This window comes from Macrobrachium rosenbergii, chromosome 25, assembly GCF_040412425.1.
Source record: "Macrobrachium rosenbergii isolate ZJJX-2024 chromosome 25, ASM4041242v1, whole genome shotgun sequence".
Lineage (NCBI taxonomy): Eukaryota > Metazoa > Arthropoda > Malacostraca > Decapoda > Palaemonidae > Macrobrachium > Macrobrachium rosenbergii.
In genome coordinates, this window is record NC_089765.1 from 41,452,913 (window position 1) to 41,525,001 (window position 72,089).

The 72,089-nt window shown below is 40.7% G+C and overlaps 2 protein-coding genes across 5 annotated transcripts; both read right to left on the reverse strand.

The window, feature by feature from the left end:
• Positions 1-305: 305 nt before the first annotated feature.
• LOC136852228 (uncharacterized) lies at positions 306-14,192 on the reverse strand. Its single transcript, XM_067126676.1, has 2 exons — positions 13,699-14,192; positions 306-567 (listed from the first exon to the last, which is right to left on the reverse strand). Exons 1-2 carry the CDS (start codon positions 14,190-14,192, stop codon positions 306-308), a joined length of 756 nt encoding a protein of 251 aa, XP_066982777.1.
• Positions 14,193-25,002: 10,810 nt separating this feature from the next.
• LOC136852604 (uncharacterized) lies at positions 25,003-58,891 on the reverse strand. Of its 4 annotated transcripts, XM_067127482.1 has the most exons (9): positions 58,795-58,891; positions 48,719-48,815; positions 48,291-48,445; positions 43,295-44,260; positions 41,134-41,623; positions 40,288-40,448; positions 39,968-40,072; positions 33,714-33,830; positions 25,003-25,841 (listed from the first exon to the last, which is right to left on the reverse strand). In XM_067127482.1, exons 3-9 carry the CDS (start codon positions 48,363-48,365, stop codon positions 25,443-25,445), a joined length of 2,313 nt encoding a protein of 770 aa, XP_066983583.1. In that variant the 5' UTR covers positions 48,366-48,445; positions 48,719-48,815; positions 58,795-58,891; the 3' UTR covers positions 25,003-25,442. The 4 variants fall into 4 exon arrangements, 3 of the variants coding, with proteins under 3 accessions (XP_066983583.1, XP_066983584.1, XP_066983585.1); XM_067127483.1 differs by lacking the exon at positions 39,968-40,072 and having other exon boundaries at positions 58,795-58,888; XM_067127484.1 differs by lacking the exon at positions 33,714-33,830 and having other exon boundaries at positions 58,795-58,885.
• Between the last annotated feature and the right edge of the window lie 13,198 nt (positions 58,892-72,089).

Here is a 72,089-nt window from a genome sequence, read left to right on the forward strand (position 1 = left end):
GGCACATAAATGTCCATGTCTTTGGGAACTCTGTCTGTTAAGGCTCCTCGTACTGTAGCTTGACCTATTTGTATGGCACTTATCATACTGCTAGCCTTTACAGCCTCATCATGGCTACTAAAGAAAACCCACGCTTCCCATTTAAATTCAATATCAATAAAGTTCATCCTGATTTTTACAACAGTTCCAAATGATTTCAGAGCTGTTGAGACCATGTTGAGACCATTTCATAATCACAACAGACTGGTAAGTCTTTGATATGGAGCATTCTCAAATTTTTCACACAACCTGGCTATGTTGAGGATTTAATTTTTGGATGAAGATTTCCTAAAGAAGTCCGTGTCCTTGCTTGAAGTCATCATCAATGAAGAATGGCTAGAGGGTCCAGGGGAGGGGAAGTCAGGAGGGGGATCAGGATGTTTGTTATTAATGCTATTTGTCAATTTATTTTTGGAGAAGTTATCAACATTTGGAGAAATTTCAATCTCCAAGGTGGGTGCAGAGGTCGTCATTTGTGCAAGAACAGCACCATCAGAGGGTCCAGGGGTACTCGAATCCTTATAAATGCTAGACATAAAGATTTGAAAGGGGTAAAAAAAAAAATAAACCCGAAAACCTTAGAGAGATATCATCAGCCTTTCATGGGGTTTATTCTTCCACCAATGGCACAAGTGAGAACTGACTCCCAAATGTCTGCATCCCTACCCTACCCTACCCTACCCCACAAGGGATGGCACAGCATGATTATAGTGGCCCAAGTGTAAGCCAAACCCGCTTGCTAGGACCGAAGGTATTACAGGAATACTATCATCCCCACTCTAATCATGTTATGGGCAAACTGGATAGAATGCCAAGAGTCCTATCCCCAGAGCCGGAAGCCCCTGGAATCCGTGGTCTGAACATTATCAGGCAGGTGATGGTCCTACCACAGTTCCCACTATTTAGCTTTGGATATAAACCCAATCCTGGTTATGATATCTTTTCCTGTTTATCAGGTCCAGTAAATTTTAGCAAAAGCGGAAAATTCCACAAAAATTAATTCAAAGAAAGATATAATGGTACTGTATATGGGACTCTTGGACTCAAACCCAGAAACAAATTCCTGGGGTTCAAGAGCCCCCTCACCACATCAAGGTGGTCCCATATCTCTTCTCCCTTGACATAGTCATTGTTATCTATGGTACGGTTCTCTTCCACTTCGGTGTTTTGGATATCTGTGTCCATAGGTTTTACTATTATTTTAGGAGATAATGGTATATTCTTAATCTTAACTTGTTTTTGTTCTTTCTTCATATCTTTTATCTTTGGTTTGACCAATGTTTCTCTAATAATTGTTGGTTTCTTTGTTTTTTGGTGGTGTTCTTTCCAAAGGCCTTTTTTATCTTTAATTTCCAGTCCATCATGACCCTCTGTTACTTCCATAGTAGCATCCTGTGTTTCTATTTGCATTAATATTCCAAATGAATCTGATAAAATGTTACCCATATCATTTGTACCTGTTTCTTTATTCTTTACCATTTAAGTTTTTTCCCTTGAGCATTAATTTCTTCTTGCAATTTACTTTTCTGTGCTCTGCTACTTCTATTTCTATGCATTTTTGTTTCATTACTGGTTCCTGTTATTGAAGAATATGTATGTTTCTTAGATGGATCTTGAATTCCTCTCACTTTTAATTCCAACTTAGCCTCTTTTATAGACATACCTGTTCTTTTTTTGTAACATTCTCAATTCTGTATTGTATAAACAATACATACATTCTTTGGACCTTGCATGATGATGATCTCCAAAGTTTACACATTTTGGCTCACTACATTTCCATTGTGTGGCATGTTCTTCAGATCCACAATAAGCACATACAGTATAGGTTCATTTCGACAGTTTTTCTTCGTGTGTCCATATTTACTACAATTTTGACATTGTAGTGGCTTTGGAACATAAGGTCTCAGTTCTCTATTTTGGCCCAAAATTTTGATTTTTTGAGGTAGATCTTGGCCCTCAAATTTTATTTTTGCAATTCTTAATACTTTATTATTCTGCTTACTTGGTATTATATAAACCTCACAATCTTGGACTTTGGTATATCTCATTTTAAGAGAGTCCAACAGCATATTCTTATCAACCGGTTCATCACTATTTTCAGAAAGTACAATAGAACCCTGAGAGCTGTTCATATTGTCATGCTTCTTTACTTTTACGTTCACACTGTCAATACTTTTGATGGATTATATATATATATATATATATATATATATATATATATATATATATATATATATATATACTGTATATATATATATATATATAATATATATATAGTATAAGAGAGAAAGGGGGGGGGGAGCTGAAGAGGAGGGTGAGCAAGAAAGCCAGAGCCGAATGCTTCAAGATATCTATAACTCCTGACCACAATTCTATTACGGTCACTTTGTCGAGCTCTGGGCAGGTGGCAGGATATTTGCTGACTCAGCCTTCCAGCAAATCATAGTCTGCATGGTAAGTAACTGCAGTATCAGTTTTTCATTTGAAGATTGCATTAAAAGCCGACCATATTAAACTTTTTTTCAGAATTTAGTGAGGACGTCTAGAGAAGGAAACCTGTACGCTCTCTACTTAAGATCCAATTAATTGAATTCATCTACCATATGAGTCGATCACTTTATAAACTGTGGAGTTGACGTAAATTATGAAGGGGAGAAATACTAAAAGAATAAAGGGTATGGCACTGACTAGCTGATTAATGTTGAGGCAGTTTTGATATTCAACAGAAATAGGTATAATTCAACTTTCACAACAGCATTTAATTCCTCTGAATAATTTCACTCTTAAACGAAATCAAACTTTTGTCTGCCACTTTAAACTGCAATGCAAATCAAGCCAACTTGAAAGATTTCTTCCTTATATAAATGGGCAACTGCTGCTTTCACCCCGATATTTTTTCTAACAACTTACCATTGACAAAGGAAATATTCCCAACATTCCCTCTTTATTTTGAAAGATTTTTGAAAGAAACCCTGGTTTGCGCAAAACAAATCTCGGATTTTCTAAAGCTGCACTGAATAAGGGAAACGCGAGATAGAAAGCATAATATATCATGATGCAGGAAAGAAATAAACAAGAAAGATATTTTGTCTTCTTAGTGCTGTAACACAATAACACGTCAAACATTAAGTAAAAATTTTGAAAGCACAAAGCGATTAAGTTTTCACAACAACGGTTAAGCACGGTTTACACGCTATGATAAATTGTAGCGATTTATTGTAATGAAAAGGTTGTTACAATTTGTCGTTACGTGTAAACAGGAGATCGTAGCAATTTATTGTAGCGATCTCCTGTTTACACGTAACGACAAATTGTAACAACCTTTTCATTACAATAAATCGCTACAATTTATCGTAGCGTGTAAACCGTGCTTAACTCAAAAATGCTCTGCAACATACTTCAAAACTTTTTGGACAACAGCTTATAGCCTAACAGAGACATCTGGAGCTATTTGGCAACTCTGTCATAAGAGCATGAAACAAGCACAGACACAACTGGTACGTCAGAGAAATTACCCCGTTTCCTTAAGGGCATTGGGAAAATAATATTTTCAGGTATTCTGTGTAAAAATTATTGTCCAATGTTCTTTATTGATAAATGTCAATTTTCATGTAAAAATGTTCATTCCCATGTTAATTACTCGGGTATCAATGTTCCCTGAACATTGATACCTGAAATAAGTGCACTTAAATCTTTACATCTTTTTTGCTTTATGTTTGAGTTCTAAAATATCAATTTTTTAAAGCAAATTGTATTTTTCCCAACAATACAGACCCGAGGTCCTTTGCATTAGGAATTGTTTATGGCGAAGCTGGAAACAGCCGTTAACTCTTGAACAAGGTGGTTAAGCAGTACAGTAACTACCGTCAGGTAGGCGAGAATACCTGCTTGCCCAGATGTAAACATTCCAGTTTGGCTTTTGGTCCAGGTTTCAGATTGAAGGGTGGCATGAGGTAGTCATAAAAATGTAATGTAAAGGACCTCAGGTTTGTATAGGTAGGAAAAATACAATTTACTTTAAAAAATTGTGATTTGTTCCTACATGATAGACACACCATCGGTCCTTTACATTAGGAAGACTCACTGGTTGGAGGGAGGAATCTGAGCGAGTCTCTTTGAACTGACTGGAGTTCTGCACACCTGGATTACTCCTGGTCGAAAGAGCGAGGCGTACTGTGCCTCTGAAATATTGATCAGAGTGTAGGGACTGCGAGATCAAATGTCGGACATCTGGACCTTTCTGAATGAGTGTGGAAACGTGACTCATACGAAAACAGGCTGGGAAGAATCTAAAGAGTCGGAGGCAGTAAGGTAAGGACCCACCCGAAAAAGGGTTTCCCTTATTGCCAGGTCTCCTTCCTCCCCTTGCTAGAGGAATGAGCGGGATTGCTTCTATGATTCTAGAGAGAAAAATAGAATGGGTGTTCGATGTGTAGACTTACCACATCAGACGCCAGTTCCAGCAAGTGTTGGTTCGAGTCCCATTCTCAGCCCGAAGGACGAGAAGTAGGAGGACAAAGAAGTAGGAGGATGAAGAAGGAGGAGGAGGAGAGGCCAGTCACTCTCGGAATCCTTCTCACTTCTGGAACCATAAACCTTAGGTAAGATGCTACCTGTCCTCTTAAAGGAGCCAGGTAAGAAAGCACAACTTGTTGAGCAGCCACCAATGGACCAAGGAAAAAAGGTTCCAAGGACCTGTGGGCGAAGACCCGAAGGTAGAAGACATAAATGTAGTCTAATGAGGCCACATCTTGCTTCCAGACCAACAGAATCTTCCGGAATGCAAGGGATGGACCAGGCCATTGACGTTGTGAGCTCTCAGGCGGAGTGCACAGGTGTCGTCGTGGCCAGCTGTAGAGTACATCCTTCTGACTGCCTCATGAAGCCAAAAGACGTGTCCTTAGCCACTTCTTCCTTGGGACAGTCAGTACTAGTGAAAAAGTCAACGACATCCAGGTTAGGGATGTCGAGCCTTTTCGGAAAGTGCCGCAGCACACTAGCAGGACAAAGTAGTGATTGATCTGGGTCATCGATTACAAAGTCCAATGAGGAGGAGATCAAGGAGGACTCGAACCAGGCAATAGATGCCGATGGATTTGGAATCCACTATGACATCCGAGACGGAGTCGAGGCATTTATCTCCATCCCCTGTAAGTCCATGAAGATCATCCATCCTCTACGCCAAGGCCGGAGCGAGATGAGAGATGGTCTTGAGAGGCAGATCTCTGACAACGACTCTCAAAGGCATGTGCGAAGCACAAGACAGGAACCCTTAATGAGAGTCACATACCAACCAGGTCCCTGGGAAGGCAAGACCAATAGAAGCTTTTCATCAGTAGTTAAATCTTGACTGAGGAGAAAAAGGCTACTTTCAGATGGAAAACTAGGCCAGATAGGGCCAATATCTTTCACAACTGAATTGAACAGAGGCAACCCTCGGCAGAGGAGATGAGGAAGTCCACAACCTGCTGAAGAGCAGCTCTGACCAGAGAAAAAGTCCTGTCAACGACACCAACCAGTGAAGATGGCTCCAATCCCTGGGTACTGCTGCAGAGGATGATAGAGATATCCAGCTATCTCCATTGCTGTTTGGTGAGAAGCCTATGCATGCAAGGGAAGCTGGATAGTCTCTGCCATGAAGGCACAGAGATTGAACTGCCTGAGGAACCACTTCACATGTCGCTGACACAGAAAGTCGGGTCAGGGAGGAACTCTTCTCAGTGCCTTGGAAGCAGAGCTGGCAGGTTGGGAAAAAGGCGAAGTCTTCCAGCATTCATCTAAATTTGGGGTGAACAAAACTTGCTGAACAACTTGTGAATTAGACAAATATGAAGGGAAGATGAAGACGTCGAGGTTATCCCACCGTGTCAGCATGCATCACCGTAGCGGTCCGTGGGTCTGGTACGATTAAGCAGAAGACCTGCAGACTTCTGTTGAGCCTGGAGGTGAACAAAGGATGATAGGGAGCCCTCAAGTCAAGCAACTTCTCTATGAAGAACTGAGTGAAGGGAGCCCTCCGTCCCTGTCACTCAGTGCCAGAGGCTTGTCTGTCAATACATCCAATTGCCTGGAGTGTACCTGGCTGACGGCTCTACAGAGGGCACCAAAGTTCACTTGAGCACCTGCAAAGTCAACCGAAGCAACAAGAGGGAAACAAGACCCTCCTGTTTGTTGACATATGACACTACTGTGGTGCTGTTGCTAACATAGTATCTCAAAAAACCGATCCCGAAACTCAAGAGGGCCAAAAAACTGCCTTGAATTCCAGGATGTTGATGAGAAGGTACTTATTGTCTTGGTCCCACACCTTGAAGACAATGGCCTTACAGGTGTGCACCTATTCCCTGGTCAGTGCATTTGAGAACAGAAGCATGTCTTGAGGAGAATATGCAGACATATTCAGAGGTTCCTGTTGATCAAGTGCCAGCCTAAATTCTCCCTTATCCTTTGAGAGAGGAAAGGATTAAGAGCTGGAAGCAGATCTCCTTCATTCTCCATGAAGAGAATCGAAGGCAAAGCTGCCCCTGAGGGGACACCTTCTGCAGTGACAACAGAACACTGAAGACGACTAGCTCTAGCCAGGCTGGCTGCTCCCAAAGTTGGGAACACGGGAAAGGAGATGAACAGAAGCTCAATGAAAGGTGGCCAAGACCAGGAGGAAATAGATACTCCTCCTGAAGGATACCCACTTCCAGGTCTTGGCTATGGTGCTTTCATATAGTCCAATGACTCGACAGTCATTTCTTCATCAAGGCACCGCAGAGGAGAAGGCCATTCCGAGCATTCTCCCTTCCTCTCCTCCCTCTGCCCTCTTCCCAATGGAAAGAGGGTTGAAAGAGAGACACGTATGAGCACTAAGAGGAGAATGAGGAAGGCTGGGTGTTTTGCGAGCGCCCTTGGAGCCTGAGACTTCTTAGGGGCTGAAGAAGGGCTAGCCTGCCGATCTACGGAGGACAAGGCAGTTGCCCTGGTACATTCCTTTACCACTGCGGTATCTACCTACTCTCTGCAAGAGAGAGAGGCTGAACCAAGTAAAGATCTGTTCCTGAGGGAATGTGACAACTTGGGACTTACAAGACCGGAGATTGGAATCAGGGCAGTGTCCCTCTTCTAAGTACAGTACCAGAATTGCCCAAAGGTTGCTGTCTGGTTCTGGGTAGACAAAACCACCCCCACTTCTCCAGACTGGAACAGTCTCTAGAAAGCAGAGACCCCTTCAGGAATGATCACATCCGAGGAGCAAAGCCTTGAAAAAGTGAAGGATCACAGATTCATCAGGAGACTACCCGGAGGGACGCCAAAGCAGTGTCCTCCAAGTTCGCCGTTTCTTGTTGCAAGAGGGAACACCCTTCGAGGCAAAGAGAAACAGTGAGAGATCCAAGTCCAGATGAGCCAGAGCCAGGACAATCTGCTAGTTGGCATAAGACCCCTCCGAGGAAAGAAGAATCGCTCCTGTTGAGGAAGAGGAAGGGGAAAGAGTTTGATTGGGTGGTTCGACAAAAATGAACTCCTTGTCCAGGGAAAAGGCATTCATCTGGTCGAGAAAGTCCTTACAGCAAGCAAGGACTCTGACAGCCCCAACAAAACTCTTGCAAAAAGCAGTGAAGAGGGGATGGCAAGGTCTTCTCCGAGATCATTGTGCTGACAAATTGGTGTGAAGATCTTTGCGAAAAGAAAATAGTGGGTGACCACATCCCGAAAAAGAAAACCCTCAAGTCCTCCTGGGGCACTACACTCCCGATCTCTTCTTCTTGGAGGGATAACCTCGCCAGAACCCAGAAAACCATCCTCAACTACTCGGATGTACAGCAAGCTGATCCGAGAACCGAGCCCGAGACGCAGATCCTTGCAGTGGAACCCCATTAAGAAACAAAACTCATCGGAGTCCTCTCTATCTGATTCACATCCCTGGCAGCAACCGAAAGGGTCTGAGGGAAGAGGAGAGGAGATAAAAGCACTCTTACTTGTCCTGTTAGAAGAACCAGGAGGATAGGCCGACCGCTGGCGATTATCAACAGGTGATGATGGGAGCATGGAGGAAGGAGACCACTAATGCCGTAGTGAACCACTAACCTGAAGGGAGCAAAAGTTCACTTGAGCTGAGTCTCCTGAAGGGAGAACCTCAACAGCATTCGGTTCACCGAACCCAGCGAACTGAGTTGATCACACAGACACAATTGGGGGCTGGGCGCACGAGCTGAGCCAATCATGTAAACACGATCATGGGCCAGGCGAGCAAGCTGAGCCACTCTTGAAACACGATCAGAGCTGGGCAAGTGGGCCAAGCCGATCTGAACCGATCACGTAAACATGATCGGTGGCTGGGCGAGCACACAGGGCTGAGTCGAACCAAGCTGGGAAAGCTTGGCCTTGAACTAGCAAGTGTCCTCAAGACAAGCTTTAATCTCCTCCAAGGCTGAAGCCCCTTGAGAAGAAGGTTTAAAGCGGATTCTTGTCTGCTAACCCGAGTAATCCAACCCAAGGGTCCAAGACATGAGTTTCAGAACTGGTCAAGCACTCAAAACAAGGCAGGCAGGCAGTGTGGAAACATCTGAATGTTTTGAACCTTCTCTCATCCTGTGCCTAAACCAGACTGGAGAGCAAACTCCCCAGTACTGGTTTGGGGAGTGCCCAAAATTCTGCAGAATCCCGGACACTTGATGACTTGTTAGCTGAGTGCTTGGGATCTCAAGCAATGTGCTTGAGATTCCAAGGAGTCCGATTGCTTGGCGGGGCTCCCGAATCTTGTAAGAACAATCATCGGGAGCAAGCTTCTCCCGACTTTCAAAGAAAACCGAGGAGGGACAGGCATAGACTCAATCTTAGATGCAGCTTTCTAAGAACTGGAATTGTGACGGCGTCCTCGAAAGGTTGCTCACTCATTTTCCAAAGATGTATTACCTATACTACACATTTTTAAAACACTATGAACACACTCACACACAGTATCTTTTCTCTCTCTCAGAGAGAGAGAGAGAGAGAGAGAGAGAGAGAGAGAGAGAGAGAGAGAGAGAGAGAGAGAGAGAGAGAGAGAGAGAGAGAGCTGAACAAGTATCTATTTATTTATCTATCCATTTCTCACATTTTACCCTTTGAGAGAGAGAGAGAGAGAGAGAGAGAGAGAGAGAGAGAGAGAGAGAGAGAGAGAGAGAGATTTATTTCTTTACTCGATAACAAAAAAAATTTGTTTGTTTTTCATTTTCCAAAGATGTATTACCTATACTACACATTTTTAAAACATTATGAACACACTCACACACAGTATCTTTAGAGAGAGAGAGAGAGAGAGAGAGAGAGAGAGAGAGAGAGAGAGAGAGAGAGAGAGAGAGAGAGCTGAACAAGTATCTATTTATTTATCTATCTATCCATTTCTCACATTTTACCCTTTGGAGAGAGAGAGAGAGAGAGAGAGAGAGAGAGAGAGAGAGAGAGAGATTTATCTCTTTACTCTTGATAACAAAAAAAATTTGTTTGTTTTTCATTTTCCAAAGATGTATTACCTATACTACACATTTTTAAAACACTATGAACACACTCACACACAGTATCTTTTCTCTCTCTCAGAGAGAGAGAGAGAGAGAGAGAGAGAGAGAGAGAGAGAGAGAGAGAGAGAGAGAGAGAGAGAGAGAGAGAGAGAGAGAGAGAGAGCTGAACAAGTATCTATTTATTTATCTATCCATTTCTCACATTTTACCCTTTGGAGAGAGAGAGAGAGAGAGAGAGAGAGAGAGAGAGAGAGAGAGAGAGAGAGAGAGAGAGAGAGAGAGAGAGAGAGAATAACTCCTTACTATATCAAAAGATTGAAATCCACAAGCTTCTGGGGGCAACACTTCTTCGCCTCACCAATATGTCAAACTGTCAAGTAAATCGACATTTACCCTCCTCCCCTCCTTTCTCAAGTCAGCATTAAAAGACTGGGAATCACTATTTGTTTGTTTAAAATGTTAAATGATTTACTGTACAAATGCATGTAAAATATTATATATTGCTATTATTATTTAATCTTATCTTAATATTTGAAAATTAGTACTTACTAAGTAAATCATTTATCATACAAAAGAAACGTACATATTACGTGAGAAAAATTCTCTCACCTAAATAAGAGAGAGAGAGAGAGAGAGAGAGAGAGAGAGAGAGAGAGAGAGAGAGAGAGAGAGAGAGAGAGAGAATTATTATTTTTATTATTCGGTGTTATTATTTAATCTTATTAAACTAAGTATTTGAAAATTTGTAATGTAAATCCTTATTTTATCATAAAATGTACCCTCTAAAAATGCCTATACTATCATTTTGAAACACTTATATATCATTTTAATAGAGTTTCAATCTTTAATATAAGTTTAACATTTCAATAGTTATCAATTCTGAGCATCTATCTTCACTTTAATGAGGTCTGGGTCCATCCTGAATGAAGGGGAGAAAACCAATTTCTCTCTCTCTCTCTTTGCATTACATATTTAATCTTACAGTGTTATTATTATTATTATTATTATTATTATTATTATTATTATTTAATCTCAATCTTAATAATATTTGAAAATTAGTAAATCTTTTTTTTTCATAAAAATTTATTTATTCTTGAAAATAACATCAAAATACACTAATTAGTGAATATTTCTCAACAAAAGTGTCCATGAATTGTTGAATTTTTCATGAATAATTTATAGATATGTTCCACAGAAAATCCCGCAAATCGGTGAGTCCGCGAATCATGAGAACGCAAATACAGGGGGTTTACTGTATCCACTTGTATGAGGGCAGCCTTTCTGCCACAGGGGAACTTCAGCTAAGCCATACGATACTTGCTCGCTGTCAACCTGGAGAAAAAAGCAAAAAAATTAGTAAAGAGGGACTCCCCTCGCTCCGAGGGGGGATTGTCCTACGAAGAGAGAGGAGGCTGCTGAGAAGAGGTTGTCCGATCCTCCCCCCCCCAACACCCCCGCCGATCTTCGCTCGACGAGCAAGCGAAGAGGACACAGGAGAGATAGCCAGAAGGGATGCTACCGGAAGGAAAGAAGGGACAGTCACCAAGGGCACCACCAGAGGCTAATAACCTTCCGACGACCCCCTCCCAATAAAGTTCCTCCCGGCAAAGCCACCCACGGACCAGGCGGTGAAGAGCAACACTTGCACAACACAGAAATATTCAGTCATGCTCCCATACAATGAGCAGAGGGAATGAGGCCCAAGTGATAGGGGAGCGAAAATTTATGCCCTGGCCACCGACCCCAAGAAACACATGCTGGGATAGACGGCCTTACCACAGGCCTATCAAAATCGTGGGTTTGTATGTTAAAAAATATCACACACTATATATACAAAAAACAACACAAAAAGATCCCACCAGGAAAGAAGAGCTTAACGGCAACCAGCAAGAGAGCTCCAAAAACACGTCTGCACAGCATGATGGCCGAAAGCAAAATTGGAACATTAACATCCGGGCAGGCAGGACTCCCGCCTACCGGATGGTAGTTACTGCCTAACCAACTTGTTCAAGAGTTTTAACAGCCGTTTCCAGCTATGCTGTAAGTAATTTCAAATGTAAAGGACCAATGGTTTGCATATTGTGTAAGAACAAATTGTTCTGTTTTAGCACTGTACCATCTTCCACTTGAATGTTTACTTTTTCACTACTAATCACTAGCTCTGTCTTTCCAATGTTCACTTTCAATCCTTTCTTTTCTAGGTCTCCTTTCCATGCTAAAAACCTTTCTTGCAGTTCTTCATCTGTGTCTGCTATAATGACTAAATCATCAGCAAACATCAGTTCCCACAGTTCTTCGTTGTTCTGTAATTCTGATGTCAAAGTGTCTATAGCACCAAGAAACGAGAATGGTTTCAGAGCTGATCCCTGATGGAGGTCAACCTCCACAGGGAATGCCTGTCTCCCCCATATTTTGTCTGTACAATGGTTCTTGCCCCCTCATACATCATCTTCACTAACCTCACCAACTTCTCCGGTACTCCGCTCTTTCTTAAACACCAATATACTACTCTTCATGTTGACAGTAGTTAAACTTCCACATCTGCTGCTTCTTATACCTATGCAGCAGGCTAGCAGCAGCGTGTCAGACAGTAATACAAACATAATGACATCCATTCTTTTAATTATGCTCTTTGTTACCACAGCATCACATCTCCACACTCAATCCACAGTCCTCACCCTATCAGTGTTTATATATATATACTATGCAAACAGTTCATCACAGAAGCTTAAATCTTTCTTGGTTCATTGGCATTAATTATCTACATTTTACGTCTATAAATTCACACCTTGGCTTCCATAGTCGCTGCATTTCTTGCTCCAGCTATTCTGTGGCTCACCTATTCTCTAACTCTTCCATAAGTCATTATATTTGCTGCCAAATACTGATATGAATCAACTGCTTTCATTCTTCCATCATCCGCATTAACATCCAGTGCTCATTTTCCTGTTTGTTATTTACTCTCACAACCTTACTCTTGCTCAAATTTAACTCTAATTTCCCTTCTGGCAAACACTTTTGCTAGTTTCTGTAGTTTCTCTTCATTATCCCCAAATCAACAGTGTTTCATTTGCAAACACCAACCACTCCAAACCCCATTCACAATACACTTTCCTATCGCACAACTTTACAGAGCAAAAATATAGAAAAAGACATAGAACAACTTTGTGGAACATTGACAAAGACACAGAACTTTGTGGGACAAAGACAAAGAACAGCCACAAACACTCACCCACCACTGCCTCTGACCCACTTTTAAACCAAACCAGTCACATCCTCACTCTCTCTCAGAACCCAGTGCTTCACTTCCATCGTGCAAGTTTTGAATAACCCTCAGTAACTTAGTTTCTAAAACCTCTCTTCAACATTGCCTGTCTCTCTCTCTCTCTCTCTGTGAGGGAACAAGTAAAAACTATGTATATATATTGTGAGGTTCAAGAGAAATGTCAAAAGAGAGACTGATTCTTTATTATTCTCAGCAAGTGTCTATAAAGCAAAAGGCAGACGGAAAGGTAGTGGGTGACCTGAGGATCCCCGCTGTGTCCATACAGAATTTGTGTTTTCTGACAAGCATAAAAATACATACAACATTCGTTACAAGGCATATAAAAGGTAGATATACATATCGGCGGAAAGGCCGTACAATGATGCATAAGATGAGGTACATAAAGAATCTGAAAAAATGACAGGTAATATACATGATGCGATTAATGTATATATGAAGAGAAACACAAGAAAGGAGAGGCAATTTGACACCCTTACAAATACTCCCCCCCCAAAACAATAATTAGAGGGGCAATTATTGGACGAAATAACATTAATCATGGAGGCGCTGGGACAGTCGGAGTGGGCCCCTGCTTCTGGAGAACTGTGGGCGTGGGGTGGAGCTGACGCTTGGGGTTAGCTGGATGAGTTTCCTGGGCCGCCCCAGGGCCCGCCTTGGTGGGGAAGCAGGTGCGCCTGCAGGCAGGTATTGAGGGGGGACTATGGGGCGCCTGCCTCCTTCTTCGCATACTTCGCTGTTCAACAGGAATGTGGGTTTCGGCCTGTTGATGGTGATCCAGGCCTCCCGCCTGTCGATGTCGAGGAGGAATGCTTTGCTGGCTTGCTTGATGACTCAGTGGGGCCCCCTGTAGGGCCTGGTTATGGGTGGCCGGTGGACGTCCTCCCTGACGAAAATGTAGGCGCAGAAGTGTAAGGCGGGTGGGCTGTAGGTGATGGTTCTGTCGATGAAGGTCTTGTGGCAGGATGTGAGCTTCTGTGCAAGTTCCCTAAACCTTGGGAGAGGGGTGTCGGCGGCGGGAAGAATTCTCCGGGGATGGCCAGTGTTTCCCCATAGACACTCTCAGCAGGGGAGGCGTCGCCATTTGCCCTCGGTGCAGTGCGGGGACCCAGCAGGACCCAGGGCAGCTGTTCCTTCCACCTCTCATCAGTGCAGCGTGCCATGAGAGCTGCTTTAAGAGAACGGTGCGCCCTCTCGACCATGCTGTTCTCTGTGGGGTTATATGCTGTTGTGCTGTGTAGAGTTGTACCCATCAGTCGTGCCAAGGAGACCCAGAGCTCTGACAGGAAGGCAGGACCCCTGTCCATAGTGATGCTGTCTGGCACTGAAGCAGCTGATCCAACTGGAGAGGAGGGTCTCTGCACATGATGTTGTTGATGCTTCATCCATGGGGGTTGCTTCGGGCCAGTGAGTGGAGCAGTCTATGATCGTCAGGAGGTATCTGGCTCCTCCCGACGGGAAAGGGCCCAACGACGTTGATGTGGATGTGGCCCAACTATCGACGAGGCTGGGGAAAATCGCTGATCCCGGACTCTGTGCCGGGATGTTTTGCTCGTCTGGCACGGGATGCAGCTCCTTCCCCACTGGTGGACATCCTTGTTGATGTCGTGCCAGATGAACTTGTCAGTCATGAGGAGTGTTGTTGTGTGCCCCGATGGATGGGAGAGACCATGGACTATGTCAAACACATGCTTTCTCCTCGAGGCAGGCACCAGGGGGCGTGGGTGGCCTATGCTGGTGTTGCAGAGGAGAGCTGTGTCTGAGTCTGCTAAAGGGACGTCTTTCCATTTGAGAGCCGTCACTGCTGTCCTGTAGTCCGCCATCTCTGGTACTTAGTTCTCTTGCGAGGTCTTCGTAGTCGATGCCGAGGTGAAGGGAATTGATTTCTACTCTTGACAGAGTGTCAGCCATTGGGTTTTTCTTGCCAGGAACGTAGTTGATGGTGCAACCGAATTCGGAGATGGCGGTCAGGTGCCGCTGTTGCCTTGCAGACCACATTTCCCCCTGCTTTGCAAATGTGTGAACCAAGGGTTTGTGATCTGTTAGGATTGTGAATTTGGTTCCCTCCAGCAGGTACTTGAAGTGCCTCACAGCCTGGTAGATAGCCAGCAGCTCTCTGTCGAAGGCGCTGTAGCGGGTCTCAGCTGGAGAAAACTTGTGGCTGAAGAGGGCCAAGGGCTGGGGTGTGCCGTTCACCAGCTGCTCGAGTACTGCACTGCAGGCGATGTTGCTGGCGTCCGTTGTCAACCTGAGGGCAGCAGGTGATATCTGGGATGAAGTGCTGGTAGAAGTTTATCATCCCGAGAAACTCATGAAGGGCCTTGATGGTTTGTTCTTCCGGAAAATTTTCTATAGATTTTACTTTAGAGGCTGTGGGGTGCACTCCTGCTGGGGAAATCTCGTGGCTGAGGAAGTCTACTTTTTCTTTCCCAAAAATGCACTTGTCGAACCTGACAACTAATCCGCTGTCCTGCAGGCGTTTCATGACGGCATGGATGTGGCGAAGGTGTTACTCTGAGGACCTGGAGAAGATGAGAATGTCGTCGATGTAGCAGATGCAGAAAGGCAGATCTCCCAAGATGGTGTCCATCAGGTGCTGGAATGTGGCATCTGCGTTCCTGAGACTGAAAGTGGAATAGGAAAAATGTGTAGCTCCTGAAAGGCGTGATGATGGCAGTTTTTGGGATGTCGTCGGGATGTACAGGGACTTGGAAGTACGACTTCAGTAGGTCCATCTTGGAGAAAATTTTGGCTCTGTGGAGGGCGCTCGTTAGGTCCTGCATGTTAGGGAGGGGGTAGTGGTCTGGTGTTGTTACTAAATTCAGGCGCTGATAGTCACTGCAGGGCCTGCATGAACCATCGGATTTCTTTACCATGTGGAGGAGAGACGCCCACGGGCTTGATGCCTTTTTACAGACGCCCATACATTCCATCTATGCGAAGGCTCATTTGGCGTCTTGTAACTTCTGGGGGGACAGTCGTTGGAACTTTGCATGGGTTGGTGGGCCTGTCGTGGTGATGTGGTGAAAGATGCCGTGCTTTGCTGAAGCCCCAGGTGCTTGGCGCAGATCTGGTTTGAATACGTCTGGGAACTCCTGTAGGAGGGACATGTAGCTGTTGGGGGCCGTGGAGCAGATGGTGGGCATTCCAGGTCTGATGGAGAGCTGATGGGAGTGGCATGTTCCTGTGTCGAGGAGGCGTTGCCTGGAGACGTCAACTAGAAGTCCATGGTGCCCTTGGAAGTCTGCGACCAGCAGGGGGAACTTAACATCCACTGTGACGAAAGGCCAGTAGTATCTGCGCCACAGGATTGAGATAGCCCGGGTTGTCGTGCCATAAGTGCGGATGGGAGTTCCATTTGCTGCTATGAGGGTGGGTATTTAGTCAGGTATTTTTTCTAAACCTTCCCTGGATGGCGGGAAGACCGACTGCATTGCCCCTGCATCTACCAGCAGGCACCATTTGGAAATTTCGTCTCCAATGAAGAAACCTGCTGGGTGGGTGGGTGGGGGGTGGGGGGGAGTTGGATTTCACGGCCACAGCTGTTACTTGTGGCCACCTTTGTCATTTTTTGTGAAAGAACAGGGAGGCCTCCAGATTCTGGCATTGGTCCTGAACTTTCTCTGGTAGAAGCACCACGCCGGGTTTGACCATGTCCCGTGCTCTTTGAGTGTCGTTCTCTTCTTATAAACGGTGTTGATGTCTCTGTCGTCATTGCCATCTTCCACTGACAGGTTGCAGGCTCCCAGGGAAGCGGCTGCAAGGACAGTGGCGTGTGTCGAGACCTTGGTGGCCTCATATAGTTTCTGGGCGTCATCGACTAAGGCATCCATGTCTAGGTTCTCTGCATCTCTTATCTGGCGCTGAACTTGCCGTGGGAGGCGCCGAAGGAAAATTGCTTTTGTTAGGTCTATCGTCCTTTTCCTTCTGTTTTCGTCGCGGCCTGGGAGTGTTATCAACCCCCGCAGTTGGTCCCAGGCTTCCTTGGGTGATGCATCTCCGAGGGGCTGGGATAACAGGTCGAATGCACGCTGCACTCTCTCGGACACGGGCATGGAGTAAGAATTCAGCAGTTTGTTTTTTAAGTCTGGTTATGTGACTTTGTCCAGTTGCGCGTCCAGCCAGGGGGAGATCCTGTTGAATACTTCTTTTGGGAGCGCCATCATGACTATATCTGATTTGGTAGCATCGTCTGAGATGCGCGCCATGCGAAAGTGTGCATCTGCGCGCCGGAACCATGATGCCGTGTTTTGCCACAAGAATGAGGGAAGTTTGACTGTGTCTGGCTTTGTTGGTGAGAGAGGCATACAGACGGTGCTCGTGGGTTTGCACTGAGGTTCTGCTTCAGACATCTTTACTTTTCACGCACCAAAATGCGGGAAAATGCGCTGTATTGAGTCCGTTAATGGTGCTGATTTGTTCGAGTGGTCGAACAAAGTGCCGAAACATGTCCTTTTGGGTATGCCATATTTAGTCCATTAATGGCACGGTTTCCGCCAGGGAGGGTGCTATCAGAGGCCTAAACTTTACACTGTAGTTAGTCCGCTAAAAGCTCTCTCATGGTAGGGTGCAGCCGTCGTTAGTCCGTTAATGGCTGGGTCAAAACCGTGCCACCAAAAACCGTGCTACTTGTCCCTGACCTGGGGTCACCAGTGTGAGGTTTAAGAGTAATGTCAAAAGAGAGACTGACTCTTTATTATTCTCAACAGGTGTCCATAAAGCAAAAAGTGGATGGAAAGGTAGCGGGTGACCCAAGGCCCCCCACTGCGTCCATTCTGAATTTGTGTTTTCTGACAAGCATAAAAATATGTACAATACTCGTTACAGGGCATATAAAAGGCAGATATACATATCGGCGGAAAGGCCGTACAATGATGCATAAGATGAGGTACATAAAGAATCTGCAATAATGACAGGTAATATACATGACGTGATTAACCCTTAAAACGCCAACTGGACGTATCGTAAGTCGACTAAAATTGTCTGTCGGGCGACGAGTGGACGTACCGTACGTCAACTACAAAAAATTTCAACCTTCAGTCAACTCTGACTCGACCGCAATGGTCGAAAAACGCAATTGTAAGCTAAAACTCTTACATTCTAGTAATATTTAATCATTTACCTTCATTTTGCAACAAATTGGAAGTCTAACACAATATTTCGATTTATGGTGAATTTTTGAAAAAAACTTTTTCCTTACGTCTGTGCGGTAACTCGGCCGAACATCTCAGAAATTCTTTTGTCACTTTGTCGTAATGTTTGCACCGTTTTATATTAGTCGTTACATAAAGTTTTATATATGAAAATGTGTGCAATTTCATGTAGAATACAACAACAAATAACTCATGGTTGTAGCTTTTATCAATTTTGAAATATTTTCATATAAATCACGACAAACAGAAAAAATTCGACCTTCGGTCAACTTTAACTCGACCGAAATGGTCGAAAACTGCAATTGTAAGCTAAAACACTTACAGTCTAGTAATATTCAATCAATTACCTTAATTTTGCAACAAACGGAAAGTCTCTAGCACAATATTTCGATTTGTGGTGAATTTTTGAAAAAAACATTTTTTTACGTCCGCGCGTTACGAATTCATGCATCATTTTGTGATAATATTTTCATTGTGCTGCTTTGATCGTTTTACAATTTGTTATATACCAAAATCATCGCAATTTAGTGTAAAATACAAAGAAAAAAAATAACTCATTAGCTTTAACCGTTTTGCTCACAGCGCGATTTGTATACAATTATATATGAAATTTTTTTTTTGCGCTGTCATACATTTCAATATTTATATATGATAATATTTTTTTCATTTCTGATGGTTGCATACTAAACTTCTGGCAATGACAAAAAAAGGGAGCCAAAAATGAACTCTTAATCTTAAAAACTAAGCGTGCTGTGATTTTTTGAAAAAAACTTTTTTTCCGCTTTGGCGCTAACTCCCGAACACCGCCGGCATACTGCAGACACTTTTGTAAACAGAGGCTCGGCGTTTAAGGGTTAATGCGCATATGGAGAAACACAAGAAAGGAGAGGTGATTTGATGCCCTTACAATGTATATAATGTATGTATGTATGTGTGTATATATATATAAATATATGTAAATAATATATTTATATTATATATATATATATATATATATATATATATATATATATATATATATATATATAATATAATATATATAATATATATAATATATATATATATATATATATATATATATATATATATATATATATATATATATATATATATATATAAATATATGTAAATAATATATTTATATATATATAATTATATATATATATATATATATATATATATATATATATATATATATATATATATATATATATATATATATATATATATATATATATATATATATATATATATATATATATATAATATATATATGTGTATATAGTATATACACACATATATACTGTATATTATATACATATATAATATATATGTATATATATATATATATATATATATATATATATATATATATATATATATATATATATATATATATATATATATATATATATATATATATATATATATATATATATATATATATATATATATATATATATATATATATATATATATATATATATATATATATATATATATATATATATATATATATATATATATATATATATATATATATATATATAGATAGATAGATAGATAGATAGATATATATATTATATGTATAACTGAATCACGAAAATATGGAATGTGATGAATATACAAATAAAGATAAAATCCACAAAGGAAACGGAAACACTGGAGTGCTGAGAGGCCTTTCGACACTTACGTCCTTTACTTAGCAGACTGAAGAAATATAAAAGTGAGTTTACAAAGAAAGCTCATATAAATGACAGATGGGGATTATAAAGGGAACATATGTACCTGGAATCCAACACAATTGAAGAATTAGTAGAAATGCCAAAACAGGGTTAAATATTTAAGAGGTTTTACAAAGGATTAGGATCAACCGTTCAGAAGCAGGGACATGACAATTAAAAGATTATACAGGGTCGTGACTGACCACCCAAAAAATATCAGTACAACAAAATAATTATTTTTTGTAAATAATAATTTTTGCAAGATGAACATTTTTACAAATAAAAAATTATATTAAACATACGGTTACATAGAAAATATATATCAAGTAACTAACTTGTAATCAAGTTAGTGATTTTATCTTTTAGGTCATTCTTGAACATTTTTCTAATACAGGGGTCCAAATAATACATGCCAGGGTTAAGGTTAAAATTACAGCTGGAAGTAAGCTGGATAACAGCAGACTCCAATAGAGTTCTTGAAGAGAAATCTTTCGATCTGGGAATCACTGAACTTTCAGTCCAATTTATCCTGTGAGAGTTTTCACTTAAATGAATGAATATAGCATTGGATGCTTGTCCAGTTTTGACTGAATGCTTGTGTTGCTTAATACGTACATCTAAATCTTTGCTAGATTGGCCAATATAAAAAGAGGGGCAGTCCAAACATGGAATTTTATATATTATGTTTTTGTTTTCTTTAGGGCTATTTTTTATTAACATTCTTTTGAGTGTGTTATTATAAGAAAAAAAACGAGGTTGACATTAAAAGGTTTTAACAATGATTTTAAGTTTTCAAAACCACTAAAATAAGGCAAGCTAAGAATGTTCTTAGGGATTTCTTTCTTCATGTTACTTTCACTATAAAACTTTTTGTGGGCTTTGTTATAACAAATATCTAGTATATGTGAAGGATAACATAAATCTGTCCCTATTTTTCTTATGTATTCAATTTCTTGATCTGGGGAGTGACAATGCGCAAAGCTCGTAAAAACATAGACGAAAAAATTGATATTTTGATGTTAAGGTGATGGTCTGAATAAAAATGGACACAAGTTAAGTTGTTGGTTGGTTTCCTATAAATACTGAATTTGCATTGAAATGGTTCTATATGTATTAAAACATCTAAGAAAGGGAGGCAATTGTCTTTTTCTAATTCTAACGTAAACTTTATGGATGGTACCTGGTTACTGAAATTAGAGAGTAAATCATTTACATCAATACCAGCAGACAAAACAGCTAAAATATCGTCAATATACCTATACAATTTTAAAGGAGTATAACTGATATTAGGTATAGATCGTTTTTCAAAGAATTCCATGTACAAGTTTGAGAGGAGTGGGGATAAAGGGTTGCCCAATGCCATACCAAATATTTGTTGGTAAAATGCACCATTGAATATAAATTTACAATCACAAATGCACAACCTAGTAAGAGAAATAATATGGCTTAAAGGTAGAGGTAATTCGTGATGGATTAATTAATTACTAAGATACTCTAAAATAGAATCTACAGGGACTTAAGTAAAAAAAAGAACAAACATCAAAACTAACGAATCTATCAGTGGGGCAAAAAGTGATTTTGTTTAATTTATCAACTAAATCTAGACAATTATATACGCGAGAATCTGAGATAGTTCCAAGTAACGGAGACAAGAGCTTGGTAATACATTTCGAAAGTTTATATGATACTGAACCAACCTCTTAAATATTTAACCCTGTTTTGGCAGTTCTACTAATATCAACTGCGTTGGATTCCAGGTACATATGTTTCCTTTATAATCCCTATCTGTCATTTATATGAGCTTTCTTTGTAAACTTACTTTTATATTTCTTCAGTCTGCTAAGTAAAGGACGTAAGTGTCGAAAGGCCTTGCAGCACTCCAGTGTTTCCGTTTCCTTTGTGGATTTTATCATCTTATATATATATATATAAATATATATATATATATATATATATATAAAACAAAATTCCATATATGAATATGGATAAATAAATATATATATATATATATATATATAACAAAATGCCATATATGAATATGGATAAATAATATATATATATATATATATATATATATATATATATATATATATATATATATATATATATATATATATATATATATATATATATATATATATATATATATATATATATATATATATATATATATATATATATATGAAAATAAGAAGGCCCATAAAACACTATTTAAACGTTGTAGTATTACAGGAAAAGACATTCATTTTTGCCCATTATGGAACATCACAGTTTACGCCAGTTTTTCGGCTTCAACCCAGCTGTCAAGCACATCTTCAGACAGTACAGGACGGCTAGTACATGGGTTACACAAGAGGAAGAATCAGAGAAATTTTCTACAAGAATGCCTACAGGAACAAGTTTCTCCCAAAATGTACGGTTTCACGCGTTGGACATCGGCGTCAGCACATTCCTCCAAGACAGAATACAAGCCACACACCAAGACATCTATGTGATTAGAAGAAAAATAAGTGAGCTAGCCACGTCACTTCGCCTCATGTGCAGGGATGATGGTATGTACAGATATCTTTCATATTTTGTGCTATCAGGTGCTATTGAAAACAGTGAGTCCCACTCCAGAAATTTGTGCTACAAATTAAAAAGACTGATTAGGAACAGCGTATGGAATAATCTTGGCCTTCCCAATAATGTGCTGAATCTCTCTAACCATCCCCTCACTGCAGAAGAACAGACCGTTTTAAATCTTGGAGTTTCATTCGCTCTAAAACCTGGTCCCGAGAGTAACCTTAATTTCCTAGTTGCTTTTGATAAACATTTTGCAAAAACAACTATGACAAGAAAGAGGCATGTCTCAAAGGCATTTTGCTAAATGTCTTGGAGCAAAATAACAACAAAAATTCGCTCCCGAAAAGATTCCAAAATGCATTAGTTAGCTTAAGAAAAAGGGGATATCATCATCACAAAATCTGACAAAGACGGGAAAATAGTTCTGTTAGACAAGGAGACATACATCAATAAAGTTCAAGAACTTCTAAACGATGCGGAGACCTACGACAAATTAACGAAAGATCCCACAACAAATATTGCTGCTCAGTTTAACAAATCAGCTAGAACCATAGGGGGCAATAAAAAAGACATAGAATTACTAGAGACATTCAAGGTAATCAACCCCTCTCTCCCCTATTTTTACGGCCTCCGAAAACACATAAAGATGGGATTCCTTTACGCCCCATAATATCTAGCAGGGGCTCTTTCATGTACAAATTATCAAAATGGCTCGCAGACTTGTTATCACCCTTTCTAGGAACCTTCTCATCCTCCCACGTCAAACATGCAGAAGATTTCATACAAAAATTTAATAGTTTAAACATCCCCTCAAACAACATCAAACTGCTCAGTCTAGACGTCGATTCATTATTTACTAAAGTCCCGATTGCCGACGTGTTGTTTTTTTCTTAGAGAGGAAGTTACAACCATATGAAGACCATTTTCCTCTTGGCATAGATAAAACTTTAAAACTTATCAACCTCTGTGTAACTAACAACGTGTTTTCTTTCAATGGTAATTTTTACAAACAAAAATTTGGCTGTAGCATGGGAAGTCCCCTATCACCCCTTCTAGCAAACTTGTACATGGAATATTTCGAAACAGAACTTTTGTCGTCTATCAAACCCCATAATATGATCTGGCTTAGATACGTAGATGATATCTTTACTTTCTGGGACAATAGCTGGGGGGACTTCAATGAATTTTTTAATAGGCTAAATTCGCTAGTTCCGACCATAAAATTTAAAACAGAATGGGAAAAGGACGGAAAACTGCCGTTCCTAGATGTACTGATCATAAGAAAACAGAACAGGTATGCATTTACAGTATATAGAAAACCCACCTTCGCTGTCTCCTACATTCATTTCTTAAGCTACCACGACGTCTCCGTAAAAATCATGGTAGGGTGCAACCTATTCCTCAGAGGACTTAGGATATGTTCAAATGAGTACCTGGATCAAGAATTTAACACGATCCGCCAACACCTAACGCAACTGCTCTATCCACCACACATTATCGAGAGGGCTATTAATAAAGCAAATAAAATATACTACAGAGGTCCCACTCACAACAGACAAATAGATTTCAACAACAAAATAAAGCTTCCATACGATGAAACATCCAAAAGGCCACCGAGCAACTCAGTTCTAATAATCCTTTCATTTTCCATTATCCCAAATCCATCGGGAGTTCGCTCGTTAACGTATACTTAAATAACAAAAAGGGAAGAAGCCGGAGTTTACAAGATACCGTGTAGTAATTGTCATGACATCTATGTAGGCGAGACAGGTAGATCGCTCTCGCAAAGAATAACAGAGCACAAAAGATCAGTACGTTACGCTTCGGAGAGTTCGGGAATTTTCCTACATATTAGAAATACAGGGCATGTCATTAACTGGAGTGGGGCGGAGTTGGTTTTCAAGAGTAGCTGTCCGTACAAAAGAAAGATGCTGGAATCTGCTATCATCAATCAAACCAACAATATGAACCTGTCAGGAGGACATTGGAAATCGGACGCCATTGACACCTTAATCCTCGGACCCCTTTTGAAGAAGATGACCCAAGAAACGCGACCGCCAGATCCATCGCCAAACGGGAGCTAATGAGGCCAAAAACCACTAGGGAATTTGGTCAATCTCCTCCTTCTTAAGAAACGCCACCTCCTTAACATCGGAGGCCTAAGGCCACACCTTCATGTTTTTGTATATATACCATTGTAACTTTCCACCTGTCCATATTCTACCAGTGAACAGGGGCACAGAAACAAGTGCCCGAAATATATGGTTTCAACGTTTAAATAGTGTTTTATGGGCCTTCTTATTTTCATATTACACTGTAGTATTACAGGAAAAGACATTCATATATATATATATATATATATATATATATATATATTATATAAAACAAAATGCCATATATGAATATGGATAAATATAGAAATATATATATATATATATATATATATATATATATATATATATATATATATATATATATATATATATATATATATATACACACACACACACACACACACACACACACACACATATATATATATATATATATATATACATATACATACATATATATAAAACAAAATGCCATATATAAATATGGCTAAATATAGTAATTTTAATAAATATTTAAGGAAAATAAAATTATATATGTGAGTAACATCAGTAGAACTATAAGGTGGGTATGAATAAGTAATTAACGCAGATTTACTTCAAGTTGATTTTAGTTTGGCAAATTAAAATGTTGTGATTATATTTTTTTTCTCTTTTCACACTTTGTTACGCTGAAGTACTTCAATTTATCATTCAAAATAATGCTACCATTAAAAATGCTCAATTCACCGATGACCCTAGATTCCTTGTGCACTCTTAGTTAACGAGATTTTTAGACTAGGCATAAACCTATACTTGTTATGAAGCGATTATGGTATGAACAATCCTGAGTAAAACTGAAGACTATACTGTGGCCTGGTTCTCATCAGTCGGTGACCGTAATATTTACTACCTTTTGTCTATATTATGCCTTTTGTTTGTGTTTATTCATGTTTTCACATTCATCCCCAAAGGGCTGGTACTGAACACGATTTTGCTTGTAAATGCGTTACCGAACCGGAGGAGCGCGGCAGTAATCTTCAATTTTACTGAATCTTGACATTACAACGGTCAGGTGAAAAAGTGGTGGAACTTCGCCGCATTCATCGAAACTCTTCTGGAATCGCAGCGAACAAACTCTTACCGCCGACAGAGACGAAAATGATCAGGAGCACAATGAGTGTGATCGGATAAAAGTAAAAGAACGCCATGTTCAACTTATTCGGCTCAGAGAACCAGGTGGAAATGAACGACTCGAATTTGGATGACTTAGCCTCTTTCATTAAAGGAACCACTTTTATGACAGTGGTGGAGTCGAGGGCCTTCAAACGGATGACTTCGACAATGACCAAGGACATGATCACTGCGAAGAGGTCTGTTATAAGTGCCAGGAACCAAACATCAATCAGTTTCAAGTAGGCTGTCCTTGGAATCGAGAGGCTGACTTGGGAGAAGAAGGTAGCCAACACAAGGAGCAAAGTCAGGGACACCATGATTCGGTCCTGGAAGTGAAGAGTATTCAGTTATATCGTGAGTGAAGCATTGTGTATGTTTTGTTTGTGAAACTTAGTTTACACATTTTTTCCAGAGTGCAAAGAATGTTGACCAGTCTTATTGAGAAATAAATTTGTGAAATGCCAAACCAGAGCCTGAAATTGTGTAAATATTTTATATATCTTTTTTAATAGAATTAAACAATCACTGAAATTTAATGTCATTATGCATCAGAGACTAAAAGGTTAATTTAAGAAACATCCCACTTAAAGATAACTTCATTCTGAGAAAAAGCTTTCCCTGTAATGCAGTGGTTTTCAACCCTTTTCATACCGTGACCCCTTATGAGCAACTCAGTGTGACAGATGAATAATATGTACTGCTACCATATTTTCATCAACCAAAGACAGTACAAAAGGAATCTATATTCACTATGACGGGTCCCACACTTATCTATGTGTTATTTATTTATTCCTCCTTCCAAATCTGTTTGACATTTTTCCTCTGACAGGTCACAAGTTTATCTGAAAACACTATTTATTTGCTATTTCTGCTTCCAAATCTGTTAGGCCTTTTTGCTCTGACAGGTCTAAAGTCTATCTGCAAACATGATTTTAATTTGCTGTATACACACGTTTCCAATGAACATTGGAACACTGTTGGGTGACTGACTGCTTGTCCTGAACATTCTGGGACATTTTTTCTGACTGACTGGGACGCCCAGGACATGGCCTCAAATCTGGGACAAGTCCCGGCCAAACCAGGACGTATGGTAACCCTAATTATATGTAATGTCCTAGTACAAAAATAGCACTGTACTGTAGTAAATTTGCTACTTGCATTAAAAATATATAATTATTTCTGTTAAATTATACTGTTTTGGCCTGATGATCAGGTGTTGCTTCATGTAACGGAGGTGAAGTTGAAAAAAGCTAAAACATACCTGCAGGAAACACCTAGCCAGTGTCAAAGATTAGTTACAGTTGAGGGTAATATAATACAGAATACTCATTGTACATTTCTAGATAGGATGGCTGCAGAAGCCGGCATGGGAGCTTAAGTAGTTTCAACACCATCAATGTCCTTGTGTCAGTCTTATAAAGTCACAGTGAGTCCTATTGTCTTAGTAGGATACTGTAAGACAGTAGTGCGAGTACTAGTGCCTGTTAGTCTGGGCTATGGTTAATAACGCCCTTATTTGTGGAGCTTCTTAGAAGACGTCATTTCTAGTTGGCGGTCATGCACGTTCTTCTTCTGTTCAGAAGTTTGTGTCAGTCGAGGAATTCAGTCTTCTTAATTATAGGAAAAGGTGACAGAATGTGACAGAAATATTACAATAAAGTACTGCACGCCTCCACCCTTAGTAAAATGAAATCTCCCCTTACGATACTGTACCACCGTACCCTCCGCCCTAAGTAAAAAAAAAAAAAAAATCATCCTCCCCTTCCCCCACCTTTTTATAAACATTACAAATCCATCTTAACAACAGGTCTCCTAAGTCGAGAGGACTGTCTTATACTGCACTAGGATACGGCGAAGTACGACTAGCAGGTTCCAATCTCTCCTAAATAGATGGAGAAAGCATCTGGGTTGCTTCATCTGAAACAAGTGGCCTAGTTGGAGTACAAACTGAAGCATCAACTAGTGGAGTCTGTTGACGTGATGGAGGAACAGTTCTAGTAATCATCTGGTCCTTGTGTGATTCAGGTGGGAGATGCAACTTACGAGGAGTGCCTGTATGCTCTGTCCTTTGTGTGCTGGTTCAAAACCCTAGATGACACACCATCTGCAGGCCATAATAGGTCCTCCAAGAGTGCAGATGTCTACCAAATATTAACTCCGCTGGTAACATACCTGTAGTAGTATGAGGAGTTAACCTACAGTTGAACACAAATCGGTCCAAAGTGTCCTGTATAGATGACCTAGAAGTGTGAAGTGCCTTCTTCAGAGTTTGCACCATTTTCTCTGCTAACCCATTACAGTAGTAGACGGTTTGTATACTGCAGTGGTAATGTGCCTAATACCACCATTCTTACAAAAATCCTTAACTCCTGAGAGATAAAGCATGGACCATTATCAGAGACAATCAAAATAGGGTGACCAAATCATGAAAAAGAATGTTGTAAACACTGAATAGTCTCCTTAGCAGTAGTACCTGAAGTAGGATGCACATCCACCCATTTGGAGTGTGTCCACTAACACAAGAACATAGCGACCGCCTACGGGTCCAGTGTAATCAACATGAAGTCAAAGCCAAGGGTGAGTAGGCCATTCCCAAGGATGCAGTTCTGCCTTAGGCGGCATTGCTCTTAAGAGATAAACATTCAGGACATGAGTTCATCAAACTTTCCAAGTCACTATCTAGCTTAGGCCACCAAAAATAACTATCTAGCTTAGGCCACCAAAAATAACTATGTGCAAGCTCTTTCATACACACAGAACCTAAATGTCCCATGTGTAGCTCTGCTAACAAATTAGCCCCTAGTTTAGGTGGAATGACTACTCGAGATCCCCATAAAACAAAACCATTTTGTAGAAAAAGTTCATCCCTTCTCCTGATGTAGGAAGTAAGTTCTGAATCTTTTAGTCCTAGTATTTGTAGTCCAGCCTAGCTCACAAAGTGCAAAACTCTAGCTAGTGTAGGATCCTTATGAGTTTGCTCCTTGATATCTGCACTAGTTACAGGTAAAGATTCCATTAAGCTTACCAATTTAATCTAATCAGCAGGTACTGGGGTAGAGTCTGTAGCAGACTTTAGGGGAAGCCAACTTAGAACATCTGCAGTACCTAAAGGCGTACCCAACCGCTGATGGAGTGTGAATTTAAAAGCCTGGAGTAGTAAAGCCCAGCATTGAATCTGACCTGAAGACATAGGAGGAATACTCATACCAGGTGAAAAGACTCCCAACAGGGGTTTGTGATCTGTCACGACTGTGAAATTACTCTGATCCCACAGGTAATACTGAAACTTGTGTATAGCAAATACAAAAGCAAGGGCTTCTTTCTCCACTTGCACATAGTTATGCTCCGCTGAAGTTAGCGGACATGAAGCAAAATATATAGGTCTCTCCACTCCATCCACCAAATGACTAAGAACAGCTCCAATACCATATGTGCTACTGTCAGCAACATCAACTATTGGTAACTTTGGATCAAAATGCATGACAGCACTGGAATTCATAGTGTCTTCTTACACTCTGAGAATGCATATTCTCGTTCTTTACCCCATACCCAAGGAGTTTTCACTTTTAGCAGCTGAATCAAGGGTCCCAACATATTAGATGTTTGAGGCAAAAACCTCCTATAGAAATTAAGAAGTCCTAGAAAGGCTCGCAACTGGGTGACATTAGTGGGGGCAGGAGCTTCTGCAATAGCTTGGACTTTTTCCTTAGTAGGATGGATGCCTTCCTGGTCAATCATATAGCCTAAGTATGAAACACTAGTAATGTCAATAGTACACTTCTCTAAAGCTTAACCTTAGACTGGAGGTCTGAAGCGTCGCTAAAACCCGAATTAAACACTCATTATACTCGACCTCAGTAGCATCTGTAATTAGAATATCATCCAGATAGAAAAATACACCAGGGATATCCTACAACAACTCCTCCATAGCCTGCTGGAAAATTCCTGGGGCCACTGAGATCCCAAAACTTATCCGGTTATACTGAAACAACCCTCTGAGTATTTATTACTGCATACTCTTCGAGTCCTCATCAAGGCATAACTGAGCACATGCTTGTTCACATCGAGGTCTGAGAATACCTAACCTCAAGCCAAACCACTAAACAGGTCATCAACTGAAGGAATAGGATATATGTGTTGAGCCTAGCTGCACGATTTACTGCAAGTTTTTAGTCCCCACATAATCTGATTTTGTTATTACATCTCACCACAGGAACAAGTGCTTTAGCCCATGGGCTATTAGTCACAGGAGAAATATCCTCTTTCTGAAGTCGGTCAAGCTCCTGATCAACCTTAGCTCGCAGTGCATATGGAACTGTATGTACCTTACAAAACTTTGGTGGTACTGACAGATCAACTTCAGTAGCAAATTTATGCCCCTTACAGCAACCCAAGCCTTCTGAGAACATGTCCAGAAATTCATTCTTAATAGAATTGGCCATAAGAGAGATGCTGTGAATGTTATCCAATACCCCAAGTTCCTTTACAAGATCCCTACCTAAAATAAAAGGACATTCACCATTGACGACGACGACCCTGATGCAACTCACCTCAGAACCATTTTCAAGTTTAGCTGAGACATCAATCTCACCAGCCACCTCAGGAGCAGCACCACCATAAACCCTTTGACTAACCGTAGATGGTTAAGTACCAGATGTTCCGAAGCTACAGGCTATAACAGCTCATACTGACCTTGAGAGATGAGGGTACAGGTAGCACCAGTGTCTACCTCCATTGGAACACGTACTATATTTAGCAATACATCAAGAATTATATGATTAGCCCTTACTGCAGCAACAGAATGGACAATCATAACACGGATCACCTGCGGATTCATTAGACGGACCACCCTCCGTTGAGAAATTTACATTGCTCTTAGGCTGAGCTTTCTGCAAAGACTGCTTAGATTTTACCTGAAAACACACTTCTTGATGTGACCGTTCTGCTTGCATGCATGACACCACATTCTTAAAAGGACAGTAATGTAACTTAACACAACCTGTCCGGGGAGTCTTAGGAGTATTAGGTCCAACACTAGGATTAGAATTAGGTTTAGCACTACCAGTAGAACGGTTCTTAGCATTAGATGTAAGTCTTCTTTGGATCCACTGGGGACCTTGGGACATGGCATACCAAACCACTCGCCATCGCTTGTATGTCCTTCTACGCAGCTTCCCTAGCTGTGGCCCTGCCAATGGCCTTCTCAAAGGTTAATTCAGATTCAGCCAACAACACCTGCTGAACCTTATCACTGGCAAGACCCACTGTAAACAAGTTGCGTAACATCTCGGACAGCGTTGCCCCAAACTCACAAGTATGGGCCAGTGCCTTTAACGCTGCAACAAAATCATTAACAGACTCCTGATTTCTGAGCACGAGAATAGAGCTTAAAATGCTCACAGATGAGAATAGGTTTAGGTTCATAGTGTTTACGCAGCCTTTCAATTATCTGCTTGCAGGTGCTCTCTTCAGGCGTCTAGTAAGAGTAAATCACTAGCCAAACCAAAAACCTTTGGTCCCACCAAAGAGAAGAACACAGCAACTTTCTTAGCATCTTTCATTTCATTAGCTATGAAATACATATTAACCCTACTACAATAGGTGTCAAAATCCTCCTCTACTTCACTGTGTGGATTAATAGAACCAATCATACCTGCCATCTCCAAAAATATACTACGGACCTAACCAGACCTCAAAGACAACAGCAGTTATACCAGTACCACTAGCCTAACCTAGCTTACAAGACAAAGTCTAACGTTGGGCTAAAAACCCAGCACAGCTACGATTTACCCCACATAATACCAGACTTAACCTACAGCCCAAAGAATTAACATTAGCCAAGCCTACGGCAAAGGTTAACAACAATAGAACAAACCTACCACACTAAATAGTACAAAATAAGCATCTAGCCTAGGAGGAACAGCTTAGCCTAACAATCCTAGCACTTAATCTCTGACAAAGTAAAAAAATTCACATTAACTTAATCCTGTACTCGTCGCCAGTTTAATACGGTATACACCTAGCCAATGTCAAAAATTACTTACAGTAAGTATAATATAATATAATACAGGCTAGAATACTTACGGTACATTTCTAGATAGGTTGACTGCAGAGGCCGGCATGGACCCGAAGTAGTTTCAACACCAACCATCTCCTTGTGTTAGTATTATAGTCACAATTAGTCCTATTGTCTTAGTAGGGGTAATTCTAAGCCGTAGTTCCGCGGTGTGCTAGACTATGGCAATGGACGTTTTCCTATGTTGTTCTAATTGCTTTACAAGAATTTAAAGTAGTATTTTGTCGGCCGCCTGTGGCTGTAACTAAACTGTAATTGACCTTTGAAGACTACCCGACGTCGTAGATCTAAGCTGGCATTCCGTGGCGAACCCCTCATCCTCCTCCATAGCTAATACGGCAAAATTGTAACCAGTAAACACCCCTAGGGTACCTGGTATTTTTAGGGGTAAACCAGTAAACACCCCTAGGGTACCTGGTATTTTTAGGGGTAAACCAGTAAACATCCCTAGGGTACCTGGTATTTTTAGGGGTAAACCAGTAAACACCCCTAGGGTACCTGGTATTTTTAGGTAAAACTAAGGTATACTTAGGGGTAAACCAGTAAAATCCCCTAGGGTACCTGAAAATTTTTTTTTTGCCATATTAGTTAAGCAGGGGGGTGGGGGGGTGGCCGCGGAATACCGGCTTAGATCTACCCCGTCGGGTAGTCTTCAAAGGTCAATTACAGTTTAGTTACAGCCACAGCCGGCCGACAAAATATTATTTCAAATTCCTGTAAGGCAAGTAAAATAACAGGAAAACGTCAATTGCCATAGCCTAGCTCATCGCGGAGCTACGGCTTAGAAAGTTTCTTAGATGTTACTTCTCGCTGGCGGTCATGTGCGTTCTTCTGTTCAACGAGTCTGTCAATTGAGGCATTCAGTCTTCAGTTTTTATTATAGGAGAGGTGATACAGTGAGAGAGAAATATTACAATACTGCAGTCCCCTCGCTCAAGAACGATCTCTCCAACCCCCGAATTCAGGGTGACGACCCTAAAGGTTGTAACCCTTATCTATAACGCCATGCTGAAAATCGGCTAGTCTCCTACTATTGAAAACGTAGGTCTATCATAGAAAACTCACATTACAAAATGGATGCAGCTCATGCAAGCACATACACACAGGCAATTTGATTTCAAAATACCTTTCAGAGCCAAAAGAAGCATGGGTTAATATTTCTTTCAAAATAACGTACATATTTACTACATGTAATCTACTTCTATTGGAAAACCAATGAAGCAAACCCCTTTCAAGGTGGAATGGTTTAATAAAATATTTAACGCCACAAGTGATCAGCGCCCCAAGAACAGCTTTATGGAAAATCGGAAAAGTCACACGCTATTATCTTTAAATAACATTAAAAATAAATAAAACGCACACGAATAAGAGGCCGACGAAAAGAAAAGGTGAATACCGATTAGATGGGATAAATAGTAGGCCTACTTACTTATTTCTGGTAGCAGATTTTGCTCTGATAGAGCGAAACTGTTTTACTGCAAGGCCTCAAAAATAAAAGATCTACAAACTAATTTCAAGAGGCTAGCTGCCTCATTAAGAATAAAAAAAAAGCTTAATAACTTAGGAGTCTGTGACAGCAATGATTCACACCTTGACCGGAGAAGTCAACAAGATTGCACCGAGAACCACACTACGTAAGACTATAACACCGGAGTCCAGCTCTGTCGACCAGTCACTAAGCCATGAAGTCAGTAAGTGAAGTGACAGTAACTACACGTTCAGCAATAGGCTGTACATCAGCGATGTCGTTTTATGGTTTTTCGGCAGATAACGTGGTCAAAATCAAATAGCGATATCTGGCATCTCACTGTGGCCACACTGAATACGACTACATCTTTCTTTGTAAAAAAAAAAAAAAAAAAAATACTTTAAATTTTGGTAATTAAGCTTTGACAATGAAAAAAAAAATTACCAAAAATAAGGTATATACAGAATATAATTTTTTATTTAATCCTTAAATAATAAAAGTTTCAAGATGCATCAAAATTTGTAAAGTCCTACTGATAGTCAACTCTGACAATTACGGAGGCAAATTATGCGGATGCACTTGTAACGGCAACACTGACGCCTAGTCTTTTATCCACACCGAGTGTGGTCAAGGCAGCAACGATGCGTAGCCTACCTCAAAATCAGCGAGGTCGAAGAGGAAGCAAGTGTAGCCGATTGTGACGAGCATTATCGTAGGCAAGAAGGTGTTTCCTATGTAGTATCCGTACAGATTCTGGAATTCCAATATGACCTGAAAATTCACAACAGAGGCAATTAATGTGGTGGCCTTAATTAAGGCTTGTGATTAAGTGTATCTCTTCAACTGCGAGGGGAAAAATGGAAGGGTTATGAAACGAATAATACCAGAGACCAAACAGACGTGTCATTGTTCTTTTGATAAAAAGTAGTGAATTTAATTCTGAACATGATCTCTCTCTCTCTCTCTCTCTCTCTCTCTCTCTCTCTCTCTCTCTCTCTCTATATATATATATATATATATATATATATATATATATATATATATATATATATATATATATATATATATATATATATATATATATATATATATATAAATATATATATATATATATATATATATATATATATATATATATATATATATATATATATATATATATATATATATATATATATATATATATATATATATATATATATATATATATATATATATATATATATATATATAAAGACAAAATCCACGAAGGAAAGAGAAACAATGAAGTGCTGAGACTTGTCGTTCTTTACTTAGCAGACTGAAGAAATATAAAAATGAGTTTACAAAGAAAGCTCGTAGAAATAACAGATGGGGATTACAAAAGAAAAAAATATGTACCTGGAATCCAACACAATTGAAGAATTGATAGAACTGCCAAAACAGGGTCAAAACAGGATCAGCCGTTCAGAAGCAGGGACAGGACAATTAAACGATTCTGCAAGGCGGTGACTGACCACCAAAAAAATGTTACAAAAGTACAACTCAATAATTCTCTTCTTTCTTTGTAAACAATAACAATTTTTGTAAGATGAACATTTTTACAAATAAAAAAATTATATTAAGCATATGAATACATAGAAAATATATATAAGGTAACTAATTAGTAATTAAGTCAGTAATTTTATCTTTTAGGCCATTCTTGAACATTTTTCTAATACAGGGTTCCAAATAATACATGCCAATGCTAAGGTTAAAATTACAGCTGGAAGTAAGTTGTATAATAGCAGATGGCAAAAGATTTCGTGAAGAGAAATCTTTCGATTTGGCAATCACTGAACTTTTCAGTCCAATTTATCCTGTGAGAGTTTTCACTTAAACAGCACTGGATGTTTGTCCAGTTTGACTGAATACTTCTGTTGCTTAATACGTACATCTAAATCTTTGCTAGATTGGCCAATATAAAAAGAGGGGCATTCAAAAAATGGAATTTTATATATAATGTTGTTGTCTTCTTTAGGGTTAATTTTTATTAACATTCGTTTTTGTGTGTTATTATAGGAAAAAAACGAGGTTGACATTAAAAGATTTTAACAAAGATTTCATGTTTTCAAAACCACTAAAATAAGGCAAGCTAAGAATGTTCATAGGGGTTTCTTTCTTCATGTTACTTTCACTATAAAAATTTTTGTGGGTTTTATTATAACATATCTAGTATATGTGAAGGATAACTTAAATCTGTCCCTATATTTCTTATATATTCGATTTCTTGATCCAAATACTGGGGAGTGACAATACGTGATGGATTACTAAGATACTCTAAAATAGAATCTATAGGGACTTTAGTAAAAAGAGAACAAACATAAAAAATAACGAATCTATCAGTGGGGCAAAAAGTGATTTTGTTTATCAACTAAATCTAGACAATTATATATGAGAATCGGAGATAGTTCCAAGGAACGGGGACAAGAGCTTGGTAATATATTTCGAAAGTTTATATGATATTGAGCCAACAGTAATCCGTGTATGTAAGGTAACGAGGGAAATTTTACTGACAACTGACCTATTAGTTCTTTTTTATCTTTAAGGATTTTTCTATATATTCGTATGTTTAATATAATTTTTTAGTTGTAAAAAATGTTCATCTTGTACGGATTAGTAAAAACGCACAAAGAAAATAATCCTATGCAGCCTATTATTAGTGCTGTTGGCTCAGTATCATAAAAACTTTCGAAATATATTACCAAGTTCCTGTCCCCGTCCCTTGGAACTATCTACGATTCTCACATATATAATTGTCTACATTTGGTTGATAAATTAAACAAAGTAACTTTTTTGTCCCACTGATAGATTCGTTAGTTTTGCTGTTTGTTCTCTTTTTACTAAAGTCCCTATAGATTCTATTTTAGAGTATCTTAGTAATGAACTAATCCATCATGAATTACCTCTACCTGTGCATTTGTGACTGTAAGTCTATATTCAATGGTGAATTATACCAGCTAATATTTGGTATGGTAATGGGCAGCCCTTGTCCCCACTCCTCTCAAACTTGTACATGGAATTCGTCGAAAAACGATATTTACTTAATATCATTTATACTCCTTTAAAGTGGTATAGATATGTTGAAGATATTTTAGCTGTTTTGCCTGCTGATATTGAGGTAAATGATTTATTCTCTAATCTGAATAACCAGGTATCATCCATTAAGTTTACTTTAGAATTAGAAAAAGACAATTGCCTCCCTCTCTTAGATGTTTTAATACACAGAGAACCATTTCAATGTAAATTCAGTATTTATAGGAAACCAACCAACGACTTAACTTAAGTCCATCTTTATTCAGGCCATCACCATAATGTCAAAATATAAATTTTTTCTTCTATGTTTTTATGAGCTTTGCAAATTGTCAGCTCCCAGCATTTGAATCAAGAAATCGAATACATAAGAAAAATATGGACAGATTTATGTTATCCTGCACATATACTAGTTATTTGTTATAATAAAGCCCAGAAAAAGTTTTATAGTGAAAGTAACATGGAGAAACACCTATAAACATTCTTAGCTTGCTTTATTTTAGTGGTTTTGAAAACATGAAATTTTTGGAAAAATCTTTTAATGTCAACCTCGTTTTTTCCTATAATAATACACAAAAAGGAATGTTAATAAAAATTAACCCTAAAGAAAACAACAACATAATACATAAAATTCCATTTTTGGAATGCCCCTCTTTTTATATTGGCCACTCTAGCAAAGATTTAGATGCACGTATTAAACAACATAAGCATTCAGTCAAACTGGACAAACATCCAATGCTATAAGTGGAAACTCTCACAGGATAAATTGGACTGAAAGTTCAATGATTGCTAGATCGAAAGATTTCTCTTCAAGAATCTGCTATTATACAGCTTACTTCCAGGTGTAACTTTAACCTTAGCCTTGGCATGTATGTTTTGGATCCCCATATTAGAAAAATGTTCAAGAATGACCTAAAAGCTAAAGTCACTGACTTAATTACAAATTAGTTACCTATATATATTTTCTATGTATTCGTATGTTTAATATAATTCTTTATTTGTAAAACTGTTCGTCTTACAAAAATTGTTACTGTTTACAAAAAAAGAGAATTATTGAGTTGTACTTTTATAACATTTTTTGGCGGTCAGTCACCTCCCTGTATAATCTTTTAATTTTCCTGTTCCTGCTTCTGAATGGTTGATCCTAATCCTTTGTAAAACTTCTTAAATATTTTACCCTGTTTTGGCAGTTCTACTAATATCAATTGCGCTGGATTCCAGTTACATATCTTTTCTATTGTAATCCTCATCTGTTATTTATATGAGCTTTCTTTGAAAACTTATTTTTATATTTCTTCAGTCTGCTAAGTAAAGGATGACAAGTCGAAAGGCCTTGCAGTACTCCATTGTTTCTCTTTCCTTTGTGGATTTTGTCTTTATTTATATATCCATCACGTTCCATATGTACATACATACATACATACATAATATATATATATATATATATATATATATATATATATATATATATATTAAAATTGCTATAAGATCATGGAACATTTGCTGACTATCCATCTTTCTATACATACATACACACACATATACATATATATATATATATATATATATATATATATATATATATACAGTATATATATATACTGTATATATATATACACACAATTATATATATATATATATATATATATATATATATATATATATATATATATATATATATATACAATCATGAAGCTACAAATGTCGCAATATCAAATTCATGCTACCTCGGGAGTATCCCGATAGGGAATTATCACCGTAGGGGAATTATAAGTGATAAATGGACTGGTAGTGCCGGGTCGTGATCCCACGACACAGAACATGTCCAGCAACTCCAGTCGACGTTCTACCACTGAGCTACCCAGCAACTCCAGTCGACGCTTTACCACTGAGCTATATAGCTCAGTGGTAGAACGTCGACTGGAGTTGCTGGATATGTTCTGTGTTGTGGGATCGCAACCCGGCAGTACCAATCCATTTATCACTTATAAATTCCCCTTCGGTGATAATTCCCTATCGGGATACTCCCGAGGTAGCGTGAATTTGATATTAAGCAATATTTGTAGCTTCATGATTGTATATAAATCACGGTGTGATAAAAAAAAATTTCATATATACATACACACATATATATATATATACTTACCTGCAACAATACATTACTGATTACTCCTTATTAAATCTCTTTACCAGCCATAAGCATTTACATCACAACTTCCCAATTTAGAATTTACCTTACAATCCATTTTACAGTGGGACTGGGATAGCAAGATGGTTTAAAATGTTTGTGCCTTTAGGTGGAAGCTAAAGGTATCAGCAGACAACCTGCAAAGTAAATCAAGATGCTATCTGATCCTGCTTCAGGGGGTGATGTACAGATTTCCTTTAACCCACTGAAGCCCACGAATATCATAGCTCTTGTATTTGGCATTTGTGGAGATGGAGCAGACCTAGACTAGTGCCTGGCTGTCGAACTTCTCCGTACCAGACCTTTGGATTGTGGAAGTCTCCCTGAGGATGTTGTGCAACAGGAACCTCAAAAGTTCAAGAAAAGATGCAGTGCATTACTAACCTGAAAAAATTCTCCTTGTATTTTTCAGAACATTTCAAGATTAGCGAACCCACTCGCAGCAGGGTTCGCTATTCTTTACAAGAAGATCATTGGGTTCGTTATTCTTTACATAGGAATAATCGGGTTCGCTGTTCTAGACATGAACACTTCGGTACCAGACATTTGATCACCCAGGGGCTAGTACTAAACAAGGCGAAATACATTTGACGCCCCAGGGGCTAGTACTAAACACGTCGAAACAGTGTAGAGAATCACTGTTTCGCCTTGTTTAGTATTGACCTCATGTGGAATTGGAGTTCGGACCTGAAAGGGTTAGCCATTCTTTACATGGGGACCATTGGGTTCGCTGTTTTTGACATGGAGATGTTGGGTTGGCTAATCTTGATATGATCCTATTTTACTTCATTTTTATCTATTTATTTATTTATCTAAATTATTTTTTCTTTACTAATAACTGATTTCTTGTTTCTGTATTTCCTGTTACTTCTTTCAAATGACCACCATATTCCTTGGAAGCTTGAATTTCAAGTCAATGGCCCCTGTAGGCTTGTTCCATATGAATGGAGTTCATCTTCTGTGTAATAATAATAATAATAATAATAATAATAATAATAATAATAATAATAATAATAATAATAATAATAATAATAGTTGCCTAGCTGAAATGAAAGAGGTGGACCAAACCTACGTTCTCATTTTGCGGCCATTTTATGACCTCCATCATGATGTTTTTGGACTCGGTTGGTCTACCTCACGCACGGCCCAGACCGTGACCTCACGCTCTAGAGTCCAGACCGCGGTGTACCTGTCTGCGAGCAGGGTGACTTGAAAACTAAACGACAGACTAAATTTCAAATGGAACTTTATGAAAACATTAATTAGCTGGTCCTCTTCATATGATTAAGCACTGGTGGGTCTCGATGACTTTTCGGCCTATATTCACATTCCAATATAGACAAATGAATTCCGCAGCTAAGGTACCGTTGCCTTCGTATTAACTTTGAGTCATTGGATTTCTCCAGGATTTCTCCATCGTCCAGTGAACCTTTTCGGAGGTATGCTATATTCTGCGCATGCTTGGTTTTTGTTTGTTATGCAGTTCATTCTTATTGAAAAACAATATAACAATTCGGTCAAAGTTATTACAGAAATCTGACAAACAATGAAATACGTATACTTAAGAACAATTTATCGGAAGTGTGAAAACGTTTGTCAAAAAATTAGGCCTATTTACGAGCTCAAACGAGAGTTGTATATGTAATAGAGATGTCCTCCCATAACTTACCCTCACGTGGCTGAGAGAATCTCTGGTGTAGTTTCTATACCTTTCTGACAACAATTTGTACTCCAGTAACACTCGCTTCCCGGTAAATGTGACGCCTTCCCCATCCTGAGAGAGAGAGAGAGAGAGAGAGAGAGAGAGAGAGAGAGAGAGAGAGAGAGAGAGAGAGAGAGAGAGAGAGAGAGAGAGAGAGAGAAGGATTTTTATCAATTTGGGAAAATACCAACAGGAAGTACTGGTAAAGGAATCTTGTCATCTTCTATACACATGTGTGAGAGCAGTGTTCTGAGAGCCCAGAGTAACGAAGCTGCGACACTTCTTACCTGCGTCAGGACTCCTAAGTCCGAGGTCAACTCCAAGATGAATTCCAAGAAGCAGACTTGCCGGTCAAATGGATACATCTGGAGGCGGAAGTGACACTTGAAGTCAATGGTTAGTTCTTGCTCGAAGACGAGCGGATTCCCCTTTCCACTGTAAACTATATCTGTACAAGAAGGAGAAACACTTTATTGTGCGATAAAACTTACAAAGTACAGCACAGCAACAAACCCAGATGCGGTATGCGTATAGGGGAAAGCCTCTACAGTGAATGACATTGGATGTGATATTATACATAACTTTTCCACCCCACTGATCACTAGACAAAAGTCATTCATCAGGGCTGATACGGTACCCAGGAGGGTGTTACGGATAACTGCATAGGGGGATTACAATATATTAAGTAGAAAATACTCATGAAAAGACTGAAGAAGAAAAAAATATTACTTTAAAGGGAAATGGAGTCAACAGGATGTAACTGCTTGAATAAGTTTGGTTAAACAGAGGTTTCATTTCAGTAAATGCACAGCTCAATCCGCTAAATAGTTCATTGCATTGAAAAAGAGAAAACCATTTCCAATTCCTGGATGTAAGATAGAAATAGCTGTAGTGCTTTGTTCTACCAGCGTTTGTAAGAGATAGACCTTTTTGGCTTCAATGATCCTTTTGTCGCTATTCTCGCGCAAAAATGAGCAATGCCATTTTTAAAATAGTATATTCAGCTTAAATGATCCTCTAGTCCCTGTGCCAACACGAAAATTTTGTTTTCATAAAAATACCTCCTTGAAACAGCCTCTTCCTCCAAGAAACACATGAAAATGAGTGATCCCATGGAGCTAATGTAACGTTACCTTCAAGTATAGTGGTAGAATCATCCGGCAGCGCTCCTGTCAAACGGCTAACATAGATATTTTCTGAGTGGACGTCCAGTTTAGCAGCGCTGAGCGTTCCATCACGATACTTGAGCTTCGGAGTCCAGACGGATTCTATGCTCTCCACCTGATTCACCTTATAGTTGCCCCTGATGTTCTTGTACTTGAGCCGACGATCCTCCCATTTAGTGGTGATCATCATATCCACCCCAATGCTGAACGAAGTGAGGTCGAACTCCTTGATGGAGGTGATGTTGAAGGAAATGTTCACCGGCAAAGGCTCCGCAAAGACGTTTGGCGGGGGGATCTTTTCTGCATATCTGGCAGGCACCGCAACCACTGAGCAGTCCATTTCGTCGCTTTCGTCAGCGCAGTCCATCGACAAGTCACATCGAGCGTCTTTCTGAATGCACGATCCGTCGTTGCAAGTGTACTGGGTGACGTTGCAAGAGGTCAATAGTAAGTCGGTCTGAAATACAGTTCAATGTAAGCTTTTTCATCGAAAGTTTATTGTTAATCTATAATGCCGGCATTTGGATATAAAACGAAAAACTAGAGGCTCTCCAAATTCAACGTCTTTGCCACGGTAAGTAGAGAATGAAATTGTTTCATACTCTACGGAAAAAGACCACAAAAAAGAACTATTACTTATTATCTTATGCAACTCTGCAAGACTGGAATCTATTTATAAACCTCTTACTCCCTTCCCTTCCAAATTAATATTCCCCTCTAGTCTAACCAATCTGTTAAGAAAAGGGATGGGTCTCGACTTGTCCTCACTGTAAAAGAACTCAGTCTGTCATATAGTATTCCGACAAAATTTTTAGCAACGTGACCAGACCAAAAAACCAGAAACCACCTCAAGCCAATCATCGGCCAGATTACAACGCCCTCCTACCAACTCGCAAAATAAGCTTAACAAATTTCTTACGCCATACATCCCTAAAGTGTAGTTTTTTAGTCACCTGCTAAATTTATAACAATTAAACTGTAGGAAATGATGGTGAGTGATTATCCATAATATATGACGTATAATCATTTTGCTAAGTTTTTCCCCTCTTTATTTAATCTATGTGAAATATCCTGTGGCTGATACAGGACATTATGTAGTTATACTCTTTCAGAATGTCATAAGAAGCTCCAGCGTTCGACTCTCCTACCGGCTAATGAAGAATTAGAGGAATTTATTTCTGTTGATAGAAATTAATTTCTCGTCATAATGTGGTTCGGATCCCACAATAAGCTGTAGGTCCTGTTGCTAGGTAACCAGTTGGTTCTTAGCCACGTAAAATAAACCTAATCCTTCGGGCCAGCCCTAGGAGAGCTGTTAATCAGCTCAGTGGTCTGGTTAACTAAGATATACTTATGTCTTGTTTCAGTGGCCGGAAGTCTGACCTTCCTGTCATTCATTTCATTTTCATATATAATAATTTTTCTGTTTGTTCTGCCCATTACATATACGCCATAATTGTTTCCTTTTTTTTTTTACGTCTCCTTGTCAGACATGTTATGCCTTTACTGACCTCTGAAAATACAGCACTGTTATGTAGTCATGATTTGCCTATCCACCTATCAGCCAATAATATTCCCTTGTGTTAATTCATAGCAGAACACAAAATAGATTGTTATTAACAAATACTAGATATTACACAATAATAATTCTTATAATTTTGATTCATTTAGTCGTTTACTCAATTTACAAAAGAAGAAATATGCAAATCTTTTATATGTTTAAAAGCCGAGATGTTTCACTCCCTATTTGACTCTTATTGCCTGAATGCAGTGATCAATCCAAAATATTTTATACATATTTTTATATATGGTTTCTCTTGTCATTTTTAAGACAGCAGTCTTTGTTTGTTACGTGGTATCATGATAGATGGAAAATTTACTTTCCCTGTAAATTTTGAAATAACTGGTAAGCCTAAAAGAAACGTTTAGTCCTCAACCATGATATGTCTATGCATAAGGCTATTTCCTTTGAAATCGATACCATGCACTGCAGTAACAGTAGTATCACTATCAAGCCGGAGATCTATCCATCCAAACCCTTGCTACCATTTATAGTACTGCTACATCCCCATCTCCATCGTGCATTCAACCTTACTGAATCATCTTCATAAAAAGCAGAACGACCCACCTCATTATCCGCACATCGATCACCACTGAGCTCCCATGTGTGGACCCCAACAGGATATTCTCCTCTTGTCTTCAGAATCATTCTCCCAGAAATGTTTTGATAAAGACGACTCCTTAACACCCAAGTGTCATCCTCAAACAAAATCATGGTATGCCAAACCCCTTCAAACACCAGCTTGTATTCGTCGTTTTCTCGAAAAGAATAGTTTTTATCCAAGAGAGAGACCTTACACATTCCCCTTAATCTCAGTTCTGGGTGGGTAGTGAAGTTACACAAAACGCAGGCCTCGATTCCACAAGGGCAAGCTGCCCATTTGTATGGATCATGACTGACAGTTGCAGCACATTGATATTCTTGTGTCACACTCCTATACAACGAGAGGAAATTAAACCATTCCGGTGCTTTCCTATCAAGAAGCTTGTGCCATGTTCGGTTGTTCAAGTCTCCTTCAAAGCCAAGCCAGAAGAAGTGAGTCCAAATATCTTGGCACTTCTCTCGTTGTGGCAAGAAAGCGTGATACAGCATCTCATTCAGTTCTGGCTCTTGGGGGAGGATTATTTCTCCTTTGATTTTACGGCACAGAGAGAGAGCATCCTGGAAATTTCTCTTGTCTGAAAAGAACAAGTAAAACTCAGGGATGTGGTCGCTGCAAACTGTATCCAATTCTATCTGGCCAAGCTCTATATCGCCAACTTTCTTCAAGGAACTATGTGTAAGAGTAACAAAGGGCTGACGGGGTAGAGATGGATTTTTACATTTCAGTAGATCTGCTATTTCACTTGACGTCAAGAACGAGTTATAGAGCCTATAATCGGCAAAGTCCCCATCCATCGTTTCTAGAACGTGGAATCCGCCCTCAGGGGAATACAGCCTCTGACCGAGCACAAAACGTCCACCTCCTCGCACTGCTAACTTGTTACCGATACCAATTTTAGAATAGTCGATCTTTAAGCTGACTCTAGTTTCCTGAAATAGAACAGAATGGTAACATTACTGGCCATGACCAGGATGGAAGGTTTCTCACATTAAAATGGGAACATAAATATTAAACAAGACTGGCTATTAATCCCAGAGATGACCGACCAAACTGGCAGTGTGCCACCCTTCACACCAATGAATCTCCATATATATTATTCTTAATAACTGAATTTGTTGATGTGCTGTATGAAGAAAAACTGCTAAAAAGTATAAAGGATTAACAGACTATCAAAAAGTCGAATACAGAAGATATACTGGTAACAATTACAACCAACTCCTAAGCTTTTTCTCAATTCATATTTCCTTCTTCATAAAGAATGGAATGAGACAGAAATAGTTTAGCTATTTTCATACCAGGCAGACAGTTTTAAACTATGGAAATAGTTGTATAAACTTAGGGAAGAGGTGAGAAAGAATAGGTTTGCCGTTACTTGTATAAGTTTGGAATTAATAATAAAAAAAAAAAACTGTTCCCCGTCTTTCACTGTAACTGAACTACATGAAATGCTCATTATCCTGTGAGGACAGAAAGGTCAACTGGGTATTAACTTATTTATTATGTTGTTGTTGTTTCAGAGTTAGCTGGCCTTGTGCCAGCACGGGCTCTTACTCCTAGAGCAGCCCATAACTCTATGTTGATGAGTCTGTGAGATGGTTAGGTTACATGAAAACTTTATTATGATGCATGAAAGTGATTTTGGTGGGGTGATTTTTGAAATGAAAAGGTTTAACAGGCAAGGTTGCAACCTCTTTGAAACCTAAGGTACCCATCAGATGAGGATAAAAGTACGATAGCAGTGAGTGTTGGCTAGTGGGCGAGGCCAACAGATGGAAAAAAAGAAGAATTGAGTAGTAGGCACAGGTAGCTAGTATGCTAGCTCATGGTGATCTAAAGCCATATTCCTTGTCCGGTCCTAATTCTTGTGTCTGTATGTGTTTTGTGTATTTGTTGGGTGTTGATTGTGGTGGATGGAAGGTGGTTTTGATAGGGGAGGGAGTCATTTCTAAAAGAGTCAGCAGTTAGAGATGAATGGTATGGCTTTTGATTTGTTGTCTGGGTCGGGTCTGTTGTGTCTGATTTAAGAATTGGGAAGGAGAGTGGGTGGTTAAAGGTATGAATTCTTTAAAGTTACCGTGGTGGTGGGTAGGAGCATAGGAAGCCTGCAAATTCATGGATGTTTGTCAGTATGTGCTTTGTTATTTGGGTAGCTGTTCTTTCATTTCCTTCATAACTTGTTCTTAACTGTTCTGTTTCTGTACAGTCAAGAAGGTAGTGTTCCAGGGGTTCTCCTGGGATTGTTTCACAGTACTTGCATGGTTGGGGGTTGTCTACTATTCTTCGCCATGTGCACAGGTATCCTAGCCTGAGCCGATGGATTATGACTGCTAGGACCCGTGACATGTCTTTGGTTATATTATGTGGTTTTATGTTTACGGTGTCCATGTACCATTTGGCGGTTTTTGAGCCACCAAAAACAGCTCTTCTGACTTTGCTTTCCTCCTGCAGTTGGCAGTGTGCTGCTGCTTTGTTTTTCAGTTGTGTGAGCGAGGGGGTGATTTTGATACCAATGTTGCTGTGTAACAACCCACTTTTTGCTAAAGAATCTGCTTCTTCGTTTCCTTGGATTCCCACATGGCTCGGAATCCAGTTTAGTGTTATTTGCCTGTTCCTGTCTTGATGGAGGCTTGCGATTGCCCATATGCTTGATAGAAGTCTGATGTTTTCTTTTGCTTTTTCTTTTGTTATAGCCTGTATTGCTCCTTTTGAGTCAGTATGAATTGTTGTGTTTCCCTGCCTATGCTGAGAGTCTTCTAGAGCTTTTGCAATGGCAATTAGTTCAGTTTGTAGAGTGGAGGCATTGTCAGAGAGCCTCCAGCATCCTTTGAGGCTGCAGTTTTCCTGATTGCCTCTTGGGCTGCTAGCCTTAGCTGTTGAGCAGTGCATGCTTCTTTGCTTGCAGGGAGGACTGTAAAGTTTATCTTGAATAGTTCAGGCTCCCAGGGTGCTTGTTCTTTGTACTCTGCGATTGGCGTGTCTTCCTTGATTGCGGCAGCTTGATTTTGCATTTCTACTCTCCTTAAAGCTGCTAGGAGGTCGCCAGCATATGTCTTGGGGGGGTCTAGTTCCTCGTGAAGCTCAATGTTTTTCTTGATTTCTCTCTTGAGTGGGCAGTTCCTGCTACCTTTCAAGGTTTTTAGCAGTATGGATATGTTTCTCTGATCTATTCTGTGCGTTAGAGATTGTAAGTTTGTTTCGTTTCTCAAGACACACAAGTTAGTCCACATGGGTGCACCTGTGATGAGTCTTAAGGCATTGTTCTGGATTACCTCGAAGCTTTTTTGTTCTGTGTTTGTGAGGTGAGTAAGGACAGGTGCTGCGTACTCCACAGTTGACCTTATTGTCTGTATGTAGAAGGTTCTGAGGGCATGGTATACTGCTCCTTGTTTTAGAGAGGTGATTCTTCTCATGGCATTGTGCCTGCATTTGATTTTTTGCTTAAGTATTTCTATTTCTTTGCGTGGAGAGAGTTGTTTGTTTATATTTACTCCTAGGTACTCAAAGTTTTCTACCCATTCAATGGGTTCACCCATGAGTTGTATTTCATTTGGGTTTAGGTCATGTTTAATTGCCATTGATTTTGGTTTTTGCTGTATTGATTTTTAGACCAAGATCTGTACAGCTATTTTCAATTTGTGTTACTGCATTTTGCATATTTTGGTAGGATCTGTACCTGTGTGCTCACTAAGCACACATCATCTGCATATATGAAAATTTCCACTCCCTCTGGGAGGGTGATTGTGGCTACATTTTCCATTAGTACATTGAAGAGGAAGGGGCTAAGTATTCCTCCCTGTGGTGTTCCATTTTCTAAGTTGAGATTTTACTACTACCTGAGCGCAGGTATACATGGCAGAGTGCGGACGGAAACGTGGTGCCCGACCTCCGATCGCCGTGACCCACACTCTGAGCAATTTGTGTTTGTTGACAGACAAACAAATGGCAATTTTGAGAGACATAATAAATGTACAATGATGAAATACATATTGGCGGAAAGGCCAGAAAATTCTACACATGACTATTTACATGAGAGTCTTGACATATTAAGAAATGCAATGCATGACGTGATTGATGCGAAAACGAAGAGACGTCTGACGTCTTTACAATCCCAACAGTGTATAGCAATGGCCGTGTTTCCGCCATGAAAACTTCCATGCTCTCTATGCTCCAAGGCAAGTGTTCCGGAGTCCTACCAGTGTCTTTCACATAATGCAAATTACAGTTTTACATTTCTCTCCATATTCCAAGCTCAAAAAATCGTCGCCAGAATTTTAGCAGTCTCAAGAGTTACCCCTCGTGGTGTTGGTGAAATAAATGGTTAACGCACAACCAAGGCCAGTCTAATTTACAACAATGTGTTGGTCATTCCATTTTAAGGTTGGGAACAGTTGGATATATATACACACACACACACACACACATATATATATATATATATATATATATATATATATATATATATATATATATATATATATATATATATATTTCAATCGTTGTGTTATGCCCTTTTCCCATCTGCGAGAAAATTATTATATACCTAGCTTTTTTCAGTCAGCACTAGCTGCCTGTCATGATATCCTTGTTTGAGGTAACGTTATTTTACACAACCTGCTTTTTTCCTCTAAGTGATCTTAAAACTTGTCTCTTACACTTGTATTTATCCCATCTTTCTGAAGAAGATACTGGAGAGTCCAAAAGCTGAGCAGTTTGCTGTGATTTTACCAAAACTTCTCCAATACTTGACTCTTCAATGGTCTTTCCATCTTGCCCAAATAATAATAAAGTTAAAATAATGTTTTGATTATGCACTTTCCATATATATATATATATATATATATATATATATATATATATATATATATATATATATATATACATACTCATTTACGTATTAACCGAGTAACTCAGAAATCTTCAACCGAATCAGAGCCATCAAGTGACAAAAAAACCACTCACATCATCATCGTTAATGAGGTAGAGGGTGCGGCCGGTCAGGTTGAGTCCGACGCCAAAGTGGACCCATTTGAACATTTTGGGCTGGTATCTGATCGCCTCCGCAACGACGCCGCTGCAGCAGAAGACGTGTATGTCCCTCTTCTTCGGAACGAGCTCTGTCAAAAACGGGGGAACGTTAGATAAAGGAAGTGTGTTACAGCAAGTGGAGGCGTGTAGACCTAGCTTTGGTGTAGACAGTGGTGGTAGGCTGTTCGCTTCATGGTAGTCATGTGTCAAAAGAGATAGAATTTCATATCGGCAGCTTGTGTTCTACAGCCGTTTCTAGCTTCGGTAGAGCACTGAGATCACAGCTGCAAGGCTGAAGGAAATAGGCAGTCACAGAACCGACAGACAGAGAGATACATAGAAGGAACTGGAGAAAAACTTACCCACTAAGAGCTCTTCGCTCGACCCGTTGGTGGAATAGCTTATGAGAGGGATGTGAGAGGTGAAATGGCGCAGGCGGAAATGAAGCGTCAACGTTACCTGTGGGTAATGGGTATGAAATATTCAAAAATGAATACAAAGCTATGAAATTTCTTAACCAATTATAGAACAAAATTTACTTGAAAAGAAATCTATATTCTTTGAATAGAATATATTTTTTCGTCTTTTAAATCCCTGTTGATGTCTGTTAACACATTATTTTAAACTCGTCAGATGTGGGAAAACGGGGGTGTGAAACTTCCTGTGATCATCAAAGCATATATATATATATATATATATATATATATATATATATATATATATATATATATATATATATATATATATATATATATATATAAGACGATAAACACTGTCCCCGTGTTTTTAATCAAAATTAAACTTTCGGATACAAACGGTGTGAAGAGCACACTTAAATGTGAAAAATATTGCAAAAAAATAATAATAATAATAATAATAATAATAAGTAGCTGGAAGTAAACAATCCAAAGATGGTAAATGAAATGTAAAACATGTTATTCGTCTAATCTATAAATGATTACTGAAAAGTCAGTTGGTAATTAAAAGCAAAAAATGTGAAATGAATACAGAAAAATTTAAACCTAATACTACGAGGTTTTTGTTTTGTTAATAATCTTTGCATGCATTTTGAATGAGCTTTAAGTAACACACTAGTAATCTTATGTAAATTAAAGTTATTTTGCTGAATATTGCATGTGTTGGAATTCTGAGGTATGGTGATCTCTACAATTATTCTCTTTCCAGCGTCCAGACGATTATATATATATATATATATATATATATATATATATATATATATATATATATATATATATATATATATGTAATCAACGGATAGGTTTGCTTAAAAGCAAATGGATGTTACAGACTAAATACACACACAAAACAAAGCCACTACAACACCTTCTAAAAACATAACAAACATCTCACACGTCTCGAACTCTCGCCATACCCGCGCAATAACTTCTCGCTGCTGGGAAGAAAGGGCGTTGGGTCGGGTATGATACATGAAACATACGTGCCGGGTCTAAGCGATGTCAGGCAGGGCAGCCGATCGAGACCACAGGTCTACCCCAAAGCCAAATCAAAAAGCCCTTCAAAGAAGGCATCATCGTGCTTACCCCATACAAAAATGGGAATAAAAGCACGTTAAAAGAAGAAGAAGATATATATATATATATATATATATATATATATATATATATATTAGATTTTTACCTGAGAAGAATGTGGAACTTACCATGAGGTTTCAATTCTGACTACAGGTGGTGACTCAGGTAAAAGCACAGGGAGGGCATCTAAGCTGAAGGCTTTACTTCAACAGGGAAAGTTGCAGATAAACACTTGGGTTCACTTAGTCACTTGTATTTAAATTTAACAAATTAAATCAGAAGACTGGGAAATTTCGAAAATCAGACAAGTAAAACAGATTCCTGTCAAATGACTAAATTCACACCAATTTACACAATAACAGAGACGGGGAGAAATCCACTTCGTAGAACATTGTTGGGTGAGGGACAGTGGCTATGACCATGGCACAAGCACAGGGTGAACAGTTGATTCCACAGCTAGCAACTCTGTCTGCAATTGAGAATGCATTCGGTTACTGACACAAAATAGGTAACGTAATTAAAGGAATTGAGGGGGTTGCACAGAAGGTGCCAAAGCAACTCTATTCTAGGCACTGGTATACATGTGTGAAACTTTGGATATTTACTCACTGCATTAAACAAATATGGTCTTGTGAAAAATCGCACTTCAGAAAAGAAAACAAATTCAGTAGAAGAATAATAGATTCGTGACTGATTCAAAACCTCGCTTTTGGTACTTTACCTTTTCGTCAGAGACAGGGAACCTCGTCTTCAGTGCCAGTATGGAAGGCAAAAATTACGGGCTTTCACCACAAAGAAAGACTCAGGCTTAAAGTAGCCATATGGGAAGAATCAAAGCTCTGATGGAGCAGGTGAGAAAGAGACAATTGTCTGGATTACACAACCGGCGTTTCTAACAAGCGCCACCCAGGCGCTGCCTTTTAAGACCTTGGCTGATTATGATTCTCCTCCTTCCAAATGGCAGTGTCTACTCGCCTCGCAGTCCATTTTCTATGCCTTCAGACCATGTGGTAGGCCCTGGCCACGTGCTGATTCTGTTGTTATGCCCAGGTGCTTTCTCTTTTGGAGTTAATCTCCTTCACCAGCTCATCTGTGCCTCCAGCGGGGATTTGGCCTCCCAAAGGCGGTACCTGGAAGAAGGGCTCGAACAGTCACTAGGTCAAGGAAGAGGATTAAGAGATTATTTTAAGGGGTGAGGAATGAGAAAGTTTCCAGGAAGGGGTGATGTTTTCCCACAACCTGTCTTGTCAGTCAGGAATGTTATTAATGTGACTACCCTCGTTTCAATTGAATAAACATAAATTAAGTTTCTATGGTGCTTCATGGCACTCTTAGAGGGCAAGGTGACTTACATTTGTGGGACCTCCCCATTCAAGTTGACATTCCACACCTTAAATCAGGTGGGAATGTCTACAGATAAGTCAACTTGACTGAATCAGTTATTTTCTCTCCTTACTTCCCCCTTTTTAATCTCACTAAATTCTTAGATTAAAAAACTTCTAGTCAATCAAGTGCAAATTATGTTTTTTATCATTTATAAACTGTATGTTACTGCAGAATACTGGGCTGCTAGAAAAGCAATTACTAGATATATCTGGTTGTTACTCTACTGCAGCATTATATCAAACTCAAAATAAAAGTATTTGACCACTCAGTAGATCATGAATTAGAATAAGAATGCAAAATAGGCTTAGAATATTGATTCTGAAATCAGTCATGCACTTAATGATAAAGTTAACTTTGTGACATTAAAGTCATGTGGTTAATTTGTCCTGACGAGGCATTACAACAAAGTGCTCATGGGCTTATGTTAGGTGATGCCACGGTACTTGTACACAATAGCACTATGCCAGATGTGGCACTAGCATCATGGGTGCCTCATGGCACTTATCTATGTACGTGATGTACAATTGCGCATGTAATTACACAGGTTTTGCGAGTCGGGGACTCGAAATTTACAATACAAGGAAAGGATAGAGTCAAGGAAGGAATTGTCTTACGCTTTAGTGAATGTTAACTCAACCAGGCATAACATGACCCTTCACTCTGGCAGGAGTGGCACATTTTGCCGGGGAAGAGTCGGGTGTGGTGACATGTTATTACTCCAGTGATTACTTAGAGCTGCCTGGAAAGGACATCAGCAATTTTGTTACCTGTACCTTTAATGTGTTTGATCCTCCAGTTTTAATCTTATTTTGGTTTCAGAAAGCTGTGAGATACTTAAGAGGGTTATGATAATGTATAGACGGTTAACAGGAATTTGTGATCAGCATGATAGGACTCAAACTGCTTCATTGCTAAGATCATGCCCAGGAGTTCTTATTCTATAGTGCTATACATAGTCTCAGCTGGTTTGAGTTTCTTGGAATAGTAGGTTACCGGATGCCTAACCTCATCCTTTTCTTGGAACATGACTGCCCCAGTGCCGATATCACTGGCATCAACCACCATGAAGAAGGGTCGTTTGTAGTCAGGTGTGTGGAGAACAGATTGGCTAATTAGGACTGCCTTGAGGTGATCACATGCCTTCTCGCACTTGGGATGTAACGAAAAGGCTGCTTCCCTCAGAAGAGGTTTGTGATAGGGGCTGCAGCATCAGCGAAGTTCATAATGAAACGCCGGAAGTATTGCACCATTCCAAAAAATCACTGAGCTTCCCTTTTTGTTCTTGGGCAAGGCATGTCCCAAATGGCACAGATGTTAGCACCCTTGGGCATTAATTTACCATTTCCCACACGGTGACTGAGATACATTATTTCGGCCACACCGAACTGACATTTTTTGAGGTTGATGACCAGGTTGGCTTGGTGTAGGACAGTAAGGATTTGGTTCAGAATTTGCAGGTGCTCCTCCCATGTGTTGGCATATGTTAAGATGTCGTCGAGGTAGACAACAGTTCTTGATTCCCGCCAGGACTTGTTCATCAGCCTCTGAAAACAGCTAGGGGTGTTTTTGAGGCTGAAGGGCATCACCCTGCACTGGTAGAAACCAGTGGGTGTGTTGAAGGCAGTCAGAGGACATGACTCCTCTGACAGGGCACCTGCCAATATCCTTTTTCAAGATCAATTTTGCTTAGGTAGGGTGCATTACCCAGGCTATCCAAGTGCGTCTCAATCCTCAGGAGAGGGTAGGGCTCAGGCTTTGTGACTTTGTTCAGCTTCCTAGAGTCTATGCATAGCCAGTCTCCTCCTCCTTCCTTAGGGACTAGGACTACCAGGGAGGACCACTCAGGCCGAGTTTGAGTTGGAGTTGTACTTGCTCCTCGATTCTCTTAGCCTTCTTGGGGTTTGTTCGGTAATATCCTTATGCTATCAGAATGACACCTTCCCGCAGGTGTATAGTGTGCTCTACCAGGTCGGTGCAGCCGAGTTGGTCCTGGACTACCTGCGGGTGTGCACTGAGCAGCTGGTCCATTTCGCCAAGCTTGTGGTGGTCTAGCCCCAGAGTAATGACTTCCAGGTGGTGTAATACTTCTGAATTCGTCAAGGGTGGTAGCATTATGGTGATGCTGCCTACCAGTACCCCTGGAGCCGGAGGGCTTTCCTCGGTCTTCTGGTCTTCTCTATTTAGGTACGACTTCAGCAGGTTTATGAGTAGCCATTTGGTTTCCTCTTTCCTCAGTCGACAAGGTAATTTAGGGCCCCTTGCTTGCTGAGTGCCCTATGGGGGCCTGTGAACTGGGTTTTGAGAGGGTGAGTGGCACCGGTCAGAAGGACCATGACCTGGTCTCTGATGTTAAATGATCGGGCCTTCTTATCCCGTTGAATTTTGACCCACTCTTGAGTCGTGGCCTCTGTCGCTTGGGCAACTGCCCATGCAGCCCGGAGTTTCTGTTGCATATCAGGCAGATCCTTCACCCAGTCTGCCCCCATGTTGAGGGGGCCCTGAGTAGAGTGAGCATATAGGAGTTCAAAAGGGCTATATCCTAAAGTTTCAACAGGGGCTTGGCAAATGGCGAGAAGGCATAGGGGAGATTTTCCTCCCAGGTAGCTCCTCCTTCATGTTCAAGCTTTTCTAATGTGGAGCAAAGTTGCAGGTGGAAACACTCCACTACTCCTTGGCTTTCTGGGTGATGTGGTGCAGAGTGAATATGTTTGACACCATGGCTGGCCATGCTGTTGTGAACTCTTTTGACATAAAATGTCCTTGGTCACTCTGAATCGTTGAGGGGAAACCAAAACGACAAAAGAACTGGATGAGTGCCTTCGCTGTGTTCTTTGAGTTTTCACTCCTAACAGGAATAGCTCTGGGATACCTTGTGAAATGATCGATGATTGATGGTGGTGATTGTTGCCAGTCTTGCTCTTGGTACACCCCTGAGGTGTGTAGTAGTCGATTACCACTTCTTGGAAGGGCACTCCTCCCGATGGAATGTTGTTCATAGGGGCTTTTGGCACAACTTCATTGGGTTTTCCGGTTATCTGACACACAGGGCACAAAGCTACGAACTCCTTGACAGACCTTTGCAGAATGGGCCAGTAGAACTTGCCTTTGCTAAGTTGGGTGGTTCATGGGACACTGAAGTGCCCGCTGGTACCATCATGTGCCAATCGAAGGAGGTCTTCCTGCATGGATGGAGGCACCACGACTAGCTGGTGGAAAATGTGAGCAGGTTAATTTTTTCCCTGGGTCACCCGGTAGAGTACCCTGTTCTCCAGGAGGAAGTTGTCCTTAACTAGGTCCTTTATTTCTTCTTCCATCGTAGCAGCTTTCTATAGGTGGCACCTCAAGGTGTCGTCTTCCACCTGTGCCTGGATGACTTGCTCCTGACTCAAGGCAGGAATGGAGGTGTCCACCCCGTGATGAGGAGGGTGGCCACAGAGTCAGACACAGTTTCGTTTGGAGGAATGCCAGGCTGGTCATGCAGCCACGGCACTTCGGCTAGGATGAGATCATCAGGCAGCAGGTCAACACTGGACGAAGGTGCCTCTTCCTCCAGGTCCTTGGGGGTCATGGCTGTCATGCACCGTAGAGGAATCAGGGTGTCTCTCCACTGGAGAAGGTGTTGGCCCAAGAGCAGGGGGAGCCCAGTTGCTATGGCCTGGATGACTCCGAAGAGGTCTTCCCTCTCCCGGGAGGAATCGCTCCTAGTGACCTGAAGGCGAACTGTGAGGAGGTCCTTAATGTCCCCATCAACCCAGCAGATGATCATCTGCTCATCCTCGCAGATGTGGTCACTTGGAGGCACGTGGCTCTGTGAGATGCGGCTCATCTCAGAACCGGCATCCACGATGTTAGCCAGCACTTGAGTAGGAAGAGTCGTCAAGGAGCACAATGGTTACGGCTGTGAGGCCTATCCATTAGGCAGGCTGTCTAGAATGGACAGGCATCTGGACTACTTACAACAGTCCCGACAAATCTCCTTGCCAAAGTCCTTCTTTGGCATTGCCCCCAAAGAGGGAGCAGGCTTATGATGGGTCCCCCCTTGGCTGGGCTTGGCTTGATGGGGCGTACCCCATTTGAGGGTTTTGGGTGTATTTTTGGTCAGTTCTCAGCCTTCAAGTGGTGCTATTCAGTGGAGTGCCCTAATCTTTTACAATGGCCACACACAAGCTTCTTTTGAGGGAGCTCGTTCTTGGGTGGAGGTTGACTGAAGGGGAGAGCAGGGGGCCAGATCTTGCAACCTAGAGAGCTTATGTGAGGATGGTATGTGTCCCAGCCATCCATCAAGCGACAGTGCTTGACGAGCGTCTTGGGGGCTCGAGTACAAAGGTGAGGGCAGGAGGTGCACAGTAGAGGAAATCCTCGATTTTGAAATGCTCAAGGACATCCTCTAAGGTGGTGACACTTACGGATTCTAGCTACCTCTTAAGAGCCCTGGTCTTGTGGTACACCCACGTGGACCAGGTTTGGCCTGCCTCTTTCGGCAGACCTGGCAACATCATCACCAGTGCTCGGGGTGATCTCATAGGCCTTCGTGATAGCCTGACGAACCCCTGTGAAGTTTCCCTGCTTGTCCGGGGTGAGGGGACAGAATGTGGCAGCGCCCTTTCCCAAGATCAGTGCCACTTTGGTGGGAGAGGGTGTGTAGGTCGAGAGGACCTTCTCAATGTGGTCAAGCTAAGGCCTTGGTTTTGTCTTCATTCCATGGCTGGATCAGGGTGTTAACGCCGCTGATGGTGGCCTGGGGAGAGGTTGTAGCGGGTTTTGTGGCATTGAGTTGGGTGGCCTGTAGCTCATGGGCCCTTTGCTTGTTGTTCTCCACTGCTCTTTCCTTCCTTTCTCGTCCTTCTCTTGCTTCCTTCTCCTTTCTTTCTCGTTCTTCCCTGGCTTCCTTCTCTTTTCTTTCTCACTCCTCCCTTGCTTCCTTCTCCACTTTTTCTTGTTCTTCCCTGGCTTCCTTCTTCTTTTTTCTTGTTCTTCCTTTGCTCTTTCTTGTTCTTCCTTTTCCTCTCTCTCCTTTGCAGCATCAGCCCTCTCTAGGACCCAGTTATGCAGGTCTTTCCCTGTTTGAAATCTTCGGCCTGCATAGTGCCGAAGTCCTTGGGCTCCCTTGGCTTGGGTGAGGCTCTTGGCTTTAAGTGTTGTTCCATAGAATGTAGGGTTTGTTCGTGACAAATGACTTATATCTTGCTCCATAGAACTTAGGCTTTGTTTGTGATGAATGGTTCAAGTTTGTTCCATAGAACTCAAAGGGGTTGTTTGTTATGAAAGATTTTGGTCTTGTTCCATAGAACTTAGGCTTTGTTTGTGATGAACTACTCAGGGTTTGCTCTGTAGAACTAAGGGTTTGTTTGTGATGAATGATTCAAGTCTGTTCCGTAGAACGCAAGGGTTTGCTCGTGATGAACGATTCAGTTTTGTTCCATAGAACTCAAGATATTGTTCATGATGAACAATTTTAGGGTGCGTTCCGGAGAACTCAAGGTTTTGTTTTGTTCATGATGACTGATTCGGTTTTGTTTTGTAGAACTCAAGTGTTTGTTCGTGATGAACGATTCAGCTTTGTCCCGAAGAACTCAAGGTTTTGTTCTTGATGAAAGCTTTTACTTTGTTCCAAAGAACCCAAGGGTTCATGATGAATGCTTTTATTTTGGTCAGAAGAACTCAAGGTTTTGTGCATAATGAACTCTTTTATTTTGTTCCAAACAACTCAAGGATTTTTTCGTGATGAATGCTTTTATTTTGCTCCAAAAAACTCAAATGTTTGTGCATGATGAGTGCTTTTATTTTGTTCCAAAGAACTCAAGGGTTTGTTCGTGATGAACGAATCAATTTTGTACTGAAGAACTCAAGGTTTTGTGTGTGATGAATCTTTTATTTTGTTCTGAAGAACTCAAGGGTTTGTGCCTGATGAATCTTTTATTTTGTTCTGAAGAGCTCAAGGGTTTGTTCATGATGAACAAATAAATTTTGCTCCGAAGAACTCAAAGTTTTGTGTATAATGACTGATCCAAATTCGTTCTGTAGAACTCAGGGTTTGTTCTTAATGAACTATTCAGGGTGTTCCGTAGAACTTAGGGTTTGTTCTTAATGAATGACTCAAAGTATAGTCTCCTCGCACTAACCTGGCGGAGAAGCCTCGCCCACCATTGTAACTGCATAGCTTGCAGGATTCGTCAGTATTGTATCTATTTCGAATTTAATCCTTAACAAGCATACAAAATATAGCATATCATTACAAAAATCTCTATGTAATATATAAATTTCTATTCTTTCTGCATAGTTGCTGTCACTGAAATACTTGTCATTGTATAAAAACACACGAAGAAAAAAAACGGGTGCAACTGTATGCAAAGAAAGGGGAGGCGTGCTGGTTAATGGAAAAGCCATTGTTTTGGCGACAACACAAATAATTATTTTTACTGATTAATTTGTATTTGAATTTGTTTGGGTTTAATCGTAAGAACAATACTCTTTGGTTTAAGGTGATCCAAAATTAATTTGCTATAGGACTACATAAATTTCATGCTATTTTCCAGCTAATTGAAGGGGAAATATAAAAGCTATAGGCTATAGTTTTTAATGTATTTATTGAGTAATAATAATACTGAATCGGGAAATATATGTCGAAAAATCATATGTCATATGTATGTATCTTTCCTATATGCCAAAAGACATGTATTAAAATGACATAACGTTAAAGTTATAATTTAAAAGTGAATGTTAGCAAACGAAGGCAGTTAACGACATATGGGCCTATAGCCTACAGCTTCATTTACAATACAACCGCATAAATTCATAAACAAACCTCATAATATAATTGCTTAAATGTATAGTCGCATAAAACAAAGGGTAAATAAAGAAGAGATATAATTTTTTGATTTATACAATTATTGGAACTAGACCCATACGAGGCTACCAATCGGCTCCTCCAGATTCAACCACTTAACCAAGGAATTTTAGTAAATAGCCTATCCGATCTGTGAACCGCAACTATCTCCAAGTATTCTAAATTCTAGCGATGATTTCTGAGTTTGACTACATATGGAATAAGCACTCTAGTAACTCTAGCTCAGCTCTGTGATAAAATCCTATACTGGTACTCAATATTGCCATTGGATAAAAAAAAAGATAAAAATAAATAAAAAAAATAAATAAAACAAAACGGATGGAAGAAAATGGCTCGTTTTAGACCAGTTTTTTTTCACTTTATTTGTTTGGAGATATCTAACACTTTTCTGAAAGTTTACCCAGCTTTGTTGAACTGGATCAAACCTTCCATTCCTTACCAACCATCTACGGACACGTGTGGCCTTTAACAACTGGATTGGAACTGGAGAGCTGGGGAAAATGATTAATAGACCTATATATGGGTAATGCTTACCTGATCTTCCTCCTCCGATCGCTCATTACGAATATAAATATAAATAGACACCTTTACTTTGTGTTAGATTACACAGGAAATTAAATAGGTAAATATATGAAGCTATGTAAGTATTTACCTTCAAATGGGATGAAAAATATCAGAAATTTGTTGACGTCAATGAAATCAGCTGATGAGGTGACAAGTGTAAAGATTCCATATCCCGCCAAAACAATGGCTGTTGCATTGACCAGCACACTTCCCCTTTCTTTGCATACAGTTGCACTCGTTGTTTTTCTTCGTTTTTTTATACAATGACAAGTGTTTCAGAAAGAAAGTGTTTCTATGCAGAAAGAATAGAAATTCATACATTGCATCAAGATTTTGTAATGATATGCTATATTTTGTATGCTTGTTATTGATTAAATTCGAAATAGATACAATACTGACGAACCCTGCAATCCATGCAGTTACAGTGGTGGGCGGGGCTTCTCCGCCAGATTAGTGAGAGGAGGCTATAGATCTGTAGAACTCAGGCTTTGTCGGATGCGCACAATGTAGTAAAATATGAAAAAAAATGGTTAGCGTAAGCCTTGGGAGAGGATTTGGTTTAATGAGAAATGCTGGGGCACTGGTGCAGTGAATGGAAGGCTTATGCTGAAATTTATTACAAGAGATTGCCCTTTAAATAAACAGGAAGCACATATCTTCAGAGGATACACAATTAGATGCATGACTGAGTCAATTTAGCTGGCTTCTCAGCAAAGGGTAGTTGTATAGAATGTGATGAGGAAAATGTGCTTATTTTGAAGTACGTGAGATTAAATGTGGCAGAATATGACAAGTACAAAATCTTAAATCTACCATGCACAAGGCAAAGTTATATTTGCCTAGATCACATGTGCAAAAGATATTACTTTTACTCTATATGGACCTGAATAACACATGATCATGAGGGTTGTGCTTACTTGTAGCTGCATGATGACGGCCAATGTTTAGAATGGCTCGGCATGTGCGAAACCATGTGACCATCTGAATGAAAGGATGCATGGGACCTTATAAGACGGACGAACAATTTTTGGAATTTGTTCTCCCATCATCTATTGACTGTTTCAATAAATTCGCTCAGTCTCACGGACTTTATGACTCGTACTAAAAGGAAATGAATTTTACATGTGCGCTTCGCTTACGCTTGCGGTAGTAATGATTAAGGAAAGCAATTCTTTTATGTGCAAAATTTCTGGGTTCACATGACCCTGGCTGAAATGAGGTACGTGAATGCTAAATTTTCTCCAAAGGTAATTTTGGAAATCATGGAACGTTACTCTAGATTCTCGCACAATCGCTGATGCTATCAAGAGAGAGAAGAGAGGGAGGCCAGTGAGAGAAACTTGCTGGTTGGGCATGATTTCACGGCCCAGCTAACTGTGTTGCCTAGCTAAAATGGTGGACTTCAAATTGTATGGAGCACATGGGAGAGGAAATAATGCACTATTTCCTTAGGTATCGCTTGATTTATCACTTCAACGCCTAACTATCCTAACATTGAAAACATGCAGGCTAAAATGCGATAGCAACAGAAGGTTCTGTTTTGGATGACTAACACTCTCTCTTATATGCGAGTTATTTGTGGAGCATGCACGTGGTCTAACTGATCCCTAACAGCTTTTACAATCACAATTTTGGTCGCACCTAACACATAAAATAAAATAACATTGTACTTTTGCTTTGGAAACCTGTTAAATTTTGCTTATAATGAGGGGTTTACACTAAAAGATTCGTTTCTTCGTCTTGTATCCAGCTTTAGCAAAGCTAGTAGCTGATGGCTGTGAGGGTCACAGGCAAGCAATGATCCTGCACCTTGCAGGCTACAAGAATTCGAGCAAAGGTCGCCAATATTAGATTTTTACCTGAGAAGAATGTGGAACTTACCATGGGGTTTCAATTCTGACTACAGGTGTTAATTCAGGTAAAAATACATGAAAGAAATCTAAGCTGAAGCCGTTAATTCAACAGGGAAATTTGCGGATAAACACTTGAGTTCACTTAAAATCACTTAAAATCACTTATATTTACATTTAACAAATTAAATCAGAAGAGTGGGAAATTTCGAAAACCAGACAGGTAAAACAAATTCCTGTCAAATGACTAAATTCACACAAATTTACACAATATCAGAAATGGGGAGAAATCCAGTTCATAGAACACTGTTGGGTGAGGGGCAGGGGCTATGACCATGGCACAAGCACAGGGTGAACAGTTGATTCCACAGCTAGCAACTCTGTCTGCAATCGAGAATGCATTCAGTTACTGACACAAAATAGGGGGGCGGGGGGGTTTGCACAGAAAGTACCAAAACAGCTCGATTCTAGGCACTAGTATACACATGTGAAACTTTGGATATTTACTCACTGCACTAAACAAATAAGGTCTTGTGAAAAATCGCACTCCAGAATAGAAAATAAATTCAGTAGAAGAATAATAGATTCATGACTGATTCAAAACCTTGCTTCTGGTACTTTACCTTTTTGTCGGAGTCAGGGAACCTTGTCTTCAGTGCCAGTATGGAAGGCAGGAATAATTAGGGGCTTTCACCACTAAGAAAGACTCAGGCTTAAAGCAGCCATGTGGGAAGAATCAAGGCTCTGATGGAGCGGGTGAGAAAGGGACAGTGTCTGGATTCCACAACCGGGCGTTTTTGATGAGCTTCGCCCGGGCGCAACCTTTTAAGACCTCGGCAGATTACGATTCTCCTCCTTCCAAATAGCAGTGTCTGCCTGCCTCACAGTCCATTTTCTATGCTTTCGGACCATGTGGTAGGCCCTGGCCACGTGGTGATTCTGTTGTTATGGCCAGGGCACTTTCTCTTTTGGAGTTAATCTTCTTCACCAGCTCGTCTGTGCCCCCGGCTGGAATTTGGCCTCCCAAAGGCTGTATCTGGAAGAAGGGCTCAAGCAGTTACTAGGTCAAGGAAGAGGATTAAGAGATTATTTTAAGGGGTGAGGAATTAAAGATTTTCCAGGAAGGGCAATGTTTTCCCACAACCTGTCTTGTTAGTCAGCAGTGTTATTAACGTGACTAACCTTGTTTCAACTGAAAAAACGTAAATTTAGCTTATATGGTGCCTCATGGCACTCTTAGAGGGGGGGATGACTTACATTCGTGACAATATATATGTTTATGTGTGTGTATGTGTGGTGTGTGCATGTATATACATATGTGTATACATATGTGTGTGCTTTGCAATTAAAGTATGAATGTGGCAGTGACAGTTTTGTTATTTTTTCTTAGGATTTACACTCTTCTAGATGAACTTAACATGTGTTTTGACATATTCTTGAGGTTTGAGACTTTCCTATGAATTATGCAGCATAGCACGGGAAGGTCAACATACAGTTACCAGCAAGAACATGCAAATGATTTGAAATTAATCAATAGAATTTGAAAGAAAATACATTAACTATTATGGTCCATCACAGTTCACAAGTATTATTGAAGCTGAAGATAGTATCCTATTTGAGAAGTACAACAAATTTCGACCAAGAATGCTGGAGTATAAACAATAACAATGACTCATGAACTTGGGGGGCCATTCAAGACGATTTGTCCGGATAACGATTAGTTAAGACAGCTACAAAATGCACATTTTTCTTTTATACAAGATTAATTTTGGAATCTTTTCATTGTTCCTGATTTATTCTCTCAGTAAGTTTTCCTTATGCAATATTAGTCGCTTATGATCAGATTTATTAGTCAATCGTTCTTGTAGTGAAAAAATTCAGTGAACGGGATTTTTTTGCTTCAAACTCACGCTGATTCCATGAGGCTGACAGAATGGCAGGAACTTACTGGACAAGGCACGTCATAAACAAGACTATTATTGCATATTTTGCTGAAATGCACGTATGGGCCGCAGTATGCAATGTCATGTTTCGTCTTGTTGCTTGTTTGAGTGGTTTGTTGTACGTTTGAAGTCCTTAAGCCCAAGTACGTAAAATGAATGAACCCAATTAGCAACAGCCTGGACAGGGAAGTGAGTCTGTCGCACAATAATCTCACTCTTGTCGTTCCAGGAATCCTGTTTGTGACAGACGTGTGGGTTGGGCTCCTAAAGGTTTTGTAAGGGCGTCAAATCGCCTCTCCTTTCTTGTGTTTCTCTCCTCATACATACATTAATCACATTATATATGTTACTTGTTGATATTTCAGATTCTTTATGTATCTCATTGTATGCTTCATTGTACAGCCTATCCGCCGATATACATACTTGCCTTTTACAAGTTCTGTAATGCATTATATATGTCTTTTTATACCTGTTAACAAACACAACCTTTGTATGGATGCAGCGGGGGTCCTCAGGTCACCTGCTACCTTTCCCCCGCTTTCTGAATTATAAACACCTGTCGAGAATAATAAAGGATCAGTCTTTCACTTCTGATATTTCTTGAACCTCACACTGATGACCCTGGGAAAGGGAAAGGTAGCACGGTTTTGGCCCAGCCGTTAACGGACTAAACACAGTCGCAGCCTACCATCAGAGAGCCTTTAGAGGACTAACTACGGTGCAAAGTTTAGGCCTCTGATAGCTCCCTCCCTGGCAGAAACCGTGCCATCAACGGGCACGTTTTGCCACTTCGTTCGACCACTCGAACAATCAGCACCATTAACGGACTCAATACGGCGCATTTTCCCGCTTTTTGGTGCATGAGTAGTAAAGATGTTGGAAGCTGAACCTCAATGTGAAACCACGAGCATCGTCTGTATGCCTCTCTTGCCAACAAAGCCAGACGTGGTCAAACTTCCGCCGTTTTCACGGCAGAACACTGCATCATGGTTCCTGCACGCAGATGTGCACTTTCATGTGGCGCGCATCTCAGACGATGCTACCAAATCAGACATAGACATGATGGTGCTCCCAGAAGAGGTGTTCAACAGAATCTCCCCCTGGCTTGATGCACAACCGGACAAAGTCACAGACACGGCCTTGAAAGATAAACTGATGCAATCTTACTCTGTGCCCGTGACTGAGAGAGCGCAGCGCGCACTCGACCTGTTATCCCAGCCCCTCAGAGAAGCATCACCCAGGGAAGCCTGGGACGAACTACGGGGGTTGGTAACACTGCCAGGCCACGACAAAAATGGGAGGAAAATAATGGTAGATTTAATAAAAGCAATCTTAATTTGGTGCCTCCCGCAGGAAATTAGGCGCCAGATAAGGGATGCAGACACCCTCGACATGGACGCCTTAGTTGACGATGCCCAGAAACTATACAAGGCCACCAAGGCCTTGAAAAATGCTGCCACCCTTGCTGCTGCTGCCCGGGGAGCCTGCAGCCTGACGGAGGAGAACGACGACAACAACGGAAACATCAATGTCTTTTACAGAAAGAAGACACCACTCAGGGAACACAGGACATGGTCAAACCTAGCGTGGTGCTTCTTCCACAGAAAGTTTGGAACCAACGCCAGAAACTGTAGGCCTCCCTGTTCCTTCACAAAAAACGACAAAAGCAGCCACAAGTAACACCCGTGGCCGCGAAATCCAACTCCCCCCCCGCCCAGCAGGTTTCTTCATCAGAGACGAAATTTCCGAACGGTGCATGGTGGTAGATACGGGGGCAATGCAATTAGTCTTCCCGCCATCCAGGGAAGGTTTAGAAAAAATACCTGACTCGACACCCACTCTCATAGCAGCAAACGGAACTCCCATCCGCACGTATGGCACAATGACCCAGACTATCTCAATTCTGGGACGCAGATACCACTGGCCTTTCGTCATCGCGGATGTAAAGTTCCTCCTGCTGGGCTCAGATTCCCTAGGAAACCACGGACTTCTAGTCAACGTCGCAAGACAATGCCTCCTCGACACAGGAACCTGCCACTCCCATCAGCTCTCCACCAGACCTGGAATGCCCACCATCTGCTCCACAGCCCCCAACAGCTACACGTCCCCCCTACAGGAGTTCCTGGCCGTATTCAAACCAGAGCTACGCCAGTCACCTGGGGCTTCAGCAAAGCACGGCATCTTCCATCACATCACCACGACGGGCCCACCAACCCATGCCAAGTTCCGACGACTGTCCCCACAAAAGTTACAAGATGCCAAACGGGCCTTTGCAGAGATGGAATGGATGGGCGTCTGCAAAAAAAGCACCAAGCCCATGGGCTTCTAATCTCCACATGGTAAAGAAATCCGATGGTTCATGGAGGCCCTGCGGGGACTATCGATGTTTGAATTTACTAACAACACCAGACCACTACCCCCTCCCTAACATGCAAGACCTGACGGGTGCCCTCCACGGAGCGAAGATTTTCTCCAAGATGGACCTGCTGAAGTCATACTTCCAAGTCCCTGTGCATCCCAATGATATCCCAAAGACTGCCATCATCACGCCCTTTGGGAGCTACACAATTTCCTATTCCACCTTTGGTCTCAGGAACGCAGGTGCCACATTCCAGCGCCTGATGGACACCATCTTGGGGGATCTGCCTTTCTGCATTTGCTACATCGACAACATTCTAGTTTCTCCAGGTCCCCAGAGGAACACCTTCGCCACGTCTGTGCTGTCCTGAAACATCTGCAGGACAGCCAACTAATTGTCAGGTTCGAAAAGTGCATTTTTGGGAAAGAAAAAGTAGACTTCCTCGGCCACGAGATTTCCCCAGCAGGAGTGCGCCCCACGGCCTCTAAAGTAAAAGCTATAGAGAACTTCCCAAAACCACAAACCATCAAGGCCCTTCAGGAATTTCTCGGGATGATAAACTACTACTGACGTTTCATCCCAGACGTTGCCCGCACTATGTACCCCCTGACATCAATCCTGCAGGGCAAACCAAAAACACTGACATGGGAGGTTCCCCAGCAGCAGGCATTCACTGCAACAAAGAAAGCCCTTTCCAGTGCCACTACCTTAACTCACCACAATCCCACTGCTGCCCTCAGGTTGACAACGGACGCCAGCAACATTGCCTGCAGCGCAGTACTCGAGCAACTTGTGAACAGTACTCCCAAGCTCTTGGCCTTCTTCAGCCACAAATTTTCGCCAGCCAGCAGAGACCCGCTACAGCGCCTTCAACAAAGAACTGTTGGCTATCTACCAGGCCGTGAAACACTTCAAGTACCTGCTGGAGGGGACCGAATTCACAATCCTAACAGATCACAAACCCTTGGTGCACGCATTTGCAAAGCCGGGAGATGTGTGGTCTGCAAGGCAACAGCGGCACCTGACCACCATCTCCAAATTCGGGTGCACCATCAACTACGTCCCTGGCAGGAAAAACCCTGTGACCGACACCCTGTCGAGGGTAGAAATCAATTTCCTTCACCTCAGCACTGACTATGAAGACCAGGCAAGTGAACAAGCAGCAGACCCAGAGACGGCAGACTACAGGACGGCAGTGACGACTCTTAAGTGGGAAGACGTGCCCTTAGCAAGCTTGAACACAACTCTCCTCTGCAACACCAGCACAGGCTGCCCACGCCCCCTAGTGCCCGCTTCAAGGAGAAAGCAGGTGTTCGACATAGTCCATGGTCTCTCCCATCCATCAGGGTGCACAACGGCTCTCCTCATGACTAATAAGTTCGTCTGGCATGGCATCGACAAGGATGTTCGCTAGTGGGCAAGGAGCTGCATCCTGTGCCAGGCGAGCAAAATGTCCTGGCGCACAGAGTCCAGGATCGGTGACTTCCCCCAGCCTCGTCAGCATTTCGGCCACATCCGCATCGATGTTATCAGGCCCCTTCCGCAATTGGGAGGAGCCAGATACGTCCTGACGATCATAGACTGCTCCACCTGCTGGAGGAGGCATCAACAGTGTCCTGTGCAGAGGCTCTCCTCTCCAGTTGGATCAGCCGTTTCGGAGTGCCAGACAGCATCACTACAGACAGGGGTCCAGCCTTCCTGTCAGAGCTCTGGGTCTCCTTGGCAGGTCTGATGGGTACAACTCTACACAGCACAACGACCTACAACCCGCAGCGAACGGCATGGTTGAGAGGGCGCACCACTCTTTTAAGGCAGCTCTCATGGCACGCTGCACCGATGAGAGGTGGAAGGAACACTGACCTGGGTCCTGCTGGGTCTCCACACCGACCCGAAGGCAAATAACGACGCCTCCCCTGCTGAGAAAGTCTACGGGGAGACACTGGCCATCGCTGGAAAATTTTTCCCGCCGTCGGCCAATGGCGCCGACACCCACCTCCCGAGGTTGAGGGAACTCGCACAGAAGTTCGTACCCTGCCATAAGACCTTCACCGACAGAACCATCACCTACAACCCACCTGCCTTACACTCCTGTGCCTACATTTTCGTCAGGGTGGATGCCCATCGGCCACCCTTAACCAGGACCTGCAGGGGGTTTCCACCGAGTCATCAGGCAGGCCACCAAGGCATACCTCCTTGACATCCAAGGTTGGGAAGACTGGATCACCATCGACAGGCTGAAGCCGGCATTCCTGTTGGACAGCGAAGTACGTGAGGAAGAAGGCAGGCGCCCCAGAGTTCCCCCTCAGTACCTCCCCACAGACACACCAACTCCCCCACCAAAGCAGGGTCCAGGGCAGCCCAGGAAACACATTGAGCCAACCCTAGATGTCGGTTCCATCCCACGCCCACAGTTCTCCAGGAGCAGGGGCCCGCTCCGACTGCCTCAGCGTTTAAGTGATTAATGTTAGTTTCATCCAATAATTGCTCCTCTAATCATTGGTGTTGGAGTGGGAGTATTTGTAAAGGCGTCAAATCACCTCTCCTTTCTTGTGTTTCTCTCTTCATACGTACATTAATCACGTCATATATGTTACTTGTTGATATTTCAGATTCTTTATGTATCTCATTGTATGCATAATTGTACGACCTGTCCACCGATATTTATACTTGCCTTTTACATGTTCTGTAACGCCTTATATATGTCTTTTTATGCCTGTTAACAAACACAACCTTTGTATGGACGCAGCAGGGGGTTTCAGGTCGCCCACTACCTTTCCATCCGCTTTCTGTATTATAAACACCTGTCGAGAATAGTAAAGGATCAGTCTTTCACTTCTGTCATTTCTTGAACCTCACAGTTTGTGTAAAATTAGCAAGTGTGAGTGCTCCTATGTAATTGTGTTGAGAGTGATTGGGTAAGAGTAACTGTTTAGGCGCTTGTGTACTGCGGTGGCGCTGTGTTAGTTGTGGTTAGGTTCTGGTGATTTCTTTGAGGTTGAGGGCAGTTGCGTAGCCCACGTGTTTCGTGTTGCAGGTGTGGAGATTGTAAGTTCGTTAGTACGTTTTTGGGGGGTTTGTGTGATTGTTATGTAAGGGTGATGGTTGAGATGGCTTTGTTTTTGTAAATAAATTTAAAAAAAACTGATATGTGACTCGTTTATCCTTGCATGGGGGCTAAGTCACTTTCGTAGTTCGTGGGTTTGCCGTGCAGTCTATCGGCACAACGAATATACAGCGACGTCTGTCGAGGAAATTCCCGACTTTTCTTATCTTTGGCACTGTCGTTCTCCCTCGCGGAAAACTGAATCCTTTCTGTATGCAACTCATTTCCCCGTAAGGGTAGTGCACTATAGGTATTACTTGAGTTCTTTGCAGCTTCCTTTCAGCCCGTAACCGCCAACACCTTTCATTGCTTTTACTGCAACTCCGTTCACACTCTCTTTCTCCCATCTTACTTTCCACCCTTTCCTAACAATTGATTCATAGTGCTACTGTGAGGTTTTTCTCCTGTTACACCTTTAAACCTTTTTACTGTCAATTTCCGTTTCAGCGCTCAATGGCCTCATATGTCCCAGCGATGGGCCTTTGGCCTAAAGTCTATATTCTATTCTTCTATTGTTTTTTGGAGGACACCTGAGTAAAGGCTTGTATTGTTTCTTAATGTGAAATGACTTGCACATCATCTGGCTGCCATTTAGACTTGACTGACTACAATCCTTAAAACCCATTACATTTTACCATTTTTTATTCTAAATAATGGATCAAGTTTATAGATTTCTAGGCTGATATTCATATACTTATCAAAATATTTTATTAGGACATACCTATAGCATTTTCTCTCCTTTTATAACGTCTCTTTTTCCTTTCGCTTCCCGCTCAGCTGAATCGAGACTAGACCTACCTCTCCCAACCAGCTCCGGGTGAGCAGTTTTCCCTTATGAGTTATCGTAATGTCTGGAATACATTCCAGTCATAAACCCTCATTGTTCATTTCCTGTCGCACGTCTTACCTATAATTAGGTCCGAATACTTTTTTTTCAGATTAGTTTTAAAAAATGAAAAGAAAAATGAATTTATCCAGCATTTGGCAAATAACGGATATCTTGGCTAAAGTCTGCTGCCTTGTATTTTCTGAGGTCACCTCCTGGAAAGAGAAAAAATGAATTTATTGAATAGTAATGATGAAATGGTAGCAATACTCACCTCAAACAAATCTGGAAGAAGATCCATCCCGCCATCCAGCAAAGAATCTGTTGTGGATCTTTCTCCGATCTGGAATTTGGCTATGTCGACTAAAACTCTTCCTGCAAAGAAAGAGTAATTTATTTTTTAACTCTTATATTACTCATTTCGTGACGTCAAGGAGACAGAAATTAAGATAGAAGAGTAAGGAATCAAACTCTTGAGAAACATGGCATCAAGGAGCTTTTATCGCTCCGCAAAATAATTCTGTATATTTCATATGAATTAGGGAAACCACGTGATAAAAAAATATTATGGAAATTATTTCAGTAACAAAAACGCCCTTTCAGCCTTAGCCTTTACATTGAAATATAGTTGGAAATTGGATTTAGAAATTTAAAATTTAGGCCAAAGGGCAAGCGCTGGGGCATGTGAAGTCATTCAGAGCTCAAAGGGAAATTGAGAGTGAAAGGGTTGTAGAGGTGTCACGGGAGGAAAACATCGCAGTTGCACTATGAAACAATTGTTAGGAGAGGGTGGATGTAATTTGTAAGAAAGAAAACACGAACGGACGTACAGTAAAAGGAATGAAAGGGGTTGCAGCTAGGGGCCAAAAAAAAAAAAAAAAAAAACTGCAAAGAACCTCGACGGCAATACACACCCCACTCCTGTGGGGATTTAGTGTGACTTGTGGTCTTGTTTAGACTGGAAGACCTGATGCGCAAGTCAATGTATCCAACTTATTGTTCCTTTAGTTTGATTTTTTTAGTGAAACTTAGGCTTTCAAGCAAAACACTGGGCACTTTCTGCCATTCAGTGCTTAAGACAGTGGCAGCTGGAGTGGTTGGACAGCGAGATAAAAAGATCCAGAAAATGAGGGTGATGAAGTACAGGGTTATGCAAAGAAGTAACAGTTAGAGGTATTGAACAGTAAGACTAAAAAAATTAAGTGGGAGTGGAAGTAAAGTAAACACCCTTTAGTAATCCCTACACTGCACCACGTGAGGTGCTCTGACGGCACTTCTCCCATCGGGAATCGTTCTTTTCGTTGAGTAACGAGGCTCCCTTCCGAAGGGAAGAAGCGAAGCTAAAGATAGACCCAATTTGACTCCTGCTGCGATGCTGTGAAACGGAACCAGTCACTCCAGAAAAGACATCTTTCGTAAATAAGATCACAGAAGCGGTGTAGAAAAAGCATTCAATACCTATCAGTAAAAGGCCTTTTCTTTGAAAACAGTGATGGTTCTTTACATTAATGGCTGAAATATCTTAAGAAACCCGAAATGCTGGTGGCCAAAAGAGGTGGAATTCTGTCAACATCAAACGTGTTTCATTCTTCCTCAGTGAAACACGCGCATATGGATAGTCACACAATTATTATTATTATTATTATTATTATTATTATTATTATTATTATTCAGAAGATGAACCCCATTCATATGGAATAAGCTGGCTGAGGCCACTGACTTGAAGTTCAAGCTTCCAAAGAAAATGGTGTTCATGAGGAAGAAGTAAGAGGAAATACAAAAAGAAGAGATCTCACGTACTAAAAAAAGTAATTACTTGATTATTAAATAGCTAAAAATGTATTAAAATGCAAGGAGAATAGTGTTGGGTAGTAATGCATTGCATCTTCGCTTGAACTTTGGAAGTTCCAATTGTACGACATCCACACGCAGACTGAGAAACGGACAAGTGAGGATAAAAGATTGTAGCGCTGAAGAAAATTTCAAAGCATAACGAATATAGCTGATCAGCAGTGTCCATTGATCAACCAATCTTTAACGCCAGCTTGCATGCAAGCACTTGACATCGGTGAAAATACCGGATCGGTTAAGAGCCTCACGCTGTGATGTCAGCGTGTAATCTTCGTATCGTGAGGAACGACAGCGGAATACGACTCGTGATCACGCAAGTCCGGGATAATTCGGTAAAAGCTAAGTCTAAGGAGCTTGAGAGAGAGAGAATGATAGTATCTTATATCCGATGTATTCGAGGTACATCGTGGTAAAGTGTATAACCTAGCCAGGACATGCCCTCTGGGTTAACATTGATCGCCATTAAAAAGCTTTTAAGTATTGACGCGACCCTAAAGATTTAGGAACCTACTTAGGAGAGTTTACTTGGTGTCATTTTCTTTTAAACAAACACCAATAAACCTGTTAAAAGAACTGTGGCTCTCAAGACGAACTTGAGCAAACTTTTCTTTCGATTATTGGCGATGAATTTTCGGTAAAAGGCACGAAAACCAAACTTATCGAATTCATGTTGAGCAAGAGAGAGAGAGAGAGAGAGAGAGAGAGAGAGAGAGAGAGATGAGAGATTGTGGTATGATACTTACCGGCTTCCGAGGTATCTGGGACCCATGTGAAACACACCATTAACATCATGAGAGAAACCACCATCTTATCCGCATGCTGAAATAAACGAAAAAAAAATGCATCATTATAAATTTCATTATAACTACCACCGTGCTCATAAACTCTATCTCCAGGGTCTCGAACGAATCATCTGTCATTTTTGATAAATACCGTTTAGCGCATTAATCAAAAACCATTATAACTATTACCGTGCTCATAAACTCTATCTCCAGGATCTCGAACGAATCATCTGTCATTAAAACGTTTAGCGCATTAATCAAAAACCTGTTTGGTTTGAACCAGTTCCTTCGGCTTGAGGCCACTAGAGAGATATCAAGGCCAAGAAATCCGACAAAGACGGAATGAGATTTCATTGATGGTTCCTGAAATGCAAGGGATAATAATTTACGACTGATGAGCCTAGTTTTTTCTTTTCGCTTTAGGCTCTTAGTTAATTAAGGCTCATATTAAAAACGATTTGGATATTATGAAATAAAAAAATTAAAATGGAAAAATAGAAGAAACTCTATTACCAATACGATAACGTATCTAGACTTTCGGCGGTAAACATTACGAAGAAATTATTGACAGTTGCGTTTGAATCCTCTGTTGCCGTCGTATCCTCTAGAATTTACGTCAAACCAGTAACGATAAACATAAATTTGACTGAACTTCGTTCCGTTAATGGC

Excerpts from the sequence above, each read along its gene's own strand:
- LOC136852228 (XM_067126676.1), bottom strand. The coding sequence starts at position 14,192 with ATGAAGCATCAACAACATCATGTGCAGAGACCCTCCTCTCCAGTTGGA. Across the intron at positions 568-13,698 it reads ACTTCTGCGCCTACATTTTC|CATTTATAAGGATTCGAGTA; the intron begins GTCAGGGAGGAC and ends CTTTATGTCTAG.
- LOC136852604 (XM_067127482.1), bottom strand. The coding sequence starts at position 48,365 with ATGTTCAAATGGGTCCACTTTGGCGTCGGACTCAACCTGACCGGCCGC. Across the intron at positions 40,073-40,287 it reads ACTTAGGAGTCCTGACGCAG|GATGGGGAAGGCGTCACATT; the intron begins GTAAGAAGTGTC and ends TCTCTCTCTCAG. Across the intron at positions 25,842-33,713 it reads TCGACCTCGCTGATTTTGAG|GACCGAATCATGGTGTCCCT; the intron begins GTAGGCTACGCA and ends CTTCACTTCCAG.